Here is a 70,018-nt window from a genome sequence, read left to right on the forward strand (position 1 = left end):
TAAAAATCCTTCCTCATTCTTCAGCACATCGCAGTTGGATATGGGCATCCTCTTAACTGCAACTTCAGTGCCGTCATGTCTTAACCCCAAGAAGACCTCAGTTCCATCACTTCCCTTTGCAATGCGGAATTCATTATCTTTCACAAACACAAGACTCCCAACTTTGATCACTTTACTTTCATCTATGTCTGCAAGCTTCTCTAACTGTTGCTTCCATCTTTGACTGATTGGGTGCCATTTCCGTGGTTTTGATGACACACTGGCTATGGGATCGATAGGTTGTGGTTTTGGTGACACACTGGCTACGGGGTGGATAGGTTGTGGTTTTGGTGACACACTGGCTACGGGGTGGATAGGTTGTGGTTTTGGTGACACACTGGCTGCGGGGTGGATAGGTTGTGGTGACACACGTGCTACGGGGTGGATAGGTTGTGGTTTTGGTGACACACTGACTACGGGGTGGATAGGTTGTGGTTTTGGTGACACACTGGCTACGGGGTGGATGGGTTGTGGTTGTGGTGACACACTGGCTTCGGGGTGGATAGGTTGTGGTTTTGGTGACACACTGGCTACGGGGTGGATTGGTTGCACATGTGAACTTTCAGTCAGACCAGATTCCTCAACAGGAACCGTTGTTGGCTCATCTGCATCAACATGAACTTCATCTTTCAGCTCCTCTTGCTTTATTTTTTTTCTCCTTCTCCTCTTCTTTTTGGATCCTGACAGCTCTGTATTGGCAGTTGTGGAAACATCACGCTCTGAGCTTGCCTTGTTTAGGCACTTGTGCAGTTCTGTTAGCTCTTCTTTCAGTTCGTCATCCATGCTCAATTCTGCATAATATGCAATTATATCCTCAGGCACATGATCTATTCCCACTGATGCAAAGATGTCAGTGGCATGTTCACATGGAAGCAGGTTTGCCAGTATGCCATATGTATTCATTCTCACATCAGAGGAGTGCTCTTTCTTCACAAAAGGAACAATCGTTGTGACCAATGTAACCATGAGGTTCTGATTCCAGTCATCTTTAACTTCAGTTTTTTTTGCGATCCAATATAGTGTCATCAGAACTGTATGCTGTATTCTAGGGTTAGTGCTTGTGGAAAGGAGTTTCAGCAGCTTGGGGATCATAGACAGTGATACCTTACTGGATATCTCTTTCATTGCAATGAAAACTATACATAGACTTTGAAGAGCTACAACCTGTGCATTTTCGCTGTACATTTTTGAAAGACGCTTGTCTGCATTTTCAATGTAGAAGTTAATCTTGTCATTGTCCTTCAACCACTTAATACTTCTCTGATGATACTCTTCTTCTGGTGGTCCGGTAACATTAAAGAGCATCTCAATCATGGTCAGTTGGGTCTCAGGATCCTCCTCCAGCATATAAAGATCAAACATGCTGAAAACTTCTGTTGGTGTTTTCTGTGCTACAGCAATACATATGTCTATAACATGTTTTTTTTTAGAATAATAGTCACCGTCGCTCAATGCAAGCTCATGCATCATGTCAGATATTTGTAAATTGAAAATACCATGAGCAGGATGTTCAACAGAGATTGGTCCTATCATCCCTCCAGCTTTGACTAGGACTTTCACAATATCACCTCTCTTACTGATGGAAGCAACCTGAACTGGTGTCATAGCGCGGGGACCATTTGCAAGGAAATTTGGATTTGCTCCTGCTTTAATCAGTTTGTGCACAAAATCAAGTGGTGTTTTGTAAAAGGGGGCATAATGCAGAGGGGTCCAGTTTTTCGTGGATAACTGATCTGGGTTTGCACGCTCTTTCAGAAGGAATGCAAAAATGTCCTCCTTGTGAAATGCCACAGCAGCACTTAAAGGACATATATGACTGTTGAGCTCTTTGCATGGGTAAAGGCCATTGATGTCTTTGCCTCGGATTGATTTCTTGAACTTCTTGAGGTCGCCACTCATAATGAGCTGTATTATGGGATGTGTTTCTGTTGGGACAGATGTGGTCCCTGGTGGAACCTCTCGGAGCTCATTATTCATGCTCTGTGCTACCGGATCCATTTCTTTGCTTCAGAATAGCTGTGGTTGGACGAAGAAAAAAGTGTTCAATACAATTATTCAAACATTAAATATGTATTTAAATTAAGCTCCACAGGTGTCAGTGCTCTACAAGATGGGTTTGTTTTAGAAATGTGAGGTTGCTGTGTAATCATTGGTGTAGATTAAGTACATTTACTGAAGTACTGTATACCATTTTAAGCACTTTTACGTAATTTGAGCATTCATTTTATACTTTATTCTTCTACTCCACTACATCAGAGAGAAACGTACTGACTAAGTTCAGAGTTACTCTGCTTGTGTAGAATATTATTACCAGTAAGACGCCTTAAAGCCAAGGCGAGAAGCGACCGCAGGTCTGAAGCAAAGGCTGTGCAAAGCACACGAAAATATACACTTCACAGAGTATAGACCACTTGGAATTATACAAATCGTTTGAGGATTGACAGAGTCTGGCACGAGTGAAATCTCAACTTTGTGTGTGTGTGTGTGTGTGTGTGTGTGTGTGTGTGTGTGTGTGTGTGTGTGTGTGTGTGTGTGTGTGTGTGTGTGTGTGTGTGTGTGTTCTTTATAATCTTAATACTTAGGCACAATCCAACTATTTTACAAGAACAATCTTGATGTAACTAAGAGATTCGACGAGTTAGCTATATTTTATATACAGAGATTTAGAAGGAATAAGCAAAAGTCGTGATGCGTCATTTCCTGGTTTAATGCGGGGTCGCTTAGCACTCCGCTGTTTGTATTCGGAGCTGAGTAGCTGACACTTTCTGGAGGGGGGGCGGTGGCTTTACAGGCTTCTGCCGGCGTGTGTGTGTGTGTGTGTGTGTGTGTGTGTGTGTGTGGTGGCAAAACACGTGTCGCCCATCTCTGTCATTTCTTGACCTTTTTGGACTCGGGGCGGCTCGCCGGAAACGGGCCGGTACCCTGGGCGGCGGGCGCGTTCACACAGGTGTGATTTTACTTATCTACAAGCTGTGCATTGTGATGTGACACATTGTGAGGTTGTAGATCGGCTATTTTTGAAAGATTTCTTTAACTTATCCTGAACATCTTTGGGACATTATGTCCTTTTTATATCCAGTACTTTTTACTGTAGGTACTTTTAGTACATATCAATGACGATACATGTATAGTTTTGCTCAAATAACAATTGAAGTACATTACTTTTACTTAGTAGGCTAGTATTTGTTCATAGATTTTTGTTTTATTTAAGTAAAAAGTATCAATACCACAGAATACTTTCTCCACCACTGTGACCCCTTTTCCACCGGTTGGTTCCCAATGTTGGTTCAGTTCTTTTTGGTTCTTCCATGAGCCAGAGCTCCAAAATTGGAACGTTAATTATGAATTGAGTGGGAAAAACTATACCTGTATTAAATTGTTTATAAGATTTCTTTTGCACATTTTCCTATATAATGCCTTATTTGCATATTATTTAAATTTAAAAATTTGTAATACAATAAATCATTGTCTTCATGTAAGTAATCAACCCGGGAAATTTCATGGTGATAACAATCTAATCTAGGTAGGGTTTTTCCCCACTCAATTCATGATTAATGTTCCAATTGTGGAGCTCTGGCTCATGGACTAAGAACCAAAAAGAACTGAACTGGTTCCTATTGGGAACCAACCGGTGGAAAAGGGGTCTGTGTGTAACATGTCAAGCAAAGTTCTACATACTTGAAATATATTGTGGGGTCTCGCTAGCGACTCCCCGAGACGGTAAGTGCGTCGCCAGGGCAACCGAACAAGCTGTCAGACAGAAGACGCCTCGGGCAGTTAGGCCCGCCCTCGGCCTCGTAGCAGGGCACGTCTACATCCCAAACCTCCTCCTCCGCCAGATTGAGATGACAGAACGACCACACCCAAATCAACAATCAGCCACAGCCGCAGTATAAGAAGAGGATCTCACTTCTTAGTTTGACAGCGGCTGGTTCACACGCTCGGAGGCACGCACAGAGAATACCGTCGGGGGGTAAGATACACACGCTCCCTCCGCAGCCCATTCAACTATATGGCTCCATTTCTGCATGTGTTAACTGTCACTCTCATTCCACCCCAGGCTTTCAGGAACGGTCCAGGCAACGTCAGAGGGACGGAGCAAAAGACCGGACTGTATGAATAAGAAGGGAAGGCGATTCCCAGTCCACGCACCACGCTGTGGGATGAGCGCAGCCCCGCCACAGCAGCGGTGACGTGGAACACGTAAAGGTACTGAAAGAAACCTAGAATTCTAATATAATATATTGAGCACTGCCCTGGGCAGTCGCTCATTTGGAGCTGGACCCCGGACAACAGGGAGAGAGGGAATGCTAGCGATCAAGACGGATGACGTCACCCGAAGAAAGGGAACTCCTGTCATACTAGCTCGCACCTCCAGTGAGGAGAGCGCTGGGAAAATAAGACTGTATAACTGCAATACAAACCCTAACACCCTACTCTCACCCTATCCAGGCAGAGGAAACGCCTGAGGAACAGAGGCATTGTTTGTGTACTGAACCCCGGTGAAGGAGGCCTACGTGGGGTTTCTCCTGTATGATTTATCGTTGTTAAAAAATAAACAGCCATTGAACTGCTGCATTTACCTGTCCTGCCTACTTCTTGCTCACAGACATTCTACAATTGGCGGAGAAGTGTGGGTACACTGTCTGATCCTAGCCACCGCCTGCCATGGAACACACAGCGGCACTAAACGCGTTGCTAAAAAGCAACGCAGACCTCCAGACATGCATGCGGGAGGTCCTACGTAGAATGGACAGGGATGTACCAGCGACCAGACCACCAGCAGCCGTACTCACAAAACAAACGGCCGAGGACGACATAGAGGCGTTCCTAGAAGTGTTCGAGCGCTCCGCCACCCGTGAGAGGTGGCCACAGGCCGACTGGGGCGGCATCGTAGCCCCCTACCTGTCCGGGCCGGCACAACAAGCATGCCGAGATCTCACAGCCAGAGACGCGCTCGACTACGGAAAACTAAAGGCCGCCATTCTGTCTAGCCTAGGCTACAGCCTCCCTGCCAGAGCACACAGGTTCCACCAATGGGAGTTCCACATTGCGCAGCCGGCGCGCACCCAGTTCGCTGAACTATGCAGACTCACACAGAACTGGCTCACCACCGGCGACGAAGTTCCACTGCTCGACCGAATAGTGGTCGACCACGGCATGAGAGCCTTTACAATTTACAATTTACAATTTAGGCATTTAGCAGACGCTCTTAATCCAGAGCGACTTACAATAGGCAAGAACAAAAAGCATGGGAATACATCACATATGTAACAAAATGCATTTATCGCGAAACATGCGTAAGCTAAGACCGTGACTAGAACATATCTATATAATGACACTATACATATAAACTATAACTAGAACATATCTATATAATGACACTATACATATAAACTACACATATGTGCTATACTATGCTGTACATATATACTATGAAGTGCTATGACTACATACAATGCACTTATTGTGCTGTCTACATGACATGCTATAAGTCTGTTTCAAATGCTATATAAGTCTAAGAAGTGCTGTCTAAGGGGGTAGGGTAAGTGCTATGGGCCATGATGGAGTCTGAAAAGGTGGGTTTTCAGACTACGGCGGAAGATCGGGAGTGATGCTGCAGTTCTGATTGCAACGGGAAGTGCATTCCACAGTTTTGGGGCCAGAAGGGAGAAGAGTTTGGGACGTGTGGAGCGTTGTCCCGGCGTTTTTAGTGAGGGTACTTCCAGCTTCCCTGCGTTGGCTGATCTGAGTGCGCGGGAGGGCCTTGCCCCCCGACGCGAAGAAACTGGCCGTCCAGGCCTGCCCCACCTCTGTTGAAGAGCTAGTCACCCTGGTGGAAAACTATCAGGTTGGCACGCAGATGCTCCAAGCCTCCAAAAATGAACCAGCCAAGACCGACGGCCGTCAAGGGCGGGACCGCCGCCGCCAGACCCAGGCGGCGCCCACGCCAAAACCACGAACGAACCCGCCCTCGGAGCGTGGCCAGTCCAGGAGATGCTATGTCTGCGGGCATGAGGACCACCTCTCCTGGGCGTGTCCAGACCGAGCGCGGGACCCTGATGTCTCCATGGCATCAGCCGCCAGTATGGTAAGCTCCAGGCCCTGCCTCCACTCGGGGAGCTCGAACCAGTGCCAAGCAGCTCTGCCAGTCCGGGTGGAGGGCACCGACACACATGCCCTGATAGATTCCGGCAGTGTGGTGACACTGGTGAGAGGGGACCTGGTGACCAGCGCCGGCCCCGATACGATGCCAGTCAGCTGCGTCCATGGCGACCTGCGCCGATACCCCGTCGCCAAGATATACATCCAGACCCCCCGAGGCAGCGCTACCGTCCCCGCCGGAGTGGTCCCGGACCTCCCGGTCCCCCTCCTGATCGGCACGGACTGCCCACTCTTCCCAAAGTACTGGGAACCGGGCCTCCGCCCCACGCCGCCGAAGAACAGGAGAAGACGCCGGCCCCGACCCGAGACAGGTGGACACCGCGCCTGCCCCGCCCTCGGGGACCCAGCCGCCGACCCAGCCTCGCCGGCACCGACCGCCGCCTCCGACGATACAGACCCAGACGGGCCCCGCACCTCGGAGGAGGGACCACAAACACCGCCACCTGACGAGGACCCCTTCGTCGATTTCCCCCAGGTGGACGCACCCCCCACCCGCCTCCAAGGAGAGTTCGCCACAGCCCAGTGGACGGATCCGAACCTCGCCGGGGCGCGACGAAATATCACCAACATGGAGGGGAAGCAGAGCGGAGGGGTGAGTGAAATGACCTTCCCTCATTTTTTTGTACGAAATGGCTTACTCTATCGTGCGGTTAAAGATAGAGTAGGCGCAGTAATAGAGCAATTACTCGTACCTAAATCTCATGTATTACGTGTGTTGTATCTGGCCCACTCACACCAGCTAGGCGCTCATCTAGCAGTACAAAAGACTTATGATCGCATATTGGCTCGTTTCTATTGGCCTGGAGTGAAAAGGGCTGTGGAGGATTTTTGCAAATCGTGCGAAGAATGCCAACTCACGGCCCCGCGGGGGGTCCCGCACAGCCCTCTCATTCCCATGCCTATTATCGGCATCCCATTCTCGAGAATAGCGATGGACATAGTGGGACCCCTGCCCAAGTCGGCGCGCGGGCACCGATACATTCTCGTTATACTTGATTATGCCACACGGTACCCCGAGGCCATACCACTACGGGTGGCCAATGCGAAAACAGTCTCTCACGAGCTCATGATGCTCTTTAGCCGAGTGGGCTTAGTGGACGAAATTCTGACGGATCAAGGTACTTGTTTCGTCTCACGCATCATAAAAGCGCTATATAGCTGGCTGAAAGTGAAACAAATCCGCACCTCCGCTTACCACCCGCAGACAGACGGGCTGGTAGAACGGTTTAATCGCACGCTGAAGAAGATGTTAAAACGGGTGGCCGAAGAGGACGGAGGAGACTGGGATCGCCTCATCCCGTATGTTCTATTCGCCATACGAGAAGTACCGCAAGCCTCCACTGGCTTCTCCCCATTTGAACTCCTGTACGGGAGACAGCCACGCGGATTGTTAGACGTTGCCAAGGAAACCTGGGAGAGTCAGCCCTCTCCTTTGCGAAGCGTCATCGAGCATGTCGAAACCCTGCAGGCGCGCGCAAAGCGCGTCTGGCCGCTCGTCCGACAGCATATGGCAGAGGCACAGGCCGCCCAAAGCAGAGTGTATAATAAAGGTGCCCAGATTCGCGAGTTTCAGCCTGGGGACCAGGTCCTCGTTCTTGTGCCCACCACAGAATGCAAATTCCTAGCCCGCTGGAAAGGGCCCTACGAGATAGTGAAGAAACTCAGCCCTGTCAACTACCGAGTGGCACAGCCAGGGAGGAGGCGGGGATACCAGGTATACCACATCAACATTCTAAAAAAATGGTTTCCGGCGGAAACCATGCCGTTGCCTGCCTTGTTAACCCGTCTCCCTCCCCAGACTCCTCCAGTGGCCGTGGGGGAGGGCCTTGCGCCTCAGCAGCAACAGGATATCCGGGAGCTCCTGGACCGGAACCGCGATGTCTTCTCCGAGCTGCCCGGACGCACCTCGGTGGTGCAACACGACATCGACACGACCCCCGGTAAGGTGGTCAGATTACGTCCGTATAGGATCCCGGAAGCCCGGAGGCGGGCCATCCAGGAGGAAGTAAAGAAAATGCTCGAGCTTGACGTCATAGAAGAGTCACACAGCCCCTGGTCGAGCCCCATAGTTATCGTCCCCAAGCCTGATGGAAGCCTTCGCTTCTGCAATGACTTTCGAAAACTAAATGAGATATCACAATTTGACGCCTATCCTATGGCTCGCGTAGACGAATTGATTGATCGGTTGGGCCCAGCTAGACACATTAGCACCCTAGACTTGACTAAAGGTTATTGGCAAGTTGGCTTAACTGAGCGCGCCAAACCAAAAACGGCCTTTACCACCCCAGACGGGTTATTTCAGTTTAAAGTCATGCCCTTCGGTGTACACGGCGCCCCGGCCACCTTTCAAAGGTTAATGGATAAAGTCCTTAGACCCCATAGCGCCTACGCGGCGGCCTACTTAGACGACGTGATCATCCATAGCGCCACCTGGCGGCAACACCTGGAGCGACTAGAGGCGGTGTTAAACGCACTGCGGCAGGCCGGCCTCGCCGTTAATGCGAAGAAGAGCCGTATCGCCTGGAGCGAAACAGACTATCTAGGCTACACCATTGGACGCGGCTGCATCAAGCCACAAGAGAAAAAGGTGGAGAGAATACAGAATTGGCCTCGACCTGCCACAAAAAAACAGGTGAAATCCTTCCTCGGACTAGTCGCCTATTATCAGAAGTTTGTAGAAAATGTTGCCACACTGGCAAGCCCATTGCACGATCTCACGAGAAAAAGTCTGCCCCACCATGTACGGTGGACGGAGGAAACGGAGAGCGCGTTCCAAGCGCTGAAAGACGCCCTCTGTAAAAGCCCAGTACTAATCACCCCTAACTTTAATCACCCATTTGTTCTCCACACAGATGCGTCTAACACGGGCGTAGGCGCTGTCCTGGCCCAGCCACTAGATGGAGACGAACACCCAGTCACGTTCATAAGTAGAAAGTTACTCAAGCACGAGAGAAACTACTCTACAGTAGAGAAAGAATGTCTGGCGGTGAAGTGGGCCATCCACCACCTCCGCTACTATTTGTGGGGGCGGAGATTCACCTTGGTGACCGATCACGCACCACTCAAGTGGATGGCCACCAACAAGGATCGGAACGAGCGGGTCACCCGGTGGTTCCTCGAACTACAGAACTACACATTCACGGTAGAGCACCGGCCCGGGAAAGAAATGCGCCATGCCGACGCGATGTCCCGGATGTATGAGGAAGAGGAAGAGAATCAAGCTCCTTGCCCCGACAAGAAACTTAGGGGGGGAGTGTGTGGGGTCTCGCTAGCGACTCCCCGAGACGGTAAGTGCGTCGCCAGGGCAACCGAACAAGCTGTCAGACAGAAGACGCCTCGGGCAGTTAGGCCCGCCCTCGGCCTCGTAGCAGGGCACGTCTACATCCCAAACCTCCTCCTCCGCCAGATTGAGATGACAGAACGACCACACCCAAATCAACAATCAGCCACAGCCGCAGTATAAGAAGAGGATCTCACTTCTTAGTTTGACAGCGGCTGGTTCACACGCTCGGAGGCACGCACAGAGAATACCGTCGGGGGGTAAGATACACACGCTCCCTCCGCAGCCCATTCAACTATATGGCTCCATTTCTGCATGTGTTAACTGTCACTCTCATTCCACCCCAGGCTTTCAGGAACGGTCCAGGCAACGTCAGAGGGACGGAGCAAAAGACCGGACTGTATGAATAAGAAGGGAAGGCGATTCCCAGTCCACGCACCACGCTGTGGGATGAGCGCAGCCCCGCCACAGCAGCGGTGACGTGGAACACGTAAAGGTACTGAAAGAAACCTAGAATTCTAATATAATATATTGAGCACTGCCCTGGGCAGTCGCTCATTTGGAGCTGGACCCCGGACAACAGGGAGAGAGGGAATGCTAGCGATCAAGACGGATGACGTCACCCGAAGAAAGGGAACTCCTGTCATACTAGCTCGCGCCTCCAGTGAGGAGAGCGCTGGGAAAATAAGACTGTATAACTGCAATACAAACCCTAACACCCTACTCTCACCCTATCCAGGCAGAGGAAACGCCTGAGGAACAGAGGCATTGTTTGTGTACTGAACCCCGGTGAAGGAGGCCTACGTGGGGTTTCTCCTGTATGATTTATCGTTGTTAAAAAATAAACAGCCATTGAACTGCTGCATTTACCTGTCCTGCCTACTTCTTGCTCACAGACATTCTACAATATGTTGTATCAGACCTGCCTCAACCTCTCCAACCAGATGAGATATCCTACAGTAGGCCTAGGTTCACCAAGTGAATGTTGGTTGCAACTATTCTTTCTGTCCCAAAAAATAACCACTATAAAAATGAATCTATATCTTTATGGGCCCTGCATGTGTTTACAAGCCACTTGGATTAGATACAGTCTGTCAGGAGTTTCAATGGCTGCACTTGAAATACATGTCCAAAGTCTCTTTATGGTTATGAGTTTAAAAAGCAGGTGGCGTGCGCACATCCAGTTCCTGGCTGGTGCTGGACAAAGGTGTTGTGTAAAGGGTTAACACTGACAAAAGGTAGATACATACAGGGAAGAGTTGTCCACACACAGGCTTTGCTCTAGTGGTGTTTTATTGTTGTTAAAACACCATAAATTAAGTAAGGTACCCACAGCTATATGATGTGGACATGGCCACTAATCAGACCCTTTTGGGTATCTATTCAAGATGAAATTCTGAAACTGATCGGAATTAGAATACCATTAGATCCAATTCACTACATCTTAGGGGCAGACATAATTACCATACTAACTAAAAGTAACAAACATCTAGTACGAGCCTGGCTCTATGCTGCTCGGCTGTCAATCCTTCATAAATGGATAGATGACAGCCCTCCTAGTGTTATATTCTTCACTTGCACAATGTAGCAGGCGGGACTAAGGGGGACTTCCTGTTGGGATATCATATCAAGTGTTTTCTTCCTGTCCATCGGGAGTGCATGTAAGTCAGTCATTTTCTACGGACAATTATAGTATTTTCTCGTCACTTGTAATTTTTTAAATTACGTTTAAAAAAAATGTATTCATATGGTTCATTCATTTACCATTCGTTTTTATCGTAATGTTTTATTTAGGGTTTTTTTCTCAAGGGGAAAGTTGTATGCTCCAGTGCAGCAGCACAGACAGGCACTGGAGCATACAACTTTCCCCTTGAGAAAATACTATAATTGTCCGTAGAAAATGACTGACTTACATGCACTCCCGATGGACAGGAAGAAAACACTTGGGTGATATCCCAACAGGAAGTCCCCCTTAGTCCTGCCTCCTACATTGTGCAAGTGAAGAATTATGGTTTGAAAAAGTGCTACGCTTAATGCCATTGGAGAGGCTCTCATGTGTCCTACGGGGCAACCTGGCCGAATTCGTCGAATCATGGCTGCCTCTGGCGCCTCATATAGGGGATGAGTGGTCAAATGTTATGTGTATTGGAATGACCGAGGAGGCCAGTTAGACGACTCACCAATGAGGAGGTCAGACTTACATAATCTAAAAGATGATGGTGGCAGCTATATTGTGATTTCTAATATACTCAATTTGGTGTGAAACTCTAAATAGGTACTTATGATTTGTATATACTTTCTGTCCTTATGCCCCTTTGGCATATGTATTTTATGATTTGCATATACTTTTTGTTTTTGTCCTGTTATTGTACTGTCAACCCATTTGGGACTATGGTTGATCTCATGAATGTCTTATAGATCTTGATTTAAACCCCCAGAGAACCTCCAAGTGTTTAATAGAGAAAAAAAATAAAGAAAAAAAGACTGTTACAGAAGGGGGTTTCCGCCCAGAATGGGTTAAGTGTCGTATGTTGTGCCCGGCATGTGTCATAAGTTCATGTATTGTCCATGTCTTTTTCTGCTTAATAAAACATATTGAAACACAAAACACCATAAATTAAGGCACAACGTTTCAACAGACGTTGTGCTATATTATAGTATAGATAGTACTTGAGTAAAATATGTACCGCTACTGCATTTTAAGGCTGTTTGGGACAAAAGGATTTGTCCAGTCTGAAGGAAGCCAGTTTTTGTGTACCTGTGGTCGTGCACAAGATCATGTAACAACTAACAATAAAGTACAACATTGAACCTTGAAGTCATAATGTCTATTCATTCTTTAAAACCATTTTCACAAAGAATATGTTGATGGTAGTAAACAAATAGTACAAGTCACAATGATAAAATAAATGGTGAATTAAACTTACAGTTTCTGGGTTTAGTCTTGACAGATGAACACGTCTGTCATCCAATCTGATCCACGTAAATCACACCTGTGTAGAGATTACAACCTGATGAATATGGACTTCCCTCTCTCTCTCTCTCTGTGTGTGGGCAGGGCATGTTTTTTTTATTAGCACACACACACACACACACACACACACACACACACACACACACACACACACACACACACACACACACACAGAGTAGTGGAACCTGCCCTCTACCTGGTATCTACCTAACAACGGGAAGAGTTAATATATAACAAATACTACTGTAAACGACACTACCTGCCCTGATGAATCATAGCAGCACTTTAAGTGTGGTAAAATGTGTAGGATTACTGTAAAGTGACAGGATGAGAAATACTATAGTTGGGGATAACGTGGTTTATTACAAAATATGTAGATCAGGGGGATATTCATTTGGCAAACAAATCCGACTGACAAAATCCATTTCCATCTCCGACCTAAAATCTAGTTTTGCTTGCATGATGATATATTTCACATTTAGGGCTCCATCTTGCGCCACCCTTATCCCTTATGCACCACCCCTTAGGGTTAAGGGGTGGTGGATAAACCCTTATGCCTTATCCACCACCCCTTAGGGTTGTGGATAAAAACACACGCACGCACACACACACACACACACACACACACACACACACACACACACACACACACACACACACACACACACACACACACACACACACACACACACACAGGCTAGTAAATCAGTGTAATAACTAACACAGTCTATAGAGTAGAGTAGCAGTATATTTAGTCACAGGCTCGTTAACTTTATACTTTTCATTGGTTTAAATATATAACGCCCACAGACAAGACTTTCAACCTGGAAAAGGCCTTCTTTCTGCATCTAAGATTAATATTATGTTCTTGTGTCACTCGTACGACGAAGTATTATGATATGGTGAAGGAAGTTCCAACCGCGCCTCTAGCCTAGGGAAGGTGCATCTCAGAAGCAGGACACTGGGCACTGGAGCAGCTCAGACAATTTAGGTCCTTAATTTATTAACGGGGTACAAGTAAAAAGCGACAACGTTTCAATGTTTCAGTTACATCTTCGTCAGGTGTTAATAAATGAAGGGCCTAAATTGTCTGAGCTGCTCCAGTGCCTCCTTTTCTATTATAATAAGGTGTTTGAGTGCTTACAGTCTGATTAATTCATTAACTAAATACGGAGATGCGAGGTTTCTGTATTTTCTGTATTTATTATTTTTTACCTTGCCCCCTCGTTTCTCAACCTCGCCGCCGCAAACTAAAGAGCTGATGTGGGCCGGGAGTCATGGATGCTTTTATGATGATTTTATGCATTTTAAACCCATTCTGAACGGGAACCCCTTTCGGTGTTTTGATGCTGTGTTGTTATGCTTTAGCTGTTGAAAAATAGAAGCTACAAGCTATGAGCTTGTAGGTCTGCTGTTTTTGAAAAATCGTGAAAGATTTGAGTTAAATGTTCGCTCTGAGAGAATATATTCAAACATTTGGGCCACATTTTCACGATTTTTCAAAAATAGCAGACCTACAAGGTCTGCTATTTTCTACAAGGCACTGAGTGCCGCGCTACGAGCTTGTAGATCTGCTATTTTTCAATAGCTAAAGTATAACATAATGCTATAAACACAAAGGGGTTCCCGCCCAGAATGGGTTAAAGTCACCCTGTATTGGAAACTTGAATCAAACTTGGATATTGGAATGTGTAGCCATTTTTATTTTTACGTTTTGTAAAATTCTCTGTTAATTAAACCTCGGGGAGTGTAAGAATTGAACTCTTGTTACAGACCCGTAAAGGGTCCATTTGGACCTCCTGGTGGTCCCCGAACCCAACGTTGACAACCCGGTGCTTTGTCAACATACACGCAACACACTCACAGCCTATACTCATAACTTCGGGTCCCAATTTAGACTCAAACACACTAGTGCTTCAAATGTGTATGTGCCTTAATCTGTATAACTGACACTACCAACAACAAGTTTACTCCCAGGGAAACGACCTAGTTTTTAAGATTTCTAATGCTTTTCTATGACACGTTTTATATCTGCTATTGTATTTAATGAATAAACAGTGTTGTGGGAGCCTTTTGGCCCATCCAAATATCTAAATAAACCTTTGTATTTTTCACACTGTATGCTCTCTACTCTGTCTCTATGTAGCATTTCAAGGACGCTGTATGTTCTTCGAGTGGTTAGGGAAACAAGGGAAAGATTTGTTGATTTATGGCAGTGTTTTTGGCAGCAAATTTCTATTTTAGTCTAGTTATAGTCTTTGGAATTGATTGATTTAAATATTTATTAACAGTTTGCAGAATTACAGTACATTTCAAGCACAAACTCAATACAAAGACTGTTAACTGTGAGTAGACGACCCAATTAAGCATTACACTTGTTTACAAGAGGGTCCACCTTGTTAAATAGACACTTCTATATAGTCAAAGAACAGAACAGGAATTCATCATCAAGGGAGGTAAAAATCCATTCATTGTGCTGACTAATAATACATGATATGGGAGTACCAGACGTTGCATTGTGAAGTTACATTCCGGAAACGATTACGCAAAATAGACCCTTGAACAAGATGTAAACAAGGCAGAGCTTTAGCTGCTGTTTGGCTAACATCATCAATCTGTTTGTCTAGATTAGCTCCTATGTCTTTCATCCGATGAACACATAACATACATGATCCGTTTAGTCATGTTGTGTTGCATAATATAAGATTACCTCTGTGCTGTAAAACTGCTGTTTTGTACCGTGGTTCAATAAAGTTAGTTCATCATCATAACCTTTATTTAAACTCGGAGTACAATTGAGGGGCAGGCCCTCATTTTCAATGTAGCCGAAATACAAAACACAAAAATCAACAACATACACTAAATACAGCAATATCAAATATATGAATTGTAAAACAAAGTGTCCAAAGCTAAAATAACTATAATAGATATATATGAGAATCAATTAAAAACAGTTACATTGTTGAGTAAAAGTGCTAGAAATAATTTCCCTGAATTGACCTAGGGAAGGCAGTGATCAGATTTTTAGGGATTTTTGGAGTTCGTTCCAATCATTAGTTAGGAAGAAACGGATGACGTCAGTGTAGTGCGCGCAGGACCCGAGCACATTTTGCAGCCGAGCCGAGCAGATCTGGTAACCACAGCTGTCAACGTCGTATGGACGTCATATAGACGTCTTTTTGCAACGGACTGAGTTTGACTGTCACGTCTATCGACAACGTTGTTTGGACGTCGTATGGACGTCTGGCTGGGACGGCCGGCGACCTGGTTCTGGGTTGTGGTGGTTGGTTACAGAGAGGTCTTTTTGACGTCGTATGGACGTCCCGTTGGTTATGTGCTCAGGACGTCGTATATGTACGTTTTGGGGTTGGCGTTTACAGAGAGGTCTGTTTGACGTTGTATGGACGTTGTATGGACGTCGTTGGTTATGTGCTCAGAAAAGATGTCACTATAAATGTCTGTGCTTTTGATTGATTTATTAACAGTTTGCATAATTACAGTACATTTCAAGTACAACTCGATACAAAAACTGTTAACAGTGAGTGGACGACACCATTACACTTGTTACTATTTTCAATTCATCAAAACATTTAGAGACATACGAATATACACAACTATATAGTAAAAAAGAAATTATCATAGGAGGTAAAAAGGGAAAATAAATATATACAGTGAGGGGAAACGGGTGGGTGGGGGATTCAGATTTTACGGGGGCCAGTTTCGAAATGCGGCCGTCCGTAGGTGCCCTTTGAGAGCAGTTTTGAAGGAGTCAAGGGATTCACATGTCTTAATGACTGTTGGTAGGGCGTTCCACATTTTGGTGGATGAAACTTAATTTAGTTTTAGTCACCTGGAATGTTTTAGTGTTAGTCTAGTTTTATTTGACTAAATGTCATAAGTTTTTAGTTGACTAAACCTGCAGTTCATTTAGTCACCTAAAATGTATTTTGGCTCATTTTACAGCTTGTAGATCTGCTATTTTCAGCATGCAACCAAGTGTAAAATGACTTGTACTGGCTCTCTTGTCCACTACTCCCTAACATTTTAGTCTAGTTTTTATCTGTTGACGAAATTGTCAATACTTAGTTTTAGTCATCATAGATTAGTTTTCATTTAGATTAGTTTTCATTTAGTTTCCATTTAGTTTTCGTCAGTGGAAAAAGGTAGTCGACGGACATTTTTCGTCTTAGTTTTAGTCGACAAAAAAACACTGATTTTTCAAAAATAGCAGACCTACAAGGTCTGCTATTTTCTACAAGGCATGTGTATGTGCCTTAATCTGTATAACTGACACTACCAACAAGTTTACTCCCAGGGAAACAACCTAGTTTTTAAGATTTCTAATGCTTTTCTATGACACGTTTTATATCTGCTATTGTATTTAATGAATAAACAGTGTTGTGGGAGCCTTTTGGCCCATCCAAATATCTAAATAAACCTTTGTATTTTTCACACTGTATGCTCTCTACTCTGTCTCTATGTAGCATTTCAAGGACGCTGTATGTTCTTCGAGTGGTTAGGGAAACAAGGGAAAGATTTGTTGATTTATGGCAGTGTTTTTGGCAGCAAATTTCTATTTTAGTCTAGTTATAGTCTTTGGAATTGATTGATTTAAATATTTATTAACAGTTTGCAGAATTACAGTACATTTCAAGCACTAACTCAATACAAAGACTGTTAACTGTGAGTAGACGACCCAATTAAGCATTACACTTGTTTACAAGAGGGTCCACCTTGTTCAATTCATCATAACATTTAGAGACGTACAAATAGACACTTCTATATAGTCAAAGAACAGAACAGGAATTCATCATAAGGGAGGTAAAAATCCATTCATTGTGCTGACTAATAATACATGATATGGGAGTACCAGACGTTGCATTGTGAAGTTACATTCCGGAAACGATTACGCAAAATAGACCCTTGAACAAGATGTAAACAAGGCAGAGCTTTAGCTGCTGTTTGGCTAACATCATCAATCTGTTTGTCTAGATTAGCTCCTATGTCTTTCATCCGATGAAAGACATTCCCAGCTAAGTCCTGCCCTATGCGGGAGCTAACTATTTCCGTAGACAACGCCCTGGTAACGTCTGTCCCAACAGCCAGGAACCTTGGTGTTGTCCTGGACAGTCAGCTCTCGTTTAAAACTCACATCACAGCTGTCACTCGATCCTGTAGGTTCACACTCTATAACATACGACGAATTAGACCGTTCCTCACCCAGGAATCAGCCCAGCTCCTAATCCAGACAACAGTCTTGTCAAAACTTGACTATTGTAATTCGCTCCTTACTGGCCTACCGGCATGTGCACTTAAGCCTCTCCAACTGATCCAAAACGCCGCAGCTCGTCTGGTCTTCAACCAGCCAAAATTCTCACATGTCTCCCCCCTGCTCCGCTCCCTGCACTGGCTCCCAGTCGCTGCCCGCACAGAATACAAAACTCTGATGCTGGCATTCAAAGCAACCAAAGGTATGGCTCCCCCATATCTTGCAAGCATGATTGAACCCTACAAACCCTCCCGCGCACTCAGATCAGCCAACGCAGGAAAGCTGGAAGTACCCTCACTAAAAACGCCGGGACAACGCTCCACACGTCCCAAACTCTTCTCCCTTCTGGCCCCAAAACTGTGGAATGCACTCCCCGTTGCAATCAGAACTGCAGCATCACTCCCAATCTTCCGCCGTAGTCTGAAGACCCACCTTTTCAGACTCCATCATGGCCCATAGCACTTATCCTACCCCCTTAGATAGCACTTTTTAGACTTAGATAGCATTTGAAACAGACTTATAGCATGTCATGTAGACAGCACAATAATTGCATTGTATGTAGTCATAGCACATCATAGTACATATGTATAGCATAGTATAGTATATATGTATATTTAATATGTATAGTGTCATTATATAGATATGTTCTAGTTACGTTCTTAGCTTACGCATGTTTCTTGATAAATGCATTTTATATATGTGATGTATTCCCATACTTTTGTTCTTGCCTAATGTAAGTCGCTCTGGATTAAGAGCGTCTGCTAAATGCCTAAATTGTAAATTGTAAATTGATGAACACATAACATACATCCGTTTAGTCATGTTGTGTTGCATAATATAAGATTACCTCTGTGCTGTAAAACTGCTGTTTTGTACCGTGGTTCAATAAAGTTAGTTCATCATCATAACCTTTATTTAAACTCGGGAGTACAATTGAGGGGCAGGCCCTCATTTTCAATGTAGCCGAAATACAAAACACAAAAATCAACAACATACACTAAATACAGCAATATCAAATATATGTAAAACAGAAAGTGTCCAAAGCTAAAATAACTATAATAGATATATGAGAATCAATTAAAAACAGTTACATTGTTGAGTAAAAGTGCTAGAAATCATTTCCCTGAATTGACCTAGGGAAGGCAAGGCAGTGATCTGAATTTAGGGATTTTTGGAGTTCGTTCCAATCATTAGTTATGAAGAAACGGATGACGTCAGTGTAGTGCGCGCAGGACCCGAGCACATTTTGCAGCCGAGCCGAGCAGATCTGGTAACCACAGCTGTCAACGTCGTATGGACGTCATATAGACGTCTTTTTGCAACGGACTGAGTTTGACTGTCACGTCTATCGACAACGTTGTTTGGACGTCGTATGGACGTCTGGCTGGGACGGCCGGCGACCTGGTTCTGGGTTGTGGTGGTTGGTTACAGAGAGGTCTTTTTGACGTCGTATGGACGTCGTATGGACGTCGTATTGGTTATGTGCTCAGGACGTCGTATATGTACGTTTTGGGGTTGGCGTTTACAGAGAGGTCTGTTTGACGTTGTATGGACGTTGTATGGACGTCGTTGGTTATGTGCTCAGAAAAGATGTCACTATAAATGTCTGTGCTTTTGATTGATTTATTAACAGTTTGCATAATTACAGTACATTTCAAGTACAACTCAATACAAAAACTGTTAACAGTGAGTGGACGACACCATAAAGCATTACACTTGTTACCATTTTCAATTCATCAAAACATTCAGAGACATACGAATATACACAACTATATAGTCAAAAATAAATCATCATAGGAGGTAAAAAGGGAAAAGAAATATATACAGTGAGGGGAAACAGGGGTGGGTGGGGGATTCAGATTTTACGGGGGCCAGTTTCGAAATGCGGCCGTCCGTAGGTGCCCTTTGAGTGCAGTTTTGAAGGAGTCGCATGTCTTAATGACTGTTGGTAGGGCGTTCCACATTTTGGTGGATGAAACTTAATTTAGTTTTAGTCACCTGGAATGTGTTAGTGTTAGTCTAGTTTTAGTTGACTAAATGTCATAAGTTTTTAGTTGACTAAACCTGCAGTTCATTTAGTCACCTAAAATGTATTTTGGCTCATTTTACAGCTTGTAGATCTGCTATTTTCAGCATGCAACCAAGTGTAAAATAACTTTTACTGGATCTCTTGTCCACTAGTCCCTAACATTTTAGTCTAGTTTTGATCTGTTGACGAAATTGTCAATACTTAGTTCTAGTCATCAAAGATTCAATTTCATTTAGTTTCCATTTAGTTTTCGTCAGTGGAAAAAGGTAGTCGACGGACATTTTTCGTCTTAGTTTTAGTCGACCAAAAAAACACTGATTTATGGAACCTGGTCCATGTTTGTAATGGCCGGTCCTGTGGTAAACATGTGATGTTTCCACTTAAATCACAGCCACTCAGAAGGCATTCCTGCATAACTTCCTGGTTTGCCTCTATAGAGCGTCGCAGTCCCGCCCCTTACCATGGACCAGGAAATGATTCTCCATTCATTTTCCTCATAGACATTTCAGAAAGTATTTATTTAAAGACGTTTACGCCGCGGACAAAGCCAACTCGAGTCGTGACAAATCATGACAACAAACACAATTTTTGGGGCCGAAAAAATCATTAGAAAGAAGAAAAAAACGGCAGGTTACAACACTTTTTTTGTTGTTTTTCTTCTTTGTAATTATTTGTTTGGTCCAAAATATTGTTTGTGTTGTCATGAGTTGTCACGACTCGAGTTGGCTTTGTCCGCGGCGTAACCGTCTTTAAATAAATACTTTATGAAATGTCTATGGGAAAAATGCATTGGGTTTCATTTCCTGGTCCATGGTAGGGGGCGGGACTGCGACGCTCTATACATCACAGCCTGTAAAGCCTCCCATACACTACAAGAGTTTTGACAAGATTCTGTTTAACCCGTTTAGACCTGAGAACTGATTCTACAAATGTCTTTTAAATCCTGACAGATTTCTGAAACACCTATGTTTCTATATCAGTGGTTCTCAAAGTTGTTCATATCCAGTGTTGGGTATATTACTTTATATTTGGAATATATTTCTTATTACATATTACCTTAATTTGTCAAGTAATATATTGTACATTACATTACATTACAGTCATTTAGCAGACGCTTTTATCCAAAGCGACTTACAATAAGTGTATTCAACATAGGTAGGGAACAAAAACTACTAATCACCAGAAGTCTTTAGTGCATTTTCTGCAAAAACAAGCAACCAAGAGTATACCTAGCGCTAAGGTAAAAGTGCAATATATCAGCTACCTATTTCCTTAAACAGATGAGACAAAATAGCTAAATCAAATGAGCATGAGCTAAAACAATTAAGTGTATCGACTAAACAAGATCCAATAAACAATACAACAATAGAAAACAAGCGTTCGTACAACTAGTTAACAACCAGTAGGTCAGGCAGAGAGGAAGGGTAGTGTTTCCTGAAGAGGTGGGTTTTCAACCTGCGGCGAAATATGGGCAGTGACTCTGCTGTCCTAACATCAGTGGGAAGTTCATTCCACCACTGTGGGGCCAGAACAGAAAAGAGTCGTGACCGTGTGGATCGGCCAGAAGGACCCTTGAGTGACGAGGCAATCAGTCGCCCGAGGTGGCAGACCGAAGTGGTCGGGCAGGGGTGTAGGCATCGACCATAGCCCGGAGGTAGGAAGGAGCTGTTCCTTTCACTGCCCTATAGGCTAACACCAGGGTTTTGAACTGGATGCGAGCCGCTACGGGGAGCCAGTGTAGAGAACGGAGAAGGATGGTTGTGTGATTGTATTACATTGTATTACATATTACTGTCTGAGCAAGAGTAATATATTAATATTACTATTACATATTACTTTTTTTAAATGCTCAAATCGAACAATTACATATTTAGTATAATTATAAATTATACATTAAGTAGACCAGTGGCGTATCTACAATAAGGCGAGGCCAAACGGCCGCCTAGCCAAATCCATTTGAAAACACGACTGAGAAAAAAAGAGGACAAACACCAGTCCTGAGAACTATTAGTGGGGAGCGGAAATACGTAATTCTTTAACTTCTGCAGTTGTCACATAATGTCACAAGACAGAGCCACGGGCAACGAGACAGACAGACAGAAAGTAATACAGAAAGTAATGCAGTAATACAGAAAGATTTTTAGAATATATTAAAAAAAAATTGTTAAGTAATGTATTATATTACAAGTTACCGTATTCCGGTAATATATTACGTAATATATTAAGTTACGTAGTGTTAGTTACCCAACACTGTTCATATCAAGGACCCCCAGAATCATATGTATTTGGCCGCAGACCCCCATCTCAAAATATTTTGTTCCAGGGACCCCCCCAGAAACAAATATTTGAGTTAGAAATGTTCGCTGTGAAATAATATTTTCACACATTTCCACAATTCTTCTAAAATGGCAGATCTACAAGCTCATAGTGCGGCACTCTGCCGCACTAAGAGCTTGTAGATCTGCTATTGTTTCTACAGCTAAGGTTTAAAATAGTGGTTCAAGTGGTTAAAAGCTATAATGTGACAGGTCTGAATGAAGAGCAAGTTCTGTGTCTGTGAAAATCATATCGCACTGACGAAGGTCCTAGGACCGAAACGTTTGCTTTTTAATTGCACTTTGAGCACGAGCACTTTATGAGCATGTTAAAATAAAGAAAAGATATTTTTCTAAGTCTCAGTTTAAGGAGTTTTACTTCTATTTTCTATACAGTGAGCGAGTCTTTTCCTGTCAAAGTTTCCCTTAGGTCTGAATGGGTTAAATGCTATATTCTAAATCTAGTCTAATGTAGTCTTTAAGAAATCCTCCCAGAATCTTGTCAAACCTCCTGTAGTCTATGGGAGGCTATATGATCATCTGAGTAAATGCTAAAGCGTTCCAATTTCCTATTTTGGTGATAAATTGGGATACACTGTTGACTTTCCAACACCAGAGGGCACTGTACAGCAGTAATTGCAAATCTAGTAGACCCTACAATACAAAAGGAAAAACGAACTATTAAATAGCTGATCTACAAGCTCACAATGTGTCACACTGCAACATGTAGGTTTTAGATCTGTGATATTTATGTAATAGATCAGTGTTTTTTTTTCCAACCAGTCGTCCGGGGACTACCAGTGGTCCTTGAGAGGGTTCCAGGTGGTCCCCCAGCTAAATGATGGAGAGTTGTTAACCAAATAGACTCTTGGAGATCTTTAACTCTTATACAGGTCCATTCGGTTTCATTTTACGCTCTCAAGAGTTACATTATTGTTAAACATCTGCATTAATTCATTTACAAGAAGTCTACACAATTAGAGAATGTAGAACTTTAGAAGAATTGTTATTTTATAATAACAAAAATAATGGAATGCTGCATGAACCTGCAGGGGGGTCCAGGAGGGAAAATAACAAATATCGGAGTTGGAACCTAAGACCTTGACCAGCCCCATTTACCCGCTGAGAGCTGTTCATGAGGTGGACAGCCTCTGCCCCCGCCGGCGGGGGTTTGGGGCTCAAGAGGCACAGTAATACCATGGTCAGTACACCAGTTACTAGTAGATTTGGCTCTGTGGGCAGGTGCCAAATCCAGCTGGAAATGAAAAGCAGCATCTCCATAAAGCCTGTCAACACATACATATCCTGATAAATGGCTCTCCCTTTCTCTCTCTCTCTCTCTCTCTCTCTCTCTCTCTCTCTCTCTCTCTCTCTCTCTCTCTCTCTCTCTCTCTCTCTCTCTCTCTGATGGCACACAGGCCGTTCTCATTGTAGATGTGGGACACTTGGCACAGGTTATGCTGAATCATGTGGATATCGAACAATGACTGGCTGGACAAAATGTACAAGTTGTACAACTAACTAATGAAATAACTTTGTGGGGCCGTGAGATGGGGGGTTGGCGGGCAGGCGACCCTTTGGGGTCTGTCTGTTTGGCCTATCGGGGCTGATAGGCCTTTACCATATAGCCAAAAGTCTGAGTTAAAAGAAACTAGCCTTGACAATAGCCCTACAATATTATTATTGTTGACTCCTATATAGTGACATCATCGAGGATGATGAGACCCTCTGATCTGAGCATATAAGACCCGCGGTGGGGGGTCTCTTTCCTTTCATTCCTCCGTGAGAGCTTCTGTCATTCCGTGCGCCTCTCCATATTACATATACTCTCTAGGTCCTAAAAGAACACATACTTGAGCTACACCAACACCACCACCATGTCTGCTGGAAATGCTAAGATCGGCAAACCTGCCCCCAACTTCACAGCCACAGCGGTGGTCGACGGGCAGTTCAAAGACATCCAGCTGTCCGACTACAGAGGGAAGTACGTGATCCTCTTCTTCTACCCCCTGGACTTCACCTTCGTGTGTCCCACGGAGATCGTGGCTTTCAGCGAGAGGGCGGCGGAGTTCCGTCAGATCGACTGCGAGGTCATCGCCGCCTCCACAGACTCGCACTTCTCGCACCTGGCCTGGATCAACACGCCAAGGGATCAGGGTGGTCTGGGTCCCGTGAACATCCCCTTGGTGGCGGATCTCACCCAGTCCATCTCCAGAGATTACGGAGTGCTCAAGGAGGACGAAGGCTTCGCGTACAGGGGCCTGTTTGTGATCGACGACAAGGGCGTCCTGAGACAGATCACCATCAATGACCTGCCTGTCGGCCGCTCGGTGGATGAAACCCTGCGTCTGGTCCAGGCCTTCCAACACACGGACAAGGTTGGAGAGGTGTGCCCCGTTGGCTGGAAACCAGGAAGGGATACCATTATCCCTGATGTCCAGAAGAGCAAAGCATTCTTCTCTAAGAATCACGCAATACTATATACTATATAGACTATATAGAGTCATTAAATATAACAGGTTTTTGCAGTGGCGTGCACAGACATTTAGAGGGGCAGGTGCTCAAGTGAAAAAAGGGCACCTTGTGCAACGCGCGGAACCGGCCGGTTGCCTTAATAGTGTGAGATTTATAGATTGTGGGGCCTAAATATATTAAGAATTGATCAATGTCACCATGGTCCACATACTGTACACTGTACAAAAATAAATAAATGCATAAATAAATTATTTAAAAAAAGTTTTCCAAAAGGGCACATTGCTGTGGTGCTCTATAGAAACCCCTAGTGTCTATCTGTGTCTTTGCCATTTCTCATGTTCCATGCTGATTGATTGGCTAATATTGGCTTCTCTGTGAACAGCTAGCCTATATCTGTCACCATTGGCTTGATAGCAGCAAATCTGTGGACACACAGATTGTCAGATGTCTGGATGCCAGAGCAGAACCTCTGGATGCCAGAGCAGAACCTCTGCCCCAAAATGTTCATATCTGTGGATTCACAGTTTTTTTTCCTTTTTTTTAATATAATTCCATTTTTTCACCCAGTGTCAATTATCTAATGTAATCCTGGGCGCTACACTTCCTCTGCCAACCTGGGGGGGAGGGGGGGCAGCGGACTGACCTCATGCTTGAATCCTTAATCTATAGAGTCCAAGCTGCTTCTTTTCACCTGACGGGGGAGTTTCCCTGGCCGGACGTAGCACGTGCAAGGAACACGTTATTCCAACCAGTTCCTTTCCCCTCCATCAGGCGCCCCGGCTGGCCAGGGGGAGGTAGTTTAGAGACTAGGATTACGGCATGTTTTTTGTGAGGGTACCTACCCCAGGGGACACGGGGAGAACATGCAATGAATACATTCCATGACATGAACACATTAACTCGGTGGTTTTCAACCAGTGGTCCTTGAGGGGGTTCCAGGTGGTCCCCAGCTAAATGATGGAGAGTTGGTAACCAAATGGAACCTTGTACAGTAGATCTTTGACTCTTGAGAGTTAAATTATTGTTAAACATCATGCATTACTTAATTTACAAGAAGTCTACACACAAGTAGAGAATGTAAAATAATTCAAATGGTGGTCCGTGACACACACACACACACACACACACACACACACACACACACACACACACACACACACACACACACATATATATATATATATATATATATATATATATATATATATATATATGTTTTGTTTTTAATTATTATTATTGTAAAAGAAATTCCAAAAAACATTCCCACAAAAGCAAAATTTTTCATGAATAAATTTCACGAAGAAATAATAGCTAAATCTGTTTCAGACGTGAAACACAGACAGATTGGAAGACGGTCAGGGGATTTTAGTATAATCTGATCGACAGAAGGAATTGACTTTAAAGGAGCCATAGGCAGGATTTCAATATTCTATATTTACATGTTTTTTTTTCTGTTTTTTGATGTTTGTTTCTGAACAAATTTCATAATTTTTCTAATATTCGCCCACAAAAGAAATCAGGACAATGCTTCAATTTTTTTGGACCGTGTCCTTGGTATTTTTACATAATGACATAATCTGAGTTGGAACAGACTTAAAATAAACAAATTGCCCCTGTTTTTTTCTCAGAATCAGAAGAGGGCAGGTTTTTGGGCCCTGCCAATCAGCAGAGGGCAGGTTGTTGGGCCCGGCCAATCAGAAGAGGGCAGGTTTTTGGGCCCGGCTAATCAGCAGAGGGCAGGTGTAAGGCCCGGTGAATCAGAAGAGGGCAGGATTTTGGGCCCAGCCAATCCGAAGAGGACAGGTTTAGGGCCCAGCCAATCAGAAGAGGGCAGGTTTAGGGCCCGGCCAATCAGAAGAGTGCAGGTTTTTGGGCCCGGCCAATAAGCAGAGGGCAGGCAGGTTTTTGGGCCTGGTCAATCAGAAGAGGGCAGATTTAGGGCACGGCCAATCAGAAGAGGGTTTGATTGGCCGGGCCCAAAAACATGGCCTACAAAGATATCAAAGATCACTAAGACCCATTGCCGAGCTACCTCAATGCTTGCGTCATCACAAGCATTGCCTAGACATGGGAGTTCTATATCAGTCTTGCCCAAAAATCTCCGTGCCTATATATGGAGTTGAAGTTCCATGAAAGTATTGCCCAAATATGGCGATCGGTCCATGTCGTCAGACTGATCCTCCAAGTACTCTGCTCGGCATTATCGGGTCATTCGTGCTGGGCTTATGCCTCTACTTCAAACAGCCAACAACGTTATGATGTCGGATGTTCTGAAGAAGCGTAAGGTGAATGCGCTCCGCGGCGAGGGAGGAACTCCTCCGGAGATGAAACGCAGCAGAGACGGAGGAGACCAGCAGCAGCAGGACGTTGGCCGCGGCGGCGCGTACAGTGAGTGGGCGGAGCTGGACGGCCGCGACCCGGAGCGGGACCGCCTGCAGTACAAACAGACGTGCGATAGTCTGGCCAAGCTCATGGGCGAGATCCAGGAGCTCAGAGCCAACGGAGCCGCCACCGAGGAGGACGGCGGCGGAGGCTCCTCCGCGGCCGAGGCGGAGCGCAAGCGCATGCAGAGCTGCGTCCACGTCATGACCCTGAAGAGGCTCAACCGCTTGGCCCACATGCGGCTGAAGAGGGCCCGGGACCAGACGCACGACGCCAAGCAGAAGGTGGACGTGCTGCATGTGCGGCTGCAGAACCTGCTGTACCAGGTCATGCACTGGCAGAAGGACATCGGCAAGTGTATGGAGTTCAAGTCCGAGCACGACGACGTCGACCTGGTGAGCGAGGCCGAGTTCTACGAGGAGGCCCCCTCGGCGATATCCAGGCCCGACGTCACCCGAGGAGACGCGCACCAGCGCACGCTGGCGCGCCTGAACTGGGAGCTGGAGCAGAGGAAGAGGCTGGCGGAGAAATACACGGAGTCTCAGGCCGCCAGGGAGAACACGCGGAAGAGCATCGAGGTGAAAAAGGAGCACCTGAGCAGCCTGCAGCCGGGGCTGAACGCCATCATGCAGGCGTCCGTGCCGGTGCAGGAGTATCTGTCCGTGCCCACCGGCTGCTCCTCCGAGCGGAGCCCGAGGCAGACGGAGATGGCCCGCCACCTGCCCGCCTCCCTCTACGTCCTGTTCGTCCAGGCTTCGGCTTACGGACAGGCCTGCGACGGGGACTTGTGCGTGTCGATCGCCGGAGACGTAGAGGAGGCCAAGGCCCTGTCCAAATGTCTCAAAGTCTGCCAGGCCGACGAGAGCCACTACGATGCAGAGGAACTGGACGAAACAAAGAGGAGACGGCCCACCGCGGGCGGGAAGCTGGACAGCAAGCGACGTGAGATGCTGAGGAGACACCCTCTGTCCGTCTGTTTGGACATCAAGTGTAAAGACCGCAGCGTTCTCCACCTGCACTTCTGTTACCTGACAAACCTCAACATTATGACCGCAAAGACCAAGGTATCCACCGAGCTCGCCTCCGCAGCCGTCGTCAGCGCAGGCGAGCTGCTGAAGCCCGGCAATCTACTCGACTGCCTCCTCGCCGGCGACCGGGGCCGAGAGTCGCCCAACCCGGCCAACCGCTACCAGTTGGATAAAGTCGGGATCGCGTTGTTTGCCGACTATGCAGAGGAGCTGGGCCGCCCCTACTTGTGGGTCCAGAAACTCGGAGGACTGCAGTTCCCCGGCGATGCCCCGGAGGAGGGTGGTGGCGTGGGTGGTTCCCTGAGCGCAAGCCACATGGAGAGCACTGTGAAACTGCTGAGGGAGCGCCTGGAGTCCCGTCTGCTCCTGCACAGACAGTTTGCCTCGCTGGAGAACGGCGCTGCAGTCCCGGTCTCCGCCGGCGAGTGTCAGCATCTCTTCCCCGGCAAAACAGTCTCCCGGTTGACTTCCTGGACCGCCATCTCGTACCGAGAGTACAGGGACCTGGCGTTCACGCGGCACGCGACGGACGGCGGCGGCCCGGCCGAGGAGACGGACGCGTACTTTGTGGCCGTGGTGGAGAGGGGCGCCGCCCGCCTGCGGGCCGCGGTGGCGTTGAGCCCCCGCTACCCGGCCGTGTCCCCCCGGTTCTCCCTGTCACTCAACTGGAAGGGAGAAGAGCGCAGCGGGAGCACGGACGACAACCTCAGAGCCGTGGAGAGCCGGGCGAACGACGCACTCAAGAGCGAACTCCAACAGGGAAACCGTCGTCCGGGCCCCCAGCTACTGACCACTCAGGTGGCACGCCTGTGTGTCTGTCTGGACACGTATTTGGAGGCGGATGCGGAAAGACCCGACGAGGACCAGGGAACGCGGTCCGCCTCGGTTGAGCCGGACACGGGCGGTCGTTAATGGGAGGAGTGTCGGCACACAACACAACACTCTGGACGCTGTGGTGCTCAACCTCTGGGCCTGGGACCACTGGTGGGCCACAGGGGTGTTGCAAATGATAAGATTTTAATGATCGTACATCATGACGAAGATAGACACTATGCCTATTTGCTCAGCCACCAAATTCTCCAGTTCATTGTCAACTGGAATTTAATTTGACTTTACATTATTTGTTTATTTGGACGGGACAGAGCATATTAATGAACATTATATACATGTAGCGTACATACACTTTTCGGGTTTAGCAGTGATGCTAATTTCCATCCAGTCCGCAGACAGTTAATGATCTTAAATCCCTTTATTTTAGATCCTTTTTTTAGTAGTACAACATAAACAGACTGTTAGTTGTCACTGTACAATACTTTAAAACAGTTGTCATGTTGCACACAAGCCTAAAATAGCTGATATTTGCATCGCCCTCGTTGAAAACAATGTATTTCAAACTCCAGCTTGTCACTCTCCATCCAGGCTGCATGAACAGCGCCCGAGCACTCGGTTTTCTGCCACCTCAATGTCGTAACTCCGTCTTACTCTATGGCTCTGGGAAACAGGCCCGAACTCGTAATAGCTTTTTTATTTGTGTTTTTTCTATTCACTTGGTTATTAAGATCCACAGAATGAGAGGTAGGCCTATGCTCTGCCAGAAACATCGCGAAAAAAAGTTATTTTTGTAGACAACAAAGATAAGGTAACATTTCATCATACTTTAAGTAGAATGTGACATGTCAAACTAGGGATGCAGGATTCATGATTCTGAATCCATTCCATGCTAATATTAGTTTTGCACGAAAAACACTCCTTGGCCTAAAAACGGTTATAGCCCTCATCACAATGTGATGAGGTCACAGCACCTTTGGGCAAGTGGATATGGCCGAATTTAGGCCAGGGAGTGTTTGTCGTGCAAAACTAATGCTTGGAATGGATTCAGAATCATGAAAACCCCCTAGTTTGACATGTCACATGCTACTTAAAGTATGATGACATTTTGCCTTATATTGGTTGTCTCTCCTACTCTACACTCTGGCTGGTGTACTGTGTTGCAGAATGTTCTGTGAGGAGTGGACTGGAGCGCATAGCACTGTTCTGTTCTTTGACTATATAGAAGTGTCTATTTGTACGTCTCTAAATGTTTTGATGAATTGAACAAGGTGGACCCTCTTGTAAACAAGTGTAATGCTTAATTGGGTCGTCCACTCACAGTTAACAGCCTTTGTATTGAGTTTGTGCTTGAAATGTACTGTAATTCTGCAAACTGTTAATACATATTTCAATCAATCAATCAAGCTATTAGTAGCGACACATAACTACCCTACCAGATGTGGTTATGTCTGCCTCCAAAATAAGCAATTTTCTGGCTCCTTAAAACCAAACCCAAAAATATCTGTAAGCATTGAAGATGGTTTATTTTGAAATACCCGATCGGAAGTACCCTTTGATATTGAAATAGCGAGTTGACATGCTGCACAACCGGTTGCCATGTCCGCTTCTTATGAGCGACTTTCTGCTTGTTTTTCTATATGGCTTGTTTTCATAGACCAATGCTTGTTGTTCTCATAATATGGCAACCCTGGTTGTATACACACACGCACACACACAGAGAGCTCTACATGCAGTGCACTCAGTGAAGTTTACAAACATCCACACAGACAGAGTGCAGATAAATAATGTGAGTGTTTTTACACTATTTTAAACCCACTGTGGTGTTCATTCACCGCTCCGTCACTGCACGGGGTAAACTACTGTAAAGCCTACTAACGGTTTGTTCGGTAGCGGTAGCGTGTATTCGTTAAAACAAAGTTTATTTCATTGTTTTTAAGGTTAGCTTTTTAGCTAGCTATGCTACTCGCACTGTAGCCCCATATGTGCCCTCTCCCTACGCTCATTCTGTAGCTCCGAGATGAGCTACAGAATGAGCGTAGGGAGAGGGCACATATGGGGCTACTCGCACTGCTGTCCGTCATTCATACTACACTAGTCTAATGACGTTTTAAAGTGCATATACGTTTGTTATACTATTATTATTATTATTATTGTGTGTCTGTAAATGTATCGGTGAGTTGAATACACATGATGCAGGATCACAATGGACATAATGAGCCCTATCGTGAGTGTCTGTGTCCTCCTTTTAGCACCCTTTGTAGAATTGTATTTGTACCACATACCTTTTTTGGGGGGTAAACTGTTAATACAGCCTGTATCCAATCAATCAATACAGCCAGTGTAGTTTTAGCACGTGCGTTTTGTCTAGTTGCTTCTCTACAATCTACATAATGGTTGGGTATAAATATCATGTCCAAAGACAGAGAGCTATGCTAGTGTTGGGTGACATTGAAGACTATAAATTGAGTTTATATGAAAATACTGATACTGTATACCTCAGTGGTTCCCAAAGTGGGGTCCGGGGACATTGATTGAGTTCCAGGGGGTACCCAGCTAAATGATAGTTTGGAACCAAATGGGTCTGTAACTCAGAGAGTGTACAAATGGAACCAAATCTACAATATAAATTGGGGGTCTCAGAGATAGAAATGTCATTAAATGGGGGTCCGTAGACTAATGCATGTCAAACTGGGGGTCCTTGAAATTAAACGGGTTGAGAATCACTGCTAGAGCCGTAACATCTTATGGGGGTCCCTGCATGACATATCTTTTCAAATGGGGTTCTGTGGGCTAATTAGTGTCAATTTGGGGGTCCTTGACATGAAAAAGTTTGGGAACCACTGTTTTAGAGCACAGGGCACCCCTATACACTACAGCTTCAGTGTCATCTAGCCCCATATGTGCCCTCTCCCTACGCTCATTCTGTAGCTCCGAGATGAGGTCACACCTGGGCCCCTCCCACCCCGTTCAGAAACGGCGCATGTTTCCACAAGGAACGATTCTTACCCTTTTCTAAACAATGAATCCAAAACGTGAAGGGGCAGAAAAGGTGTACACTAATTCAAATTTAGCAACGTCCAAGAAAATCCGAGTTTAAACGGTTACGAGCGTTACAGCGGTTGTTTAGTCAGCCGTTTCCATGTTTATCAAGGAAGTCGTGCGTGTGCGCGTGCATGTCGAGTGAACTGAAGTCAGCTGGACATTTTCGACCAGGGGAGGCGCCGGGGAGGCGCTAAAGCTTTTCAACTTCCTTGAAAAACATGCTAAACAACCGATGTGACGCTCGTGTAACCGTTAAAGTTGGATTTTCTTTGGAGTTGCTAAGTTTGAATTAGTGTAAACCTTTTCTGCCCCTTCACGTTTTGGATTCATTGTTTAGAAAAGGGTAAGAATCGTTCCTTGTGGAAACATGCGCCGTTTCTGAACGGGGTGGGAGGGGCCCAGGGTGTGACCTCATCTCGGAGCTACAGAATGAGCGTAGGGAGAGGGCACATATGGGGCTGCAGTGTCATCCTGCCCCGGGCATCCTAAATTACATTGTGACATATCATTGATTACAACAATTATAATGGTGACCACACCGTTCAAATGAGTGCATACAGTTGAAAGCATACTGTACTTTCACTCTGTATTTCCCTTTTGGACCACTTACAATCTTCAGTGTCTCAGTACTTGTATCCTCAATGGCTGAGAGACTTGAGAAACAAAAATATATCCTTTTGGTTAGAACTACTAGGCATTTATCGATTCACACGATATGAGGTTCACGATACGAACAATGCTATCGATGTATTTGATCCAAAATATTGTGACATTTAATATTGTCCATAAAATCTCTCATTTCATCCCTGCCCTAGTGAAGCTGTGTTGTGTCTGGCTGCCCTGTCATCTGCCCTAGTGAAGCTGTGTGTGGCTGGCTGCCCCTGCCCTAGTGAAGCTGTGTGTGGCTGGCTGCCCCGTCATCTGCCCTAGTGAAGCTGTGTGTGGCTGGCTCCCCCTGCCCTAGTGAAGCTGTGTTGTGGCTGGCTGCCCCTGCCCTAGTGAAGCTGTGTGTGGCTGGCTGCCCCGTCATCATTAGGCTATAGAACATGACGGAACCAGAGCTGCTGACCGAGGTCCCCGCGTCCCTCAAGAGGCTCGCCAAGCAGGTGGTCCGGGGTTTCTACGGGGTGGAGCACGCCCTGGCGCTGGACGTGCTCATCCGCAACCCCTGCGTGCGCGAGGAGGACATGCTGGAGCTGCTCAAGTTCGACCGCAAGCAGCTGCGCTCCGTGCTCAACACCTTGAAGGGGGACAAGTTTGTCAAGTGCCGCATGCGGGTGGAGACCGCGCCGGACGGCAAGACCACTCGCCACAATTACTACTTCATCAACTACAGGTGTGGTGGGGTTTTGATTAATTGGTTTGAACGACTTAAACTGTGTACTTTGTTGACCGGTCCGTTGTCCCCCAGGGCTCTTTACTCCCTCTCTTTTCCCCCTCTACTAAATGTGACCAGATTTGACTGAGAGCCTGCCATCGCGCAACCTCCAGCTTTTCACCAGAGGAGAAAAATGAGTTAAAAGCTCAGGCAGACTCTTCACATACTAGTCTAGAGCATGTCTGAAATAAGTGAAATCTAACATGTAAATATGAAATAAATGCTTAAACATGTAGCTAGGTGTAATGTTAGAGACCACAGAAGTGAAGTGAACCTTTCAAGCCTGTTTTCGCAACTCACTGTTTTCTGCAAGACATTACTCTATAAGCCATATCTCCAAAACTGGTGGGTCAAACTGAACAACCAATATGTCAATTTGAAGCTACATATTATTCCCTGCTTTCACATGACGGAAATAAAAAAAACATCCAATGGCAGTCCCTCAGTCAAATTTGAACAAAATGTCATTGCAGTGATGCAAATATCCTGCATCCTCAAGGCTCATTCATAGTCTGGATTTTCGGTGGTTAGGTGACCACCGCTCCGGTGGTGAGGTGACCACCGGAGCTGAAATAACGTTGAGCGGTGGTGAGTAAAAACAGAGAGAAGGGCTGGGACGATGGCGGTGGTTTTCTCTTCACCGCGGCTTGTGACGTCATGTTGTAGTTCGGTGGTCACTTAACCACCGTAAATCCAGACTATGTATGAGCCTTTAGACTCACTGCCATTTACAATTTAAGCATTTAGCAGTAGGGATGTGTAAATGTGTCAAATGAAAATCGATTAGCATAATTCAATATTAATCGATAATCGATAAATCGGACCCATCCCTATTTAGCAGTAAGCAAGAACAAAAACATGGTAATACATCATCGTGATAGTATACAAAATCGTCGTCATGAATCATACGTAAGCTAAGAACCTAACAGTGTTATATTCTATATAATGACACTATGCATGTCTACATGAAATGCGATCTAAGATAGATAAAGGCCTATATCATACTCGTCCGCGGGCTAATAAGTGTCAATTTGGGGGTCCTTGACATGAAAAGGTTTGGAAACCACGGCCTTATTTAACCCATTTTGGGCGGGAACCCCTTTTGGTGTTAGCATTATGTTATGCTTTAGCTATTGAAAAATAGTGTAGGTCTGCTATTTTTGAAAAATCGTGAAAATGTGCCTTTTTTGAGATCCACTGATACAGAAACATAAGGTTTTTCAGAAAACTGTCAGGATTTCGAAGACATTTTTTAAATTTCGACGTCAGGCCTAAATGGGTTAATATTATATTGCCTGTAATAGTCCCTAAATGCCTCCCCTCCCTCCCCCAGACTGCTGGTCAACGTGGTCAAGTACAAGCTGGACCACATGAGGCGTCGCATCGAGACGGACGAGCGAGACAACACCAACCGAGCCTCCTTCCGCTGTCCCTGCTGCTACTCCACCTTCACAGACCTGGAGGCCAACCAGCTCTTTGACCACCTGACCGGTAGGTACATTGTCCCTGCTGCTACTCCACCTTCACAGACCTGGAGGCCAACCAGCTCTTTGACCACCTGACCGGTAGGTACATTGTCCCTGCTGCTACTCCACCTTCACAGACCTGGAGGCCAACCAGCTCTTTGACCACCTGACCGGTAGGTACATTAGAAACTAGAAATGTCGCAATTTTGAAAATTGCAAAGTGTGGTTGCCGCAATCGCTTATATGGGCCCCTCCCACTAATTGTGCTAGCCAATTAGAATGTCACGTCACCCCTGTGATCATGTGTAAGTAATTTGGAGGGGATTTATTCCCCCAAAAACCATTTTTCTGCAACAAACTGTTACACTTTTTGCATTTGCGGCACCCCCTATGGATGAAAATGGAATTGCTTTTAGCTCTTGGTTGATTAAACCATCCGCGACATCTGATTAAAATTTCGGGTGGATTAGATGTTTGGTTCATGATTTGTGGCATTTTTTGTATACTTTTAAACTACTTTTGTGTGTGTGTGTGTGTGTGTGTGTGTGTGTGTGTGTGTGTGTGTGTGTGTGTGTGTGTGTGTGTGTGTGTGTGTGTGTGTGTGTGTGTGTGTGTGTGTGTGTGTGTGTGTGTGTGTGTGTGTGTGTGTGAGATTTTGAATTGGGGGGGTGGTCAAATACATGTAATTATGGAAAGAAATCATACTTTTTGGGGTCCTTGCTTCTTGGCACAAAAAGGTTTGTGGCTCAAGAGGTAGAGCAGGTCGTCCAATGATCCGTGGGTCGGCAGTTCCAATCCCGGCTCCTCCTGTCTACATGTCGAAGTGTCCTTGGGCAAGACACTGAACCCCAAATTGCTCCCGATGTGCTGGTTGGTACCTTGCATGGCTTCCGCCGCAATCGGTGTATGAATGTGTGTGTGAATGGGTGAATGTAAAGTGTCTTGGATAAAGGCGCTATATAAATGCACCATTTACCATTTACCATTTAGAACTGCTGATTTAGAAGGCATTATTTTGTAGAATCGGTCTTCAGGAGTTCATGTAGAGCGAAAACTGAAAAGTTACTGGTCTAGCCCTGAGGTAACTCCGGTCGACCAAAGTAGAAAGCAGGAATAAGGGGTATTTTGGGTGAAGCTAAGAAAGAGGCTGAATGCGGTTTTAACCCATTCTGGACGGGAACCCCTCTTGGTGTTTTAAGCATTATGTTATACTTTAGCTATTGAAAAATAGCAGATCTACAAGCTTGTAGCGTGCCACGAGCTTGTACGTAGGTCTGTTATTTTTTTTTAAATCGCGAAAATGTGGCGCAAATCTTTGAATATATATTCTTTAAGAGCGAAAGTTTTTAAGTCAAATCTTTGCTTCTAGGATGTCACTGGAACAACATATTTCCAGATGGGGGTCGGTAGGCAATTACATATAATCTTGGGGGTCCTTGACATGAAAATGTTTGAGAACAACTGACACAGAAACATAGGGTTTTTCATTAAACTGTCAGGATTTAGAAGACATTTGTAGAATCGTTCTCAGGTCTAAAAATGGGTTACAGTGGAAAAGTAATCAATGTTCTTGTCCTTGTGTGTTGTTCTGCACACTCCCACTAGATGGCAGTCAATATCAGGTTAAATATCATGTCTCTTCATTGTGGGCAGGGCAGCTGGCACAATAACTACATTACATTACCACCATGATGTGAGGCATACCAAGAGGATGAACTCCTCACCGCATCATGTTGTACTAATTGGTGTATTTTTTCCTGGTGGAAGTGCACATGCTATTTTGCATATGGTGTGTGTGATATGAAATATCACCTTTAACCCGTTCTGGGCAGCAACCCCTTTTGGTGATTTAAGCATTATGTTATACTTTAGCTATTGAAAAATAGCAGACCTACAAGCTCATAGCGAGCTTGTAGGTCTGCTATTTTAGAAAAATCATGAAAATGTAGTGTAAATCTTTGAATATATATTCTTTCAGAGCCAATGTTTTTAACTCAAATCCCTGGAACAACATATTTTCAGATGGGGGTTGGCGCGGCGGCCAATTACATATAATCTTTGAGGAGCTTTGTTCACATGTTTTATTTAACTACATTGCAAAAGAAGTAACGACCATCACCTGGGCACAGTCACACAGCTCCCCTCTACAGAACCCTATACTGAAAGTGACTAGCCTGATTATCAGACTCTACAATTTACAATTTAGGCATTTAGCAGACGCTCTTAATCCAGAGCGACTTACATTAAGCAATAACAAAAGCATGGCATACATCACATATATAAAAAGTATACAGTTATCATGAATCATGCGTAAACTAAGAACGTAACAGTGGAGTATCTATGTAAACTATACATACTATACTATATAATATATTATACATGTGTACTATAAAGTGCTATGACTACATAAAGTGCAATTCTAGAGCTGTCTACGTAACAAGCTATAAGTCTGTTTAAAATACTATCTAAGTCTACATAATGTGCTATCTAAGGGGCTAGGCTAGGGCAAGTGCTAGCCTAGCCCCTTAGATAGACTCTGAAGCTTCTTCAAGCAAGAGACAGCAGTCCAGGCTAGAAAGTGACTGCATGGAGTCTGTCTCCTTTCTGTAAAATTACTTAATTTCTGTGCAACAACTGTAAACATGCTTTCTTGTTTAGAACCTAGCTCGAGTTAACATTCGTCTTTGATGGCATCTTAGGACAGATGTAGACCTATTTGACAGTGCAGAAACATAATTGCCTTCCTTGATGTATTAATGAGCATCAACGACCATCACCTGGGCACAGTCACACACAGCTCTCCTCTACAGTGCTCTACTACTGAAAGTGACTCGGTCTCATTTCTTTCCAAAAGCACTTGAATATGATGGAATATGATTAAAGCTTTTCAAATAATTAACGATAGTGGGTCGCACACACCAAGAAAAAAAAATTATTTCATTTTGAACAGGGCACAAACGTTTTGGCTATCCAGCCTTCATCAGTGTTCATCTAATTGGCTAACATTGGCTTTCAAAGTTTGCAGGATTGGCCCGTTTTGAACAAAAAGCTTCAAATCATGAACGCAGCGTGCAATTTACGTGAAATCTTTCACGCACTTTCCTACTAGGCTGAGGAATATATCCCACCCTTTTCACATTGGCCTGTTATAGCGCCACCAACAGGTGGATTTTTGCAAAACACATGGAACAAAATGCCTCAACACATGGGTTGTGTAGAGAAAAAAGAGGAACTAACCAGGTGCTCAATGGAGGTAGCAGGATGTCATAATGATAAAAAGGTGCTCACACGGATCAAAAGACGGGATCAATACATAGATAAAAAGAGAAGGATCCATCCGGGCACACTAGGTTAACAAATGAGGAACGCCTTTATTAAATTAAAAGGCAACTGACATGGGTTGTGTAATTGATAGAAATGTGAAAAAAACGTAATTTGTTGTGTGAACTACTCCATTAAGACTAGCAACAAACTAGCAGAAACATTTTTTTGTACTCTTTATCTCCCCTCCCCCCCCGTGGTTAGGAGGATGGACTCCAACCTCCTCCGTAACGCTTCGTGGGCTCTGATATATCTTGTTTACAAGCTGAAAATCCATTTTCAGAAAACCCAGATCCTATCTGGCAGAAATGGCAGCAGCAGCGCCAGGGCCTCAGCTGTGGGACGTGGAGCATGTGCTGAGCACCACCAGTTTGCCTCGCAGCACTCTCTGCCATTTATAATTTATACAACCTGCAGTGTACACACACACACACACACACACACACTATGTTTTTATTACTATGCTCGTGAGGACAGCCATTTAATGAATCCCATCTTTAATACATGTAGGCATTTTTGAGTGGTGTAAACCACTCCTACAACTGGCTTTGTTAGTGCAGAAAAAATGAGCATGGTTGCTATGTTCACCCTGTTCACCCGGGTGTGATTTCATTACAACTGGCTTTGTTAGTGCAGAAAAAATGAGCATGGTTGCTATGTTCACCCTGTTCACCCGGGTGTGATTTCTAACCATACAGTAAGCTTAAAGTCGAAAATAAAAAAGGCTGATCTATAAGCTCACAATGCATCGCACTGTGACGTGTTGTGAGCTTAAAGATCAGCCATGTTTTTGGACACTGACACGCAACCTATATATATATAAATCATGTTTAGCTGCAATTCCAACCCCTAAACCTAACATTTACATGTCTAAACCTAACCTCAACATGAATCCTATTTCAAGTATAGCAACAGCACGCACGCACGCACGCACGCACGCACGCACGCACGCACGCACGCACGCACGCACGCACGCAGGCAGGCAGGCAAGCAAACTCCCCCCATATCCCCCAGAATTATTTACTAATACTGGAAGGAAGCAGGACCAGAGAAGCTGAAAAAGAACAATACTCCTTCTCACAATCTCTCTCTCTCTCTCTCTCTCTCTCACAGACACACACAGGAGCACGCGCACGCACACACAATCGCTAAGAGCGCTATCTAGTGGAAAACACTGAATACACAGTTTGGACGTGTTTATGACAAACGCGTCCAAACTGTGTATGAGTTAAATGCCTGAGCTATACTGTACTTAGCTGCACGACTAGATCACTATGCATTGCCGGGCTGCGCGGTGAGTTGTTGTGAGCTTGTAGCTCTGCTGTTTTCGGTAGGTAATTCTGAATAACTCTGGCATAGCTGTAACCCCCGACCCCTACACCTAACCTCTAAATGTCTGTTCCTAACCCTAGCCTGAACATTGTTTCAACTCAACATCTTTTTAACTATAACATCTAAATTGCCCTCCCAATGTCTTTCTGAAATGCTACTATATACTAATTTATAGGCGTGTAACGATATAGTAACTGCATCGAAAAATTTGATTTTAATTTCAAGAATCGGTTTTCTGAAAAACCCATGTTTCTTTGTCAGTGGTTCTCAAACATTCATGTCAAGGACCCCCAAGATTATATGTAATTGCCCACCGACCCCCATCTGGAAATATGTTGTTCTAGTGACCTCCTAGAAGCAAAGATTTGACTTAAAAACGTTTGCTCTGAAAGAATATATATATATATAATATATATATATATATATTGCGATTTAAAAAAAATACCAGACCTACGTACAAGCTCGTGGCATGCTACGTGCTTGTAGATCTGCTATTTTTCAATAGCTAAATTATAACATAATGTTTAAAACACCAAAAGGGTTTCCCGCCCAAAATGGGTTAAAAAACAGCACTATCCACATTTCACACAGATTTCATGTCTTTGCTAAATAGTTACTGTATCGATTTCAAATCATTGAATCATATCGAATCGTATCTCCATAATGAACCCATATCGTCCATGTATCGTCAACCATGTATCGTGATACGATATCATATCGCTGTTACAATGTATCGTTACACCCCTACTAAATTACTAATGGGTATACACACACACAGACACACACACACACCAGCCATTTCTTAACCCATTTTGGGCGGGAACCCCTTTTGGTGTTTTAAACATTATGTTATAATTTAGCTATTGAAAAATAGCAGATCTACAAGCTCATAGCGCGCCACCGAGTGGCGCGCTACGAGCTTGTAGGTCTGCTATTTTTTTAAAATCGTGAACATATTTATTTCAGAAAACTGGAGGATTTAGAAGATTTTTCTTTAATTTTGAGGTCAGGCCTAAATGGGTTAAAAGGATGACTTGGCTCTAATTGTCAGCCTGGCTGGTTGCTAGATGCCCATTGTGGACACACAGACTGAATAAACAGACTGGGTGATTTCAGCCTCATCCAAATGCACACAAATCACCACCTCTTACTGTTCCCTACAGCTGTTACTTCTGCATCCTCAGAGTCCTCTATATAATATTCTATTAGCTCTCTCTCTCTCTCTCTCTCTCTCTCTCTCTCTCTCTCTCTCAGCTGTCATTTAAGCCGTTATGTTTGCCCAATGGTTGCTACTTCCCTCATAACTTGAAGCTCAATGAATAATAGCCTGGTGAATAATTTAAATTTAAACCGTGGCATTTGGTGTGCCAGTCTGCACTCCGGGCGGGAGGGGGTGACGCAGCTAAATTATAATGGTAGAAAGGTATACGCATGGTTGCCCATTTGGAAATGGCGCTCCAGTAAGTACAAACTTTCACAAGTGGCTCTTTGGTAAGGGTCTTGTTAGGGAATTCCTAGAGAATGTGAGCAGGACTATCACCGGTTTCTTACAGTGTGTTCTAGAAAGGTTCCTTTATTTTATACACACACTCTACCAATACTCGTGTATGGGCCGGGCAATTAACGGAAATATAAACCAGGTCATTCCAGACTTAACCCATTCTGGACGGGAACCCCTTTTGGTGTTTTAACCCATTTCGGCCTGATATATATTGAAAGATCTGTGCCTCATTTTCACGATATTTCAAAAATAGCACGCCTACAAGCTTGTGAGCTTGTAGATCTGCTATTTTTCAATAGCTAAAGTAAAGTTGCACAGAAATTAAGTAATTTTACAGAAATGAGACAGACTCCATGCAGTCACTTTCAGTAGTAGAGTTCTGTAGAGGGGAGCTGTGTGTCTGTGACTGTACCCAGGTGATGGTCGTTACTTCTTTTGCAATGTAGTTAAATAGAAAATGTGAAAAAGCTCAGGGGGGGGGGGGGGGGGGGGGGGAGATCAATTATATGAAATAAAATAAAAAACAGTAATTTTTCGTGAAAATATGTTTTGTTTAAAATATCGTGAAAAATTGTATCGTGAACCTCATATCGTGATACGAATCGCATCGTGAGTTGAGTGAATTTTTACATGCCTAGATATTTCATATCACACAAACACACACACCATATGCAAAATAGCATGGTATGCATCATATCATAGTGGTAATGTAATGTGGTTATTGTGCCAGCTGCCCTACCCACAGACGATCAAATGAAGAGACTGCATACAAACTGGCCAATAAAAAGAAGGTTCTGTTCAGAATTAATTGTCTCCCATCTTTCCACAAAATAATATAAAATGCTCGATAGTGGGCTCGATAAGAACCCGGCTCGATAAGCCTGATCGATAAGCCTGCTCGATAAGGTGATCGTTATCAATAAAAATTAACGAGCTCCATCCCTAGCCGGGGAGCCAGCCAGCCGAACTTTGAGAGGACTCCATTCCAAGCATTAGTTTTGCACTAAAAACACTCCTTGGCCTAAATTCGGGGCCATATCCATAGCTATCGCCCTTTTTCGGCCAATGTGTGTTTTTCGTGCAAAACTAATGCTTGGAATGGATTCAGAATCATGAAAACCCCCTAGTTTGACATGTCACATGCTACTTAAAGTATGATGACATTTTGCCTTATATTGGTTGTCTATGGTGTGGTATACAAAAATGGCCATAACCTTTTTTCGCAACGTTTCCGGCAGAGCAGACCTCTCATTCTGTGGACCTTTTCAACTCAAATCTTTGCTTCTGGGGAGGTCCATGGTGGAACAACATATTTTCAGACGGGGGTCGGCCGGCGGCCAATTACATATATTTTTTGGGGGGTCCTTGACATGAAAATGTTTGAGAACGACTGATATAGAAACATGGGTTCTTCAGAAAACTGTCAGGATGTAGAAGGCATTTTCGCCCGCATGAATTCTGCAGTTTCAGCATCGGTCACCATAAGGGATAGACAATGGGCATGTACTATGTGTCAGACCGTCAAAACAGTTTGCATACATTATAGTTACGTACAGCAGTGACATACTGTAAGAATGTCACCTGGTTGATATCTGAGGCCTGCAAAAAACGATAAAGGAAATGTCAATATTTGTCCCATATAACCAACCTACTATAGCAGGCGTTTCCATGCTCAAAATAATAATAATAATAATGCTCTGTCTGTTGCTGTCTGTCTGGTCATAAATGGTGCATTTATATAGCGCCGCTTTACAGATATTGTGCATTACATTCACCCATTCACACACACATTCATACACCGATGCCGGAGGAAACCATGCAAGGCACCAACCAGCACATCAGGAACAATTAGGGGTTCAGTGTCTTGCTCAAGGACACTTCGACACTAACTCGGGGGTGGTTCAGGGGTGCCTGGATGGTAACCGCAAGGTTGCCAGTTCAAACCCAGGCTCCCCCAGAGTTACTGTCAAAGTGTCCTTGAGCAAGACACTGAACCCCTAATTGCTCCCGATGTGCTAGTTGGTGCCTTGCATGGTTTCCGCTGCCATCGGTGTATGAATGTGTGTGAATGAATGGGTGAATGTAATGCACAATCTCTGTAAAGCGCCTTAGATAAAGGCACTATATAAATGCACCATTTACCATTTACTCTGGGGGAGCCTGGGTTCGAACTGGCAACCTTGCGGTTACCATCCAGCCACTCTACCCCTGATCCACCGCCACATAACATAATGCAATAGTGTTGGTCTTAGGAAGCTGTCCCAAATTATTCTCTGCTGAAAGTCGACATGCTTTAAAACCATGATGTAATTGCTCAGTGAGAACTTCCTGCCTTGTTAACTTTTCTCATTAGCACAGCTCATTACTTGTTGTCATAGGGACATTAAAAGTGCATTTGGCAATTGGCATGGGCTTGCTAATCAAGGTTGATAGGAAGTAATTGTATGAGCTACGGCACAATGGAGGAGTTGGTAATATTCACCCGATTCCAAACCTGACACTTCTGACACCGCGGTGAGTGGGAGGGAGGCAATTTATTACCAACACGCATCATTAGCCTGAGATACATTTTCCCTAATCTGTCTGTGACACTGAAGGGAACATCAGCATTTATGATCAAATTGGGAAGAGTTGGGAGACTGGATCAGCTTTTTGAAGGCTTTATTGATTCCTCTGAACACTCTGTTCCTTCCTGTTCAGGTGAAGAAGCCAAAAAATGTGTAATGAATGTACCAGTAATATATTCAGTAAATGTAACGCCAACCACTCTGGGCTTAAGCCTTTAAAAGGATCCCTGGCTAATAAGACAAATATGCCTTAAAACATTATACTTGCCCTCTATAACTAAAAGTACTTTGGCCACGTCTCGCCATGTCTCGCGACTGCGACAAATTGGGCATTAGTCCAGCGGATTCGACCGTTATCTCTTCATTGAATCTGCAAAATCATCCGTTATCAGCACCTTTGAATGAGGCCAGTATGGCCATACTGGCATACTCACCCTTGGCTGAACATAGCCTGGTCAAGGTTTCCCCCTGGTGGACGTGTCATTTCCAACTATTGTCGGCGCATGGAAACTAGGGGCTACTAATATATACTATTCTCTGCCTATCGGGACGTAACTCGGACGGCGCTGAGTCGGGTCTGGTGTCCGTCGCAACGCTCGGCACGGCGACTCGCTCGGCTAGCGCCTCGCTCGGCGGTGCCTCACGTGGCTCAAGGCCACCAGACACGGCGCGCCTCCGTCAGGACATCGGTGACATTATCACCCGTCACAATAGGTGATAATGACATACTGAAACAGTGAGTATGCCAGTATTAGCCTGGCTAATAAGCCAGACTCAAATCACACTGTCGTGTGGTATTTGAGTCTGGAGATGCTGTGTATGGATCTTGCTTCCCGGGGGCGGGTTCAACATTTTCTCCTTGACGCAATTGGTTAGAGCTACTGTCAGTCAAAGGTCTCAAGCATTGAACGTCACTGTACCAAAGCCCGCCCATATTGTATACCGTGTCCCGATTGGCCACACCAGTTCTCTGGTGTAGGAAATGGGCGTACAATTGAGCCTCTCCAGACCGTAATCCACAATTTGTTTTTGCTTATTAGCCAGGCTATGCCAGTATGGCCATACTGGCCCTATTCAAAGGTGCTGATAACGGATGATTTCGCCGATTCAATGCAGAGATACGGGTCGAATGGGGTGATTAGTCTAGAATGTCTCTGTTTTTCATACAAAGAACATGAGGCCCCAAAACTCAAAAGGTTGCAACTTTTTCAGCCTGGGGCCCTTTGTAGAATTCATTAGAATTCCAAATGCTGTGTTTGGCATCTACCTCTGCCCTCAACACAATTAAAGGAGAAGCTCCAATTTATGTCTGGTATGCCGTGCCTATCGACCGTCCCTGCATGGCCTTTCTCCAAGTGGAATCTCTGCTCATTACTGGACCGGGTATTTATGTTTGAGAAGCACAAATAGAACTTTGAAAAGGAGCACACAACACAACAATAATCCAATTCTTCTTCCTGCACCGTGACCCCACCCAGGTCCTGAGAAGACTATACAGAGTAGGGGTGTAACGATACCGTGACCCCACCCAGGTCCTGAGAAGACTATACAGAGTAGGGGTGTAACGATACCGTGACCCCCACCTAGGTCCTGAGAAGACTATACAGAGTAGGGGTGTAACGATACCGTGACCCCCACCTAGGTCCTGAGAAGACTATACAGAGTAGGGGTGTAACGATACACCGTGACCCCACCCAGGTCCTGAGAAGACTATACAGAGTAGGGGTGTAACGATACACTGTGACCCCACCCAGGTCCTGAGAAGACTACACAGAGTAGGGGTGTAACGATACCGTGACCCCCACCTAGGTCCTGAGAAGACTATACAGAGTAGGGGTGTAACGATACACCGTGACCCCACCCAGGTCCTGAGAAGACTATACAGAGTAGGGGTGTAACGATACACCGTGACCCCACCCAGGTCCTGAGAAGACTATACAGAGTAGGGGTGTAACGATACACTGTGACCCCACCCAGGTCCTGAGAAGACTATACAGAGTAGGGGTGTAACGATACACCGTGACCCCACCCAGGTCCTGAGAAGACTATACAGAGTAGGGGTGTAACGATACACCGTGACCCCACCCAGGTCCTGAGAAGACTATACAGAGTAGGGGTGTAACGATACACTGTGACCCCACCCAGGTCCTGAGAAGACTATACAGAGTAGGGGTGTAACGATACACCGTGACCCCACCCAGGTCCTGAGAAGACTATACAGAGTAGGGGTGTAACGATACACCGTGACCCCACCCAGGTCCTGAGAAGACTATACAGAGTAGGGGTGTAACGATACACCGTGACCCCACCCAGGTCCTGAGAAGACTACACAGAGTAGGGGTGTAACGATACCGTGACCCCACCCAGGTCCTGAGAAGACTACACAGAGTAGGGGTGTAACGATACACCGTGACCCCCCACCCAGGTCCTGAGAAGACTATACAGAGTAGGGGTGTAACGATACACCGTGACCCCACCCAGGTCCTGAGAAGACTACACAGAGTAGGGGTGTAACGATACCGTGACCCCACCCAGGTCCTGAGAAGACTACACAGAGTAGGGGTGTAACGATACACCGTGACCCCCCACCCAGGTCCTGAGAAGACTACACAGAGTAGGGGTGTAACGATACCGTGACCCCACCCAGGTCCTGAGAAGACTACACAGAGTAGGGGTGTAACGATACACCGTGACCCCCCACCCAGGTCCTGAGAAGACTACACAGAGTAGTGGTGTAACGATACATTGTAACAGCGATACGATACGTATCACGATGCATGGTTGACGATACGATACATGGACGATATGGGTTCATTATGGCGATACGATACGATTCAATGATTTGAAATCGATACAGTAACTATTTAAAATACAGTGACATTATTTTAAACTAAGTCATTAATCCCCTCTTTTTCTTTTATCTTCTAAAAAGGGCTAAATACCATGCACAAAAATGTAGTATTGATACAATCGATTATTTGCATAGCAAAATGATACGATACGATACATGTCCAATGTTGCTGTTTTCATTTCGATATTTCATTTCGACACCCCTAGTGCATTGTCTCTGTACGGCACGTACTCGCAGGATCACTTGTGATCAGGTGATCTGAACATTATATTTTAAGTAGAACTGTCAATGACACTAATCAACCAATCAAGCCCTCGTTATAAATAGAACTCGGGTCGAATGTAAGATAACTTGGTCAGTCAGTGAACTGAAATTCAAGCTAATATGAGCACCAAACACCCAAAGTAGTCATGGAGCACTGGACATCAAACCATTGTTGGTGAAGCTTAACCCATTCTGGGCGGGAACCCCTTTTGGTGTTTTAAGCATTATGTCATACTTTAGCTATTGAAAAGTAGCAGACCTATAAGCTCGTAGCGTGGCACCGAGTGCCGCGCTACGAGCTTGTAGGTCTGCTATTTTTGAAAAATCGTGAAAATGTGACGCAAATCTTTGAATATATACTGCTTCCAGGGAGTCCCTGGAACAACATATTTTCAGACGGGGGTCGGCGGCCAAATACAGATCATTCTGGGGGTCCTTGACATGAAATAGTTTGAGCACCACTGACATAGAAACATACATTTTTCAGAAAACTGTCAGGATTTAGACATTTTGTAGAATCGAGCTCGGGTCTAAATCAATCTGGAAAGAAGAAGAAAAGTTCATAACGCAGACACCAATTTGTCAAAAAGAAGTTGACCCCTTAAGAAGCCTGTATTGAAAGCTAAGGAGTGCCCTTCTCTCAATCTCGTTCTCTCTTTTCACTTCTTGTCATTCTATGGCACTCTGTCATTCTGTAAATATAGCCCCTGGTGTCTGGCGGTTTGGTCTAGTCTGGTTTTCCTCTTCACAGATTAGTCTGGCTGCTTGTCTGTGGCATGCTCCTTAATGGTCTTGCACCATCTTATCTCCTTGACTGTCTGCCTAGATATGTCCCTAACCGCCCCCTAAGGTCCTCCACTGCTGGCCTACTCTAACTCCCCAAAAAGGTGGCTAGTAAGAAATATGGCGAGGCAGCATTCTGCTTTTATGGGCCAACAGCCTGGAACAAATTACCACTGCGGATCAGACAGGCAACCTCTATAGACATTTTTAAGACACAGCTTAAGACTCACCTTTTTACTCTTGCTTTTAGTTTAGTTTAGTAAAATATCTGTTCTTATCTTTGTACCACTGTCTTTGCCTGATTTGACACTGCGTTATTGTCCTATTGTTTTAATTGCATGCCTGTTTTAATGCTGTTTTTTCTTGCTTTTGTTTTTGTTAACTTTTCTGCTCTGTAAAGCACTTTGAGCTACATTTATGTATGAAAGGTGCTATATAAATAAAGTTTATAAACATTCCAGGTGACTAAAACTAATAAAGGAAACTATTCAAAAGACTATGACTAAAACAAATCATAATTTGCTGTCAAAATCAACACTGATCGGTAAGTTGAAGGGATGATCGTATGGCGAGAATGGAAACAATTACACACTCGGCAGCATAAAAGGACTGCCTGCTATTCGTAGCGGTTCAGGGAAAACAACGGATTTATCCCTGGGGTCTTTCATGCTGGCTGACCCCCAAATTTGCACCTGCAGGCAGCACCCCCGCCTCAAAACATTGCTTTCTAGGCAGATAAATTAGAGACACACACGGCGTACACAACACACACTCCTTCCTATTGACCTTCCATCGAGCTCACTAACTAACTATGTTCCTGTGTGGCACTGGGACACCCACCCAGGCCCCAGGCCTGTCACCTGCCTCTGCTCCACGGTGACACCAGATAAAAGATGAGTCGTAAGATGTAGCCAGCAGCCCTTCTTTCCTGCAGTGTTTTCGTCTAAAACTAAGATGAAAAATGTTCGTCGACTACATTTTTCTACTGACGAAAACTAAATGGAAACTAAATGAAGACTAATGATGACTAAAACTGAGACTAAATATACGGACAATTTCGCCAACAAATAAAAACTAGACTAAAATGTTAGGAAGGGACTAGTGGACAAGTCATTTTACAATTAGTTGCTAGCTGAAAATAGCTTATATGTAGATCATCCACAAGGGGTGTTCACGGCTGCCACATGAACACCCCCTCCCCCCCCGACCACCATCTGTATGCATTTGGGCCCTGAGACGCTACTACGTTCTCCGAGGTGTTGAACAGCGGGGTCTGTGTTGTGTTTATGTTCTCTGTCTTGCTGTGAATGTCTTTGTTGTGCCCTCCCCCCACCCCACTCTGGTTGTTGTTGTTGTCGTTTTGCCCTTCTCATGTCTGAGCGCACCCACGCACGCACGCACACGCACGCACACGCACGCACACTATAAGAGGATAGTAATAGGACAGCAGGACAGCAGTTTTATGAATGCCATTTTTCTGCCCCAAAACAACTGTTCGTTTTGTATGAGGGCAAGGAAAATGCTTCGTACAATGATTATTTATTGTATTCTATGTGTGTTGGTAGACAGTATATATAGTCACACACACACACACACACACACACACACACACGGTAGACACAAGATCTGTTGTCAAGCTGGAACAGTTCTCATTACTGGGACTGAAAATAGCCAGGGAGGCAGATGGCCCTGTAAACATCCACCTGCAGGAAGGAAGGGGGGGGGGGGGGGGGGGGGGGGGGGGGGGGGGGTGTGTGTGTGTGTGTGTGTGTGTGTGTGTGTGTGTGTGTGTGTGTGTGTGTGCGTCACCAAAAGCCACATCTTCACAAGTGTGCCCCCTGCTATTAGTATAATTTGTTGGAATATCTACATGCATCGTCGTGTCTCTGCCTTCCATTGACAATGAATGGTAAACTGCATCGTTGTGTCTCTGCCTTCCATTGACAATGAATGGTAAACTGGTTGTGTCTCTGCCTTCCATTGACAATGAATGGTAAACTGCGTCGTCGTGTCTGCCTTCCATTGACAATGAATGGTAAACTGCATCGTTGTGTCTTTGCCTTCCATTGACAATGAATGGTAAACTGCGTCGTTGCGTCTGCCCGCGTGAACGCAACATAAGAGTCGTAGTGCCTTAAGGCTTGCATTATGCACACACAGTCCTTGGCCGAGGTTCAAGTCAAGTTTATCTGCTTTGTTGGCCAAGTAATCTGCCGCGTAGACATTGCCACTACACCGCCTACTCCGGGCCATGACGCGTGGCTTTGAGAACGTCGGTGTGTGTGTTGTGTGTGTTTCTCTGCCTGTGAATAGCGTGCTTTGGGCAGGGGACTTAACCCATTTTGACCTGAGATCAGATTATAAAAATGTCTTCTACATCCTGACAGTTTTCTGAAAAAGCTATGTTTCTATGTCAGTCGTTCTTCGATTTTTCAAAAATAGCAGACCTACAAGCTCGTAGCGCGCCACTCGGTGGCGCGCTATGAGCTTGTAGATCTGCTATTTTTCAATAGCTAAAGCATAACATAATGCTAACACCAAAAGGGGTTCCCGCACAAAATGGGTTAAGTCAGCGGATGCTGCAGGGGTGTGTGTTCACATCCAGGCTCTTGTCTTGCCCAAGATGCCAATATTCAACAAGCATGTTAACACGGTTTCAGTAATCCTCTCTTACTCACTCTCTCTTTCTCCAATATAAACATGAGAAATTGCATCTGAGCCAATCTTTTTAGCTTGTTCCACTTGGTTGGTTTATGAGTTAAGTTAAATGGTCAACAATACATTTGCAATTGTGACAGTCCTATTGTACACACACACACACACACACACAAACATTTAACATCTTTATTTGCATCCACATTTAACAAAAAACACTACCAGAGCATCAAATCTCGCACCACCCGTCTCAGTAACAGTTTCTTCCCCCAGGCAGTCAGGCTGCTGAACAGCTGACCTTGAACTGTATTGCACTGTATTGTCACTTCACTTTGCGTGTTTTTGTCTTTTTCTTTGCACTATAGATGTTTGTTTTTGTCCTGTGTATATAAGACTGAGAGTGCTCTAAGCAAAATAAACGTCATTGTATTTATACTCTGTATCTATACATATGAGTGCTTCAGGATACAGATCACGGGTACAGAAAGCATCGCCTTCTTCATATATGGCGACTGCCAATTATTGCAGACACTGAACAGAATTTTGCCGATGCCTTAGCTCTCGGCCTGGGCATGCCTGCAATCTGCAGGCCCCTCACGACTGATTTATGGACATTACCGAGGCTTCCAAATATGAACACAAGTAGTTTACATTTGTAGCCAAGCTGTATAATAGCATCCTTAAGACGCTGGTACTTAAGCCCCGTGGTAAGGAATGCCTCTTCCCGACTGTGCTCAAATGTACATGCCACACGCACACGCGCGCACACAGATCCTCATCCGTGTGTGTCCCCTTTCCCCTCCCCCTCCCCCCTCAGCGACGTTCCGCTGTACGTTCTGTCAGACGGAGGTAGAGGAGGACGAGTCGGCCGTGCCCAAGAAGGACGCCCGGACCATGGTGGCTCGCTTCAACGAGCAGATAGAGCCCATCTATCTGCTGCTCAGAGAGACCGAGGAAATTCACCTGTCCCAGGACCTGCTGGAGCCAGAGCCTGGAGAGATCGCCGTGCTCAAACAGAGGTGTGTGTGTGTGTGTGTGTGTGTGTGTGTGTGTGTGTGTGTGTGTGTGTGTGTGTGTGTGTGTGTGTGTGTGTGTGTGTGTGTGTGTGTGTGTGTGTGTGTGTGTGTGTGTGTGTGTGTGTGTGTGTGTGTGTGTGTGTGTGTGTGTGTGTGTGTGTGTGTGTGTGTGTGTGTGGTTTACTAGTTGACTAGTTGTTTAACTACATAAAAAAACGTATTTTAATTTTTTAATGATATTTGTACATTGTGTGTGTGTGCGCCCGCGCATGTGTGTCCTCATACGACACGTCGTATGAGGGCGAATATGCCAGTCTAACCACCGATCCAACACAGGGGTAAGGAAGGGGTTGACACTATCATGGCAGGTAAATAAAATGTTGGGGCATGTGGAGCTTGCTTTGGAGTTGCCCAAACTGCAAGTGCACATTTGATTTGAGTGAGGAGTCTGCTATATAAACACAACACAGTTGGCCGGGTCCGCGGCCAACTATAATAGCCTTCCGGGGTCCTTTGGCACAAAACAGTTTGAGAACTACTGTGGTTAAAAATTGTTCCAAGTAGAATTGTAACTAATTTCTCGCAGACTAGAGGGTTTCAGTTGGTTACGTAACAGAACAGCAGTATTCCCGCCGGCCCCCTAGCCCATTCTGGACGGGAACCCCTTTTGGTGTTTTAACTAAGCATTATTTTATACTTTAGCTATAGAAAAATAGCAAATCTACAAGCTCATAGCGCGCCACCGAGTGGCGCGCTACGAGCTTGTAGGTCTGCTATTTTTGAAAAAGCTATAGAAAAATAGCAGATCTACAAGCTCATAGCGCGCCACCGAGTGGCGCGCTACGAGCTTGTAGGTCTGCTATTTTTTAAAAAGCTATAGAAAAATAGCAGATCTACAAGCTCGTAGCGCGCCACCGAGTGGCGCGCTACGAGCTTGTAGGTCTGCTATTTTTTAAAAAGCTATAGAAAAATAGCAGACCTACAAGCTCATAGCGCGCCACCGAGTGGCGCGCTACGAGCTTGTAGGTCTGCTATTTTTTAAAAAGCTATAGAAAAATAGCAGATCTACAAGCTCATAGCGCGCCACCGAGTGGCGCGCTACGAGCTTGTAGGTCTGCTATTTTTGAAAAATCGTAAAAATGCGGCACAAATCTTTGAATATATATTCTTTCAGAGCGAACGTTTTCGCCAGGCCTAAATGGGCTAGGCTTGTGTCAGCCATGCCAGCCAGTTTATTGAAACACTATCCAATGTTCATGATCTTGGAAAGTCCTTCGCAGCAGGGCTACTAATTCATACATTCTGGAGCGGTTTTGTTTTGTTTGGGAACAGATGGAAGGCCACCACTGTGTGCCAGGCGTGTACTGGCTCCATTGTTGTTATTTCGTTAACTGTTGGCACTGCCTTGCAATGCAGTTAATTTGGCTGTGAGAAAAGCCAAACATTCCATCAGCCCACTGATGGAGGAAATCCTGATTTTAATTGTTAGCGGAGCCGCTTCAGTGTTTGTCTTCTTAATGCCAATTGCTTTAAGTTGTTTATTTAAGCAATATTACTTAAGCAATTATATATTCATCATTTTCATTAATATCGGTATCGGTGCAAAAAAAGAAATAATCGGAAAAAAACGTCCGATTATTATATTTTCTCATAAATGAGCAAACATGGTGCAACAACCACTCTAATTGTATGCACTCTGTCTGCTGCCAATGCCAACGCGGTGAGAGCAGAGCCATAGAGTAAGACAGAGTTACGACATTGAGGGGGCAGAAAACAGCCTGGTCAGGTGGTTCATGTATTCGCGCCAGCCCATAGACTACAATGCATTCTGTAAACTTCCGGTCGTCCCCATTCAATAGAAGACCATGTAGAAGAGACTGGCCCAATGAAGTGAACGGAGTTGTCGTAACTCTGTGGCTCTGGGTTAGAGACCTCACGCTTGGTCCATCAGGCAAGGGAATCCAATCACAATCATGACTTTCAATTCCCCCCCCCCCGCTGGCTAGTTCATGGCTGGCGGGTATGGTAGCTAGCTGGCAGTGGAGGGTTGAGGGTAAGCAAAGCAAAGCAAAGTTACTATATTTACCCAGGGTAACTGGACTAAGCATCAGATACTTGTTTACAGCCAGGCCCTGCTCATAGAACATTTCATGGTAGTGGTTCAATGCCTTGCTCAAGGGCACTTCAGCGGTGGTAATTTTAACGTGCCGCTCCGGCCGTCCGGGGATACGAACTGGCGACCTTCCGGTATCAAGACCGCTCCGCAAACCGTTCGGCCACCGCTGCCACAAGGGTTGAGGGGGGTGGTTCACAGTGGTTCACAAACCTTTTCTGAATGGGTTAAAAACTAAATGTAGGAAACGATACATACAGTAAACGGATATATACTCGTTCGTGACCCACAAATGTGTTCTGACGTCTTACGAAACCTTTGACCTTTGTGTGTCTCTCTCTCCCTCTCCTTCTCCCTCTCCCCCTCTCTCTCTCTCTCTCCAGCCGTGACCGTGCGGCGGCGGCCCTGGGGGCGGGGGGACCGCACCGCGAGGCCTGGTCCAACAAGGGCTCGTCCTACGCAGACCTGTACACGCAGAACGTGGAGATCAGCATCGGGGAGCAGGAGGAGCAGCGGCGCCAGCAGCAGCTCAACGAGGGCAAGGCGACCAAGGAGAGGCCGGTGTGGCTGACCCAGAGCACCGTGCAGGGAGCCTACAGCGAGCCCGAAACCATCGGAAACCGTGAGAGAGAGAGAGAGCTTTGTTTTTCTGCTTTGCTTTTGGGGAACCGGTGGACGCACACACGCACGCCACCGTCGCTTACCACATGTTCCATTCCGACACACTTGACACAATAAAAAAAATAGGAATTTAAAAAGTCCAAAAAGGTAGCACATACAAAAATTAAATAAAGTACTCACATTTCCATTTCTTTATTGGCACACACCAACAAGGTGTGTTCCTGTTCCTGTGTGTGCCAATAAAGAAATGGAAATGTGAGTACATTTGGGGTCCAAGCACGAAAATAGCTCGACCGTTTCGGACGCGGGGCGGCTCGCCGAAACCGGGCCGGCACCCTGGCCGCGTTCCTTTGGGTCTGGAACTTCCGTGGACCCCCCCGGGGACCCCCACACGGAGTTGCACCACTCACTTCACACAGGTGTGATTTTTTCCTCTTTCTATCGAAATCTCTATCTCAAACTCTCTCCTCTCCCTCTGTTTTCTTTTCTGTCTAAGTGGCCCCTTCAAATATGGATCTCAATTCTCCATCCCATCGTGTCCCTGTAGGTAAATACAGGCTGTTGTTTGGGGTCTAGCCAGGTTATCTCCCTCCGTCAGAGACCCCCCCCCATCTCCCCGACAGCTCAGGTTAACATTGTTTCCTAGCCCCAGGGTATGGTCATATGAGGGCTCGCCAGGCAACTCGCCCAGCCATGACTAAGAATTAACCTGAAGCAATCAAAGGTCTTGATAATTGCACAGCTGAGCAATAATTGCTCATTAGTTGACTCAGCCAATTAGCGTGTTCACCACGTTACCGCAATGTCCCGGGTTCCATTCCTGGGACCTGTGTCGTACAGTATGTCGTCACTTTGTCACCCCATTTAATTGACTGTAAAATAACAAAAGAAAAGATAATCTCGTTAATGTCCTCTTGAGACCAGTGAATTCATTACTCTGTACTCACAAGCAGTGGCGCCGTCAGGACGTAAAGTGCGGGGACATTATTATTTTTGTTTTTTGTTTGTGGGGGCGGCATGCGTGCGTGCGCGAGAGAGCTCTGCTACTACTAGTCGATGGGAAATAACTTTGTCCCCATATTCATTGCTGCAGTAATCTAATAGGCCTGTCAGCCAGTCTATAGAGGGCCACAGCACACACCTACAGCCTGTCAGCCAGTCTGTAGCGGGCCACAGCACACACCTACAGCCTGTCAGCCAGTCTGTAGCGGGCCACAGCACACACCTACAGCCTGTCAGCCAGTCTGTAGCGGGCCACAGCACACACCTACAGCCTGTCAGCCAGTCTGTAGCGGGCCACAGCACACACCTACAGCCTGTCAGCCAGTCTGTAGCGGGCCACAGCACACACCTACAGCCTGTCAGCCAGTCTGTAGCGGGCCACAGCACACACCTACAGCCTGTCAGCCAGTCTGTAGCGGACCACAGCACACACCTACAGCACCTGGATGGAGTTAAGACGGAGCAGTTAGGCTACTGCAGTTAGAGGCCAGCTAGCACGCAGCCAAAATGCCACGAGCAACCAGCACCAGTCGGGAAAATAAATAAATAAATAAATAGACCAGTCATCCCCAGAGGGGGGGGGGGGGGGGGGGGGGGGTGAAAAGAGGTTTGGGGACCGCTGGTTAATGTAAATGCTGGGTTCTACACTCCCTCTGCCAACCCGGGGAGACCAACGGGACTGACCTTCCTTCTAGTCCAAGCTGCTTCTTTTCAGAAGAATCCTGACACATCTCTCTCTCTCTCTCTCTCTCTCTCCCCCCACAGCAGCAGACATGGCGCCCGGAGCCTTGGACGGCGCGGGCGGCGCCCAGGGCCAGTCGGACGAGAACGAGGAGGTGATGCGCGCCCTCCTCATCCACGAGAAGAGGAGCGGCGGCAGCACCGCCGGGGGAGGGGCAGGAGGCGGGGCAGGGGGCGGAGCCGCCAGTGCGGCGAAGGCCGCCAAGGCGCTGGCCGGCGGCAGCGGCTCGGAGAGCGACACCAGCGAGTCTGACGACGACTCCCCCAAGGTAGGGCCATATCGCCAAATTTACTGCTTTTGACTGGCAACTGCTTCTGGCGTAACGTTCCGTCTGATATCAAACCGGATCGCTGCATTTTTTTTTCTTTCTTTTTTTTGCTTGGCCTTTCCTTCTTTAGCGATCCTAGACCGGGTTGCGCTGCCGTCCACCTCCCTTTATACAGGCTGACTAAAAAGCTGAATAACTCAAAAGCTACGGAGCTCTCCATGGTTTGGATAAAATGCGCGATGTTCGGAGGTCTTTGCTGATTATCCGGTGGTCTAGATGGAAACATTGGCGCTTTCTAGAGCAAGGATGGCTTCATTTTAGCTCGCTAGCATTGACGCTATTTATTTAGCATCAAAGATGGACGCCCAAACGGCTCGGCAGTCTGCAGTTGGCTCTGCGTCCAGCAGGAGGCAGCAGATGGGTTAAATATACGGTGCATGGATTAAAGTTCTCAGTCACCACGACTGAGTTTCAGTCTGTGAAAGCATGCTGTTCACCGAAAATAGCAGATCTGCAACACGTCGCGCTGCGATGTGTTGTGAGCTTGTAGATTTTTTGGTCATTAGTTAATTTAACCCATTTAGACCTGAGGCAGATTAAAAATAAATAAAAAATCCTAACAGTTTTCTAAAAAAACGTTCTATGTCGGCAGTGCTCAACCTTTTTCGAACCAACATCTGAAAATATGTTGTTCCAGGGACAGCAAAGATTTGAGTTAAAAACGTTCACTCTGAAAGAATATACATTTTCTCGATAGTTCATAGCACGGAATAGCTCGGAGCTGCGCTATGTGCTCGTCGATCTGCTATTTTTCATAGAACTGCATGATTTGCAGTTCTATACGTTAATTTACACTGCTGTATAGAACGTCGGGTTCACTCTCCAAAAATAATTTATATTATATATATTATATATATTAAATATTTTCTTGTCTAAATCAGTGGTTTTCAACCCTTTTCATGTTTTCATATCAAAGAACATTATTTATTCTGCATTTGAGCCACGGACCTACCTGACACTCGTCTGAATTTTCATTTAGTTTCTAGGGCTGTCAAATGATTAAAAATTTTAATCAGATTAATCACAGCTTCAAAATTAATTTAATCATGATTAATCACCATTCGAACTATGTCCAAAATATGCCATATTTTCCTGTATGTTGTTGTGGAAATGTTAATATAAATGACAGAAAGCGGATATAAATTAGTTTTTTGTTTTCTAATGCATTTATATGATGTGAGCATTTGTAGGCCTAGCCTACACTTCGAGTTAAATTAACACTGGCTTTTGGCCATGTAGACTGGGGTCCCCCATGAGGAAGTCACTAATGTTGCTCTGGAGAGGGAAGTCTGGAACACTGGTGGAGCTGTTGCCCCGCGACCCGACCACGGATAAGCGGTTGAAGATGGATGGATGGATGGAGACTGGGGTCCCAATCCAGAGATAAAAATCATAATGAAATGGCCTAGGCTACTTTCTATCAATTTAATTTGGGGGTCCTTGAAATTAAAATGGCTGAGAATCAATGGGTTAAACTGTAGACTATAGTTAATTCACAAAATACAATAACATGGCACATAACCATTTTTGAAACAGGGCTTGGTTTAGAAAAGCCTAGATTTTGCGCTAAAGTAATATATTGAATAACATATAAATGTAGCTGTTAAGGCTAGAATGGCATTGTAGAGAAGTGGACTATAGTGAGAGACGAGATTGTCTCTCCTTCATTGCGGGACTGCAGGACTCTGGAGATAGTTAGTCGTGAATGATCAGCTTCAGTCAGTGTTTTGGTTCGTACCTGGAGTTGTGCATTATCTGCGCTGTGCACAGCATTGATTGATTGATTGAAAATTGTATTAACAGTTTGCAGAATTACAGTACATTTCAAGCACAAACTCAATACAAAGGCTGTTAACTGTGAGTGGACGACCCAATTAAGCATTACACTTGTTTACAACAGGGTCCACCATGTTCAATTCATCAAAACATTTAGAGACGTACAAATAGATACTTCTATATAGACAAAGAACAGTACAGGAATTCATCATAATGGAGGTAAAAAGGGAAAAGAAACATATACAGTGAGGGGAAAAGGGGGGGGGCGGTGGGGGGGATTCAGATTTTACGGGGGCCAGTTTCGAATTGCAGCCATCCGTAGGTGCCCTTTGAGAGCGGTTTTGAAGGAGTCAAGGGATTCGCATGTCTTAATGAGTGTTGGTAGGGCGTTCCACATTTTGGTGGCATAGGAGCGAAAAGAATTTAGTCCCTTGTTTGTGCCGAATCTGGGTTGAACATGATTCGTTGCACTCCCTCTGGTGTTGTGGGTGTGGACTTCGTTAACATTAAGGAAGTATCTACACAGGTACATGGGTATCTTGGTGGAGTATCGAATCTTGTGGACCAGACCCATTGCAAGATGCTGTACTCTGTCGCCGACCCTAAGCCATGCCAGTCTGTCAAAGTGGGCAGGGGTAAGGTGGGTTCGGGGGGTGAGCAGCACAGGAGAACTGTCTTTATATCCATTGTCGTTTTCAGTTGCTTTCCATGTGCGACACAAAAGTACCATGTGTTTGTTTTGGTAATAGCCTACTGCAGGCGCAGCCATGCTGATTCACGTAATCGCGTTGGACAAAACGAAACCAGGCGGACCAACGTTAATGGCTTAATGCACGTAGGACCCGCATTTTCAAACTGTCCACAAGTTGCGACGGACCCGACGGTACTATAAAGTGTTGTGAGGGATTCTTGCAGAGCGCTGCGTCTGATCCCGATAGCTACACAGCACTAGTAGTGTGCGTGTGTGCATGCGTGCGGAGGAAGAAGACTGGAGGAGGCGTGTGTGTGCGTGTGTGCGTGTGTGTGTGTGTGTGTGTGTGTGTGTGTGTGTGACTGTGTGTAGCCTAATGAATGATGATCCAAAGGGGCTTTGCTAGGCACTGTAGGCAGACAAAGTAACGCAACAGAGTTACAGAATCAAACCAGTTGGCAACCCATTGAACCCAACTACAATACACAAGCTACAGTGTATCTCTCTGGTGTTGTTCAATCATGATTGTGCGCTACACAGTGACAGATTTGTTATGCACTGGACGTTCCTGAGCCTCGCGTTAGGGGCTTATACTCTAAGGTTAGGGGGAACACTGCGCAAAGTGCGCATGCGTTAATTGCGTTAAATATTTTAACGCAATTAATTAACGCAATGAATTAACGTCGTTAACGCGTTATTTTTGACAGCCTTATTAGTGTCACTTCATTATTCAGACTGAAAGCCCTCCCCACTGCAGCAGTTTCTGGGATGGGCGTTGTCAAAGTGGCAGTCTTCTGCGATTGGTTCATACCAACCAATCAGAATAGTAGGAAAGCAGATGACGTTGTTGTCAATCATGTGGCTATGGCTAACCCGTTTGCTAACCAAACAAACACAGCCAACGAGCGCTACTAGCATGTAAACAAAAGTGGTAAAATATGTCGGATGATTATGTTTATAAAACCTGTCGTTTCTGTAAAGAAAGATTTAATAGCCAGATTGATACGGTCGCGAGTCACCGCAGTGGGGGCAGCCATGTTTGTTGTCTGACGCTGTCGAGTGAGGGGGCGGATGGCCAATCATTCTAATTGCGTACACTTTAAGTAAGTAATTAAGTAACGCAGATGTTTAACAATTATATTCTGATTTTTCCACATCACCCACCCAAGGCCAAGGCCAAGGCCCCTGCCCACTCCGCCGCCGCCCAGCGCAGAGGAGGAGGAGGCGGAGCCGAGGTGATGATGGAGGATGACGAGGATGACGAGGAGTTCGAGGAGGTGGGCGACGAGGAGGAGGACGAGCCCACGGTGATGGTGGCGGGCCAGCGCCACTCCTACCAGGAGGTGAGCCAGAGGCCCGAGCTGGTGGAGCAGATGAGCGGTGCGGAGAAGGAGGCCTACATCAAGATGGGCCAGAACATCTACGAGGCCATGTACTGTTGAGGGTGCACGCGCACACACACACACACACACACACACACACACACACACACACACACACACACACACATACACACACACACACTGGTTCTGCCGAAGCAGGAAAAGCCCTGTACATGACTCTTCAAGAGGAAAATATGATGTTACACTGTCGTGAATTTACAGAGTCAGCTTTACGCTGTGATTTTCATTTTAATCCTCCCCCATTTTGGACCCCTATCTGAAAATATGTTGTTCCAGGGACCCCCCAGAAGCAAAGATTCGAGTTAAAAATGTTCGCTGTGAAAGAATATATATTCAAAGATTTTCACGATTTTTCAAAAAATAGCAGATCTACAAGCTCGTAGCGCGGCACCGAGTGCCGCGCTACGAGCTTGTAGATCTGCAATTTTTCAATAGCTAAAGCATAACCTAATGCTTAAAACACCAAAAGGGGTTCCCGTACAGAATGGGTTAAGGCATATATCAGACAGTTTTTTTTTATTTTTATGAAGAGATTCTCTCGCTATTTAGTTTCAAGTGTTGTTTGAATTACATTAAGTATTTTATTTCTCACGTCTAGTTTGTGCCAATTCACTGTTTTTCATCAGTTTGTTTCGTTTTTATATAATTTGAACCATTAGTCCAGGCCTGCTCTAGTTGTTGCAAAATAAGAGTTGGTTATAAAGAGCGTTATTTGTCAAAAAGAGGGTATATTTTAGTTTTGGCTCTGTCATGAGTGTCGGGCTCCAACGCTTCCAGTGGTTTGATGGTTCTGTATTGTGTGGTTCTGTAATAAAGGTTCTAAGAAGTAGGATTGGTCAGTTGCTGTTTGTAAAACGTTGGGCCCTGTAAGCATGCTCCTCGGCTCAACAACAGCACACAGCTGCTGCTCAAACGTTGATGCGACGGAGGAGGCAGAGGGAAGCGTCTCCACACACTTTGTGTTATTCCTAAGGAATGATTGAGAGGGATTATATTTCTATTGGGCTGTAAATTGGGTTTATTTATATTTTTTTATTAAAGCTGCTATAAGCAAGCCAGCAATGGGTAAAACGCTCCCGAAAACGAATGACTCTCTTTGACACATCTAGGGGCCGCAATCTGCATTCAAAGATGTTCCTAGAAGCTTTGTCATTGGTCAGGAAGTAGACAGGCAAATCAACCAATGACAAAGCTCCTAGGAACATCTTTGAATGCAGATTGTGGCCCCTAGATGTGTCACAGAGACTACATTTTTTTTGGGAGCGTTCTACCCATTGCTGGCTGGATGGAAAGAAAAAATAAGGCTCACTCGCTTCCGGTTCTTATCGAATCCCTGCTTCAGGTATAAATAAAATGTGTAAAGTAAAGGGCTACAGAAGTATGCTACATATATCAGAATTTTCAGTCCAATGGCACCCCTAGCTGAGAGAAAGATGAAGCAGCTAGGGGACCCCCACTACATAAACTTAAATATAAAGACATGTTTTTTATCCTATCACATAAAGATTTGAAATCTGTTGAAGACTCCTGCACTAGATAAATCTGTTGAAGACCCTCCTGCACTAGATCAATGAGTATGTAAATCTGTTGAAGACTCTCCTGCACTAGATAAATGAGTGTAAATCTTTTGAAGACCCTCCTGCACTAGATAAATAATGATGTAGAATGGCTTGTTGCCACATGCAGGAGATCAGGAGCCTCTGATCTCAAGAGTAAAACGTCAAGGAATGGACCGGCTGCAGCTTCCAAACCCTGCTTCGCACAGCAGAAGACAGACAGAGCACTGGAGGTCCCTGACTGCCCAAGCGACCACCATGACCCCCCAACGGCTCCCTAGGCCAGGGGTTCTCAACGTTTTTGCTAGCAGATGTGTTATTTTATATCAGATATCAAAGAGATGGTCGTATGTTAAGACCAAGACAACTGTCAGACACATTACAGAACTGCCCTACAGACTGCCCTCCTAGATACCCTAGAGATGCCCTCCACGAGTCCACATACAACAGAGGCATTTTAGCTTATTGTGAATAGCAGCCAAATGATGGTCTCACCCTTCTTGGTCTCACCATACGCCTCAGGCAAACTGAAGCACTCTATCAGCCAGACACCTTGCAGAGTGTACGAGCCACCATCCATCATCATAGACAACACCCTGTCTAAGAGCGGTGAATCAATTCGCTCTCCTGCCGGCTTCCCATCCACCAACATGGCCAATTGTGTCCGTTGAAGCGCCCGGCCATGCGGGGCGGGGCGGGGGACCTTTACCCCTGCAGGGCCACTCTGATGCCGTCTGGTGTGTTTTGAGAAGTGATTCTCTCTCTAGGTCGTCCTCCCGGTTCTCCATATACATCTGGCCAGCTCGTCGGTGCTTTGCACTCCTGCGTCTTTCTGGAGTACATCCACATGTACTCATGTACATGTATGTCCCAAAACTGTGGAATGCACTTCCCGTTGCAATCAGAACTGCAGCATCACTCCCGATCTTCCGCCGTAGTCTGAAAACCCACCTTTTCAGACTCCATCATGGCCCATAGCACTTACCCTACCCCCTTAGACAGCACTTCTTAGACTTATATAGCATTTGAAACAGACTATATAGTCATGTAGACAGCACAATAAGTGCATTGTATGTAGTCATAGCACTTCATAGTATATATGTACAGCATAGTATAGCATATATGTATAGTTTATATGTATAGTGTCATGTAGATATGTTCTAGTTATAGTTTATATGTATAGTGTCATTATATAGATATGTTCTAGTTACGTTCTTAGCTTACGCATGTTTCGCGATAAATGCATTTTACATATGTGATGTATTCCCATGCTTTTTGTTCTTGCTTAATGTAAGTCGCTCTGCATTAAGAGCGTCTGCTAAATGCCTAAATTGTAAATTGTATGTTAATGTGGGACGTCCTCGTCGTGAGCGGTGCCCGTGTGTTGGTTCCCACAGCACTAACTTGCTGAGACTAGCAGTGTCCTGCTAGTCTCATTCTCCTGGAGTCTTTGACAGTGTCCTGCTAGTCTCATTCTCCTGGAGTCTTTGACAGTGTCCTGCTAGTCTCATTCTCCTTGGCTGCTATTTTCTGGCTCACCCTAGCGCATTCCATCACACAGATTCATGTTGGTAACGTGTACACCCAGGTTGCTGTATATTAGAGAAGTCGATGGGTGGCTCTTCCAAGAGAGATTTTGCGCTGTCATCCAGTGCGTATCTCTAATTTCTGTGAAAGTGTCCATGTCTCGGAGCCATAGAGTAGAATCACTGACATAGAAACATAGCTTTTTCAGAAAACGGGGATGTAGAAGACATTTTTAGAATCTGATCTCAGGTCAAAATGGGTTAAGTAAAGCTAATGTATAAGCTCTGTACGGCGACCATGTGACACATTGAGAGCTTCTATAGATCTGCAGTTTCCGGTCTGCGGTGCCATCGTTACGCCGACGACGACTTTGCCTTCGCCTCTCAGAGGCTAGTGAGTATCAGAGCCATCTAATAGAAGAGTTGCGACATTGGGGGGGCAGAAACAGAGCGCTGTTCATGCAGCCTGAACTGAGACAAGCTGGAGTTGGAAATACATTGTTTTCAACGAGGGCGGCGCAAATGAGAGCTATTTGAAGCATGTGTGCAACATGACAACTGTTTTAAAGTATTGTACAGTAACAACTAAAGTCTCTTTAATGTTTATGTTGTACTATTACTACAAAACAATCTCATTAAAGCTGGGCTGTTGCCTGGATCCAATACATTTCTGCCTACTTCCGGTCCAGGACTTGTCCTAGTTGGTTGTCCCCATTCTCAATAGAAGTCTATGTAGGAGAGCCGCCATTGGACTGAAGCCCCATGAAGTGAACGCAGTTTGCGTAACTGTCTATATCTAAGGCTCTGGTGAGTATTACCCCTATATTTATACCTCTATGACAGTGGTTCTCAACTAGTGATGGGAGATTAATCGGCAAACACATCGGTATCGGCCGATTTGAGTTGTTTTTAGATTAATCGGTTCGATTAATCAATCAGACCGATTAATGAATAGGTCTGATTAATCAGTCTGTCTTTACAGATAAACAAGCCCAAAGTAACAGCTTGAACAGATCTACAAGCTCACAATATAAAATATAATGGTATTAAAGTTAAATCTGACTTGCCTAAGCATGCAGTGCAGAGTGCAGACACCCTGTTACATGGATATTTCAGAACGGACAAAATTATTATAATTTTTCAATACAGAATGAGATCATATTGACATCGGTATATCGGCTAGGGATGGGTCCGATTTGTCGACAAATCGATTATCGTTAACGGGACCCGAAATCGATTATGAAAATTAATAATCGATAATCGGGAACAAAAATAAAAGTTTGCGCTTATCGATTTGTCGATAATTGATTAATATTGAATTATGCTAATCGATTTTCATTTTTGACACATTTACACATCCCTAACAGCAATGAATTATATCGGATATCGGCCAAAATGTCTCATCGGCACATCCCTATTCTCAACCAGTGGTCCGGGGACCACCAGTGGTCCTTGAGGCAGTTCCAGGTGGTCCCCATGCAGCTAAATGATGGAGAGTTGGTAACCAAATGGACCCTTATAGATATTTAACTCTTACGAGCCATTTGGTTTCATTTTACACTCTCAAGAGTAAAATTATTGTTAAACATCTGCATTACTTAATTTACAAGAAGTCTACACAATTAGAGAATGTACGAATTGTTATTGGCCAAAAGCATGGAATTGTAGACAAAGTCTTATCCAACAACAACAAAATATTCATTAGTTTTGTGTCTGAGAGGCTAAATCACATCAGATGGTGGTCCGTGGCTCAAATGGGTCTGAGAGGCTAAATCACATCAGATGGTGGTCCGTGGCTCAAATGGGTCTGAGAGGCTAAATCACATCAGATGGTGGTCTGTGGCTCAAATGGGTCTGAGAGGCTAAATCACATCAGATGGTGGTCCGTGGCTCAAATGGGTCTGAGAGGCTACATCACATCAGATGGTTCCGTGGCTCAAATGGGTCTGAGAGGCTAAATCACACCAGATGGTGGTCCGTGGCTCAAATGGGTCTGAGAGGCTAAATCACATCAGATGGTTCCGTGGCTCAAATGGGTCTGAGAGGCTAAATCACATCAGATGGTGGCTCAAATGGGTCTGAGAGGCTAAATCACAACAGATGGTGGTCCGTGGCTCAAATGGGTCTGAGAGGCTAAATCACATCAGATGGTGGTCCGTGGCTCAAATGGGTCTGAGAGGCTAAATCACATCAGATGGTGGTCCGTGGCTCAAATGGGTCTGAGAGGCTAAATCACACCAGATGGTGGTCCGTGGCTCAAATGGGTCTGAGAGGCTAAATCACACCAGATGGTGGTCCATGGCTCAAATGGGTCTGAGAGGCTAAATCACATCAGATGGTGGTCCGTGGCTCAAATGGGTCTGAGAGGCTAAATCACATCAGATGGTGGTCCGTGGCTCAAATGGGTCTGAGAGGCTAAATCACACCAGATGGTGGTCCGTGGCTCAAATGGGTCTGAGAGGCTAAATCACACCAGATGGTGGTCCGTGGCTCAAATGCCGAATAAATAAATAAGGTTTGAAAACCCACTGCTCTATGACTGATATTACCGTATGTATTCAGGCACGCTGTTCTGTATTTTCCTCATTCAACTTCTCCACTGTGGGCCAAGTTACTAGAGGGCGAAATATGACTGTTTTGATGTTGGCATTAGTCGCCCGCTGCTAGAGGCGGGCGCCCCTTCAAAGACGTGCCACTGTGGCAGGGTTTATCTCAAAGGGAATTATAGGTCTTCTGTGCCGAGCCCAGCTCTGACATTTACATAAAAGTTAGTGTCGTCGTCTTTCATTTACTTTTATGATTATATTGGTGAGATATTATGATCTCACCAACTGTACGCAACACAGTGCTGTTTTCGTCGACTGAAACTGAAAAATGTTTGTCGACTACCTTTTTCCACTGACGAAAACTAAATGGAAACTAAATAAACTAAAGCTATGATGACTAAAACTGAGACTGAATATACTGACGATTTCGTCAACAAATAAAAACTAGACTAAAATGTTAGGAAGGGTCTAGTGGACAAGAGATCCAGTACAAGTCATTTTACACTTGGTTGCATGCTGAAAATAGCCGATCTACAAGCTCACAACGCGTCGGAAAAAGTGAAAAAAAAGGCCCACCGAAAAACATTTTAGTCGACTAAATCAACTGTAGATTTAGTCGACTAAAACTAGACTAACACTAAGACATTCCAGGTGACTAAAATGTGACTGAAATGTGACTAAATAAACTTCAAGAGACTAAAACTAAACTAAAAATTTGCTGCCAAAAACAACACTGATGCAACATAACCAACTCATTTGGCTACTAGTACTTTTTGATGAATTGAACATGGTGGACCCTCTTGTAAACAAGTGTAATGCTTAATTGGGTCGTCGACTCACAGTTAACAGCCTTTGTATTGAGTTTGTGCTTGAAATGTACTGTAATTCTGCAAACTGTTAATAAATATTTCAATCAATCAAACTTATTAGGTTTTCCACCATCTCTTGAAGTACAGAATTGTTGCATTTTTCTCTTACTGAACTGAAGGAACACGCTGTTCCTTATTTTGAGGGATCAATCTATTACACACGCCTTACAAGTTCAAACAACTCCAATATACATAATACCAAAATACAGGTTGTTTAAAATACAAATTGTTTTAAATCAGATTATATCTGTTTTGCTCGGCTACATCTCGGTAAACAAATAATGCAATCAGCCGAGGGGTGAGTGGCTACGTTTTGACTTTGTTTTGTTGCACATGGCTGTCATTTTGCATTACTGATGAGAACACATTCACCGTCGCAAAGGAAAACGTTTGCTTTCCAAGAGATCGGGCTGCGCGCACGCACGCACGCACGCACGCACGCACGCACACACACACACACACACACACACACACACACACACACACACACACACACACACACACACACACACACACACAGCTAAATGACTAGAGGCAAGAAGCTGTCACCTTGTGTTAGCAGCCATGCAAACACTTCACTGGCTCTGCAAGTTAATCACCATTTTGATCAAACATGATGCACACATACGCTTGAAGGCAAATTAGACTTTAAATTGTTTTGCGCAACCTGTCGTCTGAAACTATAAAACGTTCCATACAAAAATCATGAACCTACTAGCATGCATGAGCTGTAATTTCTACATACATGGAATGAAGGGTCGAGGGTTCACGTGGTTGACCATGGCCTTGCTCAAGGTCATGTCAGCCATCGCTTTTAGCAGAAGAGAGGTAAAAACATGCATGTCTGGCATTTCTGTGCATTTAAACTGGTAGTTCCGACATAAAGTTCCGACATACTGTCAGTCCAATGGCCATTAGTCCCAAACCCTAACGGTACGTTTTAACAGCGGGCGACAGCCAGACGAATTTTCCGGAAGTGCATTATTTCTCAATTTAAATGGGACCCGACAAGGCGGCAACTACTGGCGATAGAGGCGATAGCCCGGCAACAGTGGGCGATTGGGCGATAGCCAATGAAATTCAAGCGACGCTCGCCGTTGGTCTCCCGCTGTTAAAACGTACTGTAACCCCAAGCATGACGCAACGCGTGTCGGACTGACGCGTGTCGGACTGACACGTGTCAGGTGATTTGTGCAGGTCGGACCTTTGGTGTGTCCTTAGAGTATAAATATAATAGAGATGTCACAGAGAGGAAACCCTGAGGTGAAATCGGACATAGTGGCCGAAAGTGGTATTGCAGCGGTGGCCGAACGGTTTGCGGAGCGGTCTTGATACCGGAAGGTCGCCAGTTCGTATCCCCGGACCGGCACATTAAAATTACCACCGCTGAAGTGCCCTTGAGCAAGGCATTGAACCACTACCATGCAATGTTCTATGAGCAGGGCCTGGCTGTAAACAAGTATCTGATGCTTAGTCCAGTTACCCTGGGTAAATATAGTAACTTTGCTTTACTTTGCTTAGCTCGAGCCAGCACTGCATTGCACACGTTCACGTTATGGCCGATGACGACGTGAGCGCTATGTTTTTATACGGGAACGCGCTGGGTCATTGACTGTCATTGCGCGCATTCACGTATAAAAACATAGCGTTCACGTTGTCATCGGCAATTTGGCCCAATCCATCCCAGAATGCACTCTGTTCCTATACCCGGAAGGAGGAGTGAAATCACCTCATGTGCTTTTGAGCAAGTTAATGCAAGTGGATGGGAGGAGAACTCCGGTGACATCTCTATTAATATAATACTCTAAGGGTGTGTCCCCCATTTATTAAACTGCCTACCCAGCAAAGCTCACAAATTTACTTAAAAGCCTTGATATTTCCATCCAAACTGCGGCAGCTGGTTCTGACGAGGAATGGATGGATGACTGTATAGACAGTCCTGACAGAGACAGACGCCAGGCCACGCAGCCAGTTAACCCATTTGAACCTGAGGACGATTCTGAAAATGCCTTCAAAGTTTTCTGAAAAACCTATAATTCTATATCAGTGGTTCTCAAACTATTTCAAGGACCCCAGAAATAATATGTATTTGTCTGCCGACCCCCCATCTGAAAATGATGTTGTTCCAGGGACCCCTCCCCATGAGGAGCAAAGATTTGAGTTAAAAAAACGTTTGCTCTGACAGAATATATTCAAAGATTTGCACTACATTTTTCATGATATTTCAAAAATAGCAGATCTACAAGCTCGTAGCGCGGCCTCGGTGCCACGCTATGAGCTTGTAGATCTGCTATTTTTCAACAGGTAAAGTATAACGATGCTTAAAACACCAAAAGGGGTTCCCGCCATAAATGGCTTAACTCCACGAGCTGATTTTTCCCCAGTTCAGCTCTTTTTACGCAGTCTTTCCCCCCCAGTCCATTCTCAGGGAAGTCAAATTAATAATCAGCGACGTGCGCCTTTTTTCTGCAAGCCAGTGAATAACAACGAGGGCTGACTGACTGACTGACATGCCAACGAGTCCAATTACTGAAATTACTGTATACACCTGCACCGTTCCAGCTCTCAGCCAGACGACCAAACAAACCCCATAACCCACTGTATGCCAGACGGACCAGACTAATATGCCGCAATATGTTGAGCAAAATACCTTTATTATTGAAGCCCTACGTGGTGTCCATTCAGATCGCTCATTCAGGCAGAATCACCTGCATCCATGCAGTGGTGGAAAGTAACTAAGTACATTTACTCAAGTACTGTACTGTACTTAACCCATTTTGACCTGCGGACGATTCTACAATTGCCTTCTAAATCCTGACAGTTTTCTGAAAAACCTATGTTTCTATGTCAGTGGTTTTCAAACTATTTCATGTCAAGGACCACAAAAATTATATGTATTTGGCCGCCGACCTCATCTGAAAATATGTAGGACCCCCCAGAAGCAAATATTTGACTTAAAAACGTTCGCTCTGAAAGAATATATACTCTTGCGGCACATTTTCACGATTTTTCAAAAATAGCAGACCTACAAGCTCGTAGCGCGGCACTCGGTGGCGCGCTATGAGCTTGTAGATCTGCTATTTTTCAATAGCTAAAGCATAACATAATGTTTAAAACACCAAAAGGGGTTCCCGCCCAAAATGGGTTAAGTGACATTTGGAGGTACTTTTACTTTACTGGGGGTAGTATTTTCAATACCTTTACTTCTACTCCAATACATCTCGGATACAAATATTCCACCATACTGGACGCACTGCAATGCGCCATGACGGTGTTCCGCAGTGTTGAGTAATGTACTTGTAGTGCATCTTTTTTTAGGTCGAGTATTGTCCGGCACTGGTGTTGTTTTTCAGCGAGTTTAAATCCTGAATTCAAAAGTATAGCAGATCTACAAGATCAAAAACGCGTCGCTTTGCGCCGCGTTTCGAGCATGTGGATCTGCTACTTTTAATTGTTGCTTTCGTGTGACGGTGCAGGATGAAGTAGGGCGTTAATTTACCGTAAAATAAAAATAAAATAAAATAAAGTTAGTATAATATCCCATTTAGGCATGAACTCGAAATTTAAAAAAAATCTTCTAAATCCTCTAGTTTTCTGAAATAAATATTTTCACGATTTTTCAAAAATAGCAGACCTACAAGCTCATAGCGCGCCACTCGGTGGCGCGCTATGAGCTTGTAGATCTGCTATTTTTCAATAGCTAAATTATAACATAATGTTTAAAACACCAAAAGGGGTTCCCGCCCAAAATGGGTTATGGAGATACGAGGTTTCTGCCCGACAGCGACAATAGAATAGGCTTAACCCATTCAGGGCTGAGGTCGATTAAAAAAAGGCTTCTAAATTTTCACTTTTTTGAATGTTTCTTATGTCAGTGGTTCT

The 70,018-nt window shown here is 45.1% G+C and overlaps 3 protein-coding genes across 6 annotated transcripts; all 3 read left to right on the plus strand.

Moving 5' to 3' along the window:
- Nucleotides 1–23,948: 23,948 nt before the first annotated feature.
- On the plus strand, nt 23,949–24,563 carry LOC306934962 (peroxiredoxin-1-like; the record flags this gene model as incomplete). The annotated part of the gene is made up of 1 exon (XM_079517784.1): nt 23,949–24,563. One exon carries the CDS (start codon nt 23,949–23,951, stop codon nt 24,561–24,563), a length of 615 nt encoding a protein of 204 aa, XP_079373910.1.
- Nucleotides 24,564–26,801: 2,238 nt separating this feature from the next.
- LOC306934963 (THO complex subunit 5 homolog) lies at nt 26,802–28,868 on the plus strand (the record flags this gene model as incomplete). Its single annotated transcript, XM_079517785.1, has 1 exon — nt 26,802–28,868. The coding sequence occupies one exon, from the start codon at nt 26,802–26,804 to the stop codon at nt 28,866–28,868; it is 2,067 nt and encodes a 688-aa protein (XP_079373911.1).
- A 1,596-nt stretch (nt 28,869–30,464) lies between these two features.
- gtf2e1 (general transcription factor IIE, polypeptide 1, alpha) lies at nt 30,465–60,468 on the plus strand. Of its 4 annotated transcripts, XR_013791445.1 has the most exons (8): nt 30,467–30,573; nt 32,645–33,165; nt 34,541–34,698; nt 50,765–50,966; nt 53,460–53,698; nt 55,465–55,709; nt 59,406–59,949; nt 60,049–60,468. XR_013791445.1 is itself a non-coding variant. In XM_079519314.1 (7 exons), exons 2-7 carry the CDS (start codon nt 32,876–32,878, stop codon nt 59,676–59,678), a joined length of 1,407 nt encoding a protein of 468 aa, XP_079375440.1. In that variant the 5' UTR covers nt 30,465–30,573; nt 32,794–32,875; the 3' UTR covers nt 59,679–59,980. The 4 variants fall into 4 exon arrangements, 3 of the variants coding, with proteins under 3 accessions (XP_079375440.1, XP_079375438.1, XP_079375439.1); XM_079519314.1 differs by lacking the exon at nt 60,049–60,468 and having other exon boundaries at nt 30,465–30,573; nt 32,794–33,165; nt 59,406–59,980; XM_079519312.1 differs by lacking the exon at nt 60,049–60,468 and having other exon boundaries at nt 59,406–59,980.
- The last annotated feature ends 9,550 nt before the right edge of the window (nt 60,469–70,018 follow it).

This window comes from Electrona antarctica (genome assembly GCF_951216825.1).
Source record: "Electrona antarctica genome assembly, chromosome: 13".
In the NCBI taxonomy this organism is placed as follows: Eukaryota; Metazoa; Chordata; class Actinopteri; order Myctophiformes; family Myctophidae; genus Electrona; species Electrona antarctica.

Excerpts from the sequence above, each read along its gene's own strand:
- gtf2e1 (XM_079519314.1), top strand. The coding sequence starts at position 32,876 with ATGACGGAACCAGAGCTGCTGACCGAGGTCCCCGCGTCCCTCAAGAGG. Across the intron at positions 33,166-34,540 it reads TACTACTTCATCAACTACAG|ACTGCTGGTCAACGTGGTCA; the intron begins GTGTGGTGGGGT and ends TCCCTCCCCCAG. Across the intron at positions 53,699-55,464 it reads GCCCGAAACCATCGGAAACC|CAGCAGACATGGCGCCCGGA; the intron begins GTGAGAGAGAGA and ends CTCCCCCCACAG.